The sequence below is a fragment of the Lathyrus oleraceus genome, chromosome 7 (genome assembly GCF_024323335.1).
Source record: "Lathyrus oleraceus cultivar Zhongwan6 chromosome 7, CAAS_Psat_ZW6_1.0, whole genome shotgun sequence".
Lineage (NCBI taxonomy): Eukaryota > Viridiplantae > Streptophyta > Magnoliopsida > Fabales > Fabaceae > Lathyrus > Lathyrus oleraceus.
The window spans coordinates 62,227,640-62,299,152 of NC_066585.1; the positions used below are offsets into that span (position 1 = coordinate 62,227,640).

Sequence of the window (71,513 nt, forward strand, 5' to 3'; positions counted from 1 at the left end):
GAGTATTTGCCATAGTTTTTTTAAAATACATTTGTACTTGTTTGTGTTGTAAATTTTACTTTAGCTTCAAATAGGGGTTAGTTGAGTGAATTTTTGAGCAGTCTATGAATGATACGGTCAACTTGCAGAGAATGATTTTTATGTTCAGTAATGAGTTCAACCAATGTGTTAGTTTTTTTTGCTTAGATCCACATCATCTATGGTTTTTCAAAGTTGTTAGGCGAACAATAGCTTTTTGGTCAAACCAGAATTAAGGTTTTAAGGCCGTGGTTGTTGTGGCTTTGCAGATTGTTTTTAAGTTAAGCTTATTTTTACCAAGGCCAAATTTTGCAGGTTGATGGAATACTTATAATTTTTTCCTAACCTTATTTTGCAGATCAATCCATTTCTGTTAAGCCGTCTATTAAATGGAGAGCTAGAAGCTTCAAAAATATTGACTATGACACCTACTGAATTGAAGGTATTTAATGAATGCTGACTTTTCAGCCTTTTTTTTCCATTTGGAACTTTGAAGTTCTCTTTTTTATAAACCAAAACTTTGAAGCTCTCTTCTCATTTGATGTTTTTTTCTTTTAAATTTTACGCTATTAATTTCTAATTTGAATGCTTCTTGTATGTATTTTGTTTGGTCAACACAATTGGTTCGACCTTTTATAATTTTCAACATATTTTACCTATTTATCACATTTCAAATGCTAGTATAATAAAAGAATATATACTTTTGCCTGAATTTCATTGACAGCATTGAGCCTATGATTATTGGACCCATTAATATGTTTTGTGAACAAAATTTATGTAAAAGTGTTCCAACAAACACTCATAGGTGGGTCTAAAAACTTGTTTAACCTCTAATTAGATCACATCATAGTGAAAGATCTAAAAACTCTTATGCTCTTTAACAATGGTGACCACCCTGGTTCGGTCGGTCCTAATATTTTGTTTTTCTTGTATTTTCAGCATCATTCTTGGGTTAAATCAACACTATAATGTGATCAGTTGATGATCAGATATTTAATTGAAAATGAAATACTTAAATTGTAAACCCGTCATAAATGTTTATTTTCTGTGATGATGTTTTGAAGGTGGACTGTACTAGTTAAACACGCTGGACGTAGTTAAATAATAGTTGGTACATCTTAAAATGACAAGTGTTGGATAAATTTTCCAGAACATACTTTTAGAAAACTGCCTGTGCTGTTGAAAGAGGATAAATTTCAGAATGTACTGATAAATGTTGAATAAATTTCCAAGTTCTTACTAGTAACTTAAAAAGATTAATTTGGTTGTTGATTCTGTGTTATTTACTGAATATTTGAACTACAGGAGGGTTTGACTGCCGATGAAATATCCAAGAATGAACCTGACGAGCCACAACACATGCAGGTCATTTTTCACATGCAGGTCATTTTTTGCTTCACCCCAACAATCTTATGTTATCTAGTATTAAGTTATGTGATTATTATCTACTTACTGTTGGCTTTTCCACCGGCAATTCAGATGACGGACACTCGCTGCAAACGTTGCACAGAGCAGAAGGTGGGCGTGAGGGATATTATCCGCGCAGGACACGTTGACCGATATATGGTGTGCACCTTAATGTTTTACTACTGATATTTAAATATTGAAAATCATCTGCATTTTTATGACTTTGGTTTGATCGCTTTCGCCGCTCTGCTTGTTCAGCTGGAATGTATCGACTGTGGTTATTCCTGGTCTGCCTCTCGTGATGCGGTGTCTATGCTAACATTAGATGCATCAGATTCAAAAAGAAATGTAGGCACAGCCCCATGGGCCACTGCGAAATTTGAAAATGTGGAGAAGAAGCTAGTGAGTCCCCGTGAAACGGACAAGTCGGCCAATGACATCTTTATGCCGCCTGTATTGGAAGCCCATAAATCATTTGGCAAGTCGAGGAAAGATGAAAACATGGAAGCTTCAAAACGTGGTGACTAGGATAAATATTCTGTCTTTTTAGGATATAGAAGTTCTTGTGTGATATGATATGATGATAGTAGTAGCAAAATATTGTTGTCTTCTAATGGATGATAACTTGACAAGAATATATACTTAACGTATAATGTTACTGTTAGATATACTAACTTCCCTCAAAGTTTGGTATTGGGGTGTCATGTTTATGTTTCAGGTATATTCTTTTTGTTGTGAAATATGAAAAATAAAAAATAAAAAAATAAAAATACATTATTAAAAATAAATTGTTGAGTAGAAGATTCCGTGAGTATGAGGCAATGCCATAGTCGTTGGTTGATTATGTGACCCATGCTGTCCCTCCATAATCCTTTAACATGCAAATGCAATATCTTCGTTTTTATGGTTGTCTTTGAGGTTGACGCTTTGACCCAAAAATCATTATTTTTCTCATCATTGCATTCACCGTAGGCAAATTTACACCTCACTCCTACTCTCGAATTATCAAAATAAGCACTTCAACTTGACTTGGTCCAACCATGTCATGGGCAAATAGTTTTCTGGTGATTTTGAATAAATTAATGATGTAAAATTAAATTGTTTTTTAAAATAATTTTTTACTATAATTGATTGAGTTACTCCCGTCCTTCCATAAATAAGGATATTATAATGGTTGAAAAAGTAACAATAATATTGATTTTTGATATTTATAAAAAAAATGAAAAATGATAATGATACGGTTTCATAAAAAATACCCTATTCGAATAAGTTATGGGTTTGATGATAAAACTACTATCATTTACTATAATGTCTCTATTAATTATAGTTAAAAGAGTTGTTGGCTAAAGTGAAAGTTAATAAATAGGAGTATGATAGTGGAAAAATAATAAATGTTGTATTGATATTGTAAAAGGAGAATTATTTTGAGACAGTGAAAAAATGCAAATGAGACACTTTCTATGAGACGGAGGGAGTAAATATGAAATGATTTATATTTAAATTTAGGTTTAATAAATGTTTTAGTCCTTTAATTTAATTTAATGTTTCATTTTAATCATTTAATTAAAAAATATTACAAGTTAGTCCTTTAACTTCAATTAATTATTTATTTAGTCTATTATGTCAATTTTTGGTAAAAAAAACCTTAAATTTCGGTGACGTGACATTACAACAAGATAATTGAATTTTGGTGACGTGACATTACAACAAGATAATTGGTACAAATATGAATATCATATGTAATTAAAAATTGATATACTGTTTAAATTACAAAGGTTTTGTTTTCGAAGATTTAAAAAACTCATCCAATTTAAATAATGTATTAATTTTTAATTACCGAGTCACATTTTTATCAATGTATTACTGTCAAGTCACATTATCAAAAATTGACGGAAGTTATGTGAGTAACTTATAATATTTTTTAATTAAAAAACTAAAATAGAATATTAAATTAAATAATTTGATGATTAATCATACCTAAAATTTATCAAATGTAAACTTGAGTTGAGCATTGTAAAAATTCTATTTAAATTAAAAATTTATAAATTTTGACTTCAACTAAAATTAATTTTAATTTTATAATCAATTCTATTTTTGACAAAACAAATAAATCAAAATCAATTATGTCCATTTAAAATTATTTTTGTCTTTTTAAAAATCTAAACCAAACATGATGAGAGACACAATTTTAACACAAGGGCATATTTGTCAATAAAATAGAGCTAAGAAACATTATTTGAGATCTGATTCTTAACTCGACAAAAGTGATTATGGTGTATAAATATCTTATTACTATAAATATTAAAAATACAAATTAATTGTAGGATTCCGTTCCGAATAAGTTAATATATCATTTGTCCAAAAAAAAGTTATTATGTCATATCTGGCCTTCCCAAAACCATATAATAACATCATTATTTGTTTCCCCAAAACAACTTTCTTTTACTCTAACTTGTCTTGCAGCTATGGAGCCACTACGTAACTAAAATTCCACAATTACCCTTCTCTTTCTCTCTTATTGATAGGTGTTACTTGTCTTTTCACAAAGGGTTTTCTTTCTCGGGTTGCTCATTTACTTTGCTTAGATCGCTGGTCTCATGCTGACTAGTACTGAATATGATATGACCCAAATTTAATATAAAATATATATTTATATTTATATTTATATTTTTTAAATAGTAAATAATAAGAAAAAGTAAATAAAGAAAACCAACATGATTATGATTATGATGGTGTTTGAAGAACATGGCATGACTATGTAGGGACATCATGTGCAACAAACATATTATGCAAAACTTGTTGTCTCTTCTTTCACTTGTTACTACCATTCTCTCTCTCTCTCTCTTGCATTGTGTGTAGTTTCTGTTTCTAACATCGCTTTCCGGAACCACTTATTGCTTCTTCTATAGTGGTGATTGAACTGAACTTGCTTTTTTGTTTACACTCTTTTCTGGCTTATTTCGGATTGGGATTTTGAGTCTTACTATACACGTGTGCAAATACATGGCTCTTTTCTCAAATGGGTTGGTTTCATAACTTATTCTCCTGCAGTCTTTATGTTCAAGCTTGGAAATTTATGATTCTGCATTGAAGCTGTTTGTTGAAAGTTCTTCAAGATCTACACTCCAGTATGTGCTTTTCCTTTTTCTGCATTCTCCGTTGTTTTAGTTTGGTATCTAAAATTAAATCATAGTACACTTTATTATAAACAACTCATTGGTGACACTTTACTCAAATCACATCTGGGTATTATACAGATCATGCAATATTCTCTCATGTATGATTTTTTAGGGTACTAAGTGGGTCTCCCTTTACAATAATAGTTGCTTCAAAGGTTATAATTGGCATTTCAAAATTAAATGTTTTAGGTGAATTTAGAGGATTGTTCTGCAATGCAGGTATCATTGCCTACTTGCAATTGCAATCAACAATTTCTTCTTTGGTGTATGTAATCAATCACAAGTGTCAGTGTCGTGTCGGACACTGGCACACCTTCAATGTGAAGTGTTGGTGCTACATTGTTTATTACTTGTAGTCATTGTTGTATATAGATTTTGTTGGAGAGTAAGCAAGGTTTTGCCACAAACTAATTTATGTGCATTTTTTTTTTTCATGTAAAGGTGGTGCATGCCTTTGGATTCATCAATGGGGAAAGAGTTGGAGTTGGATCTCAATGGAAAATCTTCAGAAGGTTTGAGTCCTAATACTGTTCTTCCACCTCAGCAATATAGTGTGAATGTTAAGAAGAGATCTAAAAAAGGGAAATCCTCAGGGAAAGATGAAGTTTTTACCATGAAGGAGGACTTTGCAGAGATTAAATTCGCCCGTTTCCGAAGTTCTTCGTGTAAGAGTCGTCTCTCTAGAATACCTCATGGATTGGAAGGTGATAATGTAGAAGAAACAAGGAGGGTTTCCATGTATCAGAGTTCCAAGGAAGTAAGAGACATAAAGAAAACGGGGGGAAGAAAAAAGATAGAATTTTCAAGGAGGAGTGACATCTCTTTCTCAAGTAGCATTGTTGATTCTTTATGCGGTTCAGATGATGATGATTCCAAACATAGGTCTTCGGATATATCTCAGTATTCAAATTTTGGTTCCAGATCCCCGGCTTGCCAGGAGCCGGACAATTCAAACGATTTTATTGAGATTTGCATGGATTCTAATTTTAAGAATAAAAAATCTAATGCAGTAGAAGGTAGAGGTTCTGTAAATTTAAAGTCCAGAAGCGATCAAGTTGCTGATTCTGTAACGAATGGTAATTTTCTTCTTGAAATGGACAGAGTTCACTCATTGCAGAAGTCACTCTCTGCTAAAGTGGAAGTCTCTAATTTGATATCTCCTTTGGAAAATGATTACTTATCAAAAGTGCAATTCAACCCTGTCAAGAAAAGGATGAATAATTTCAAAAAGTCGAAGTCTTTGAGAAGTCCTCTGAGTCATATTGCAGAAACTAATGATGAGGTAAAATCAAATGAGACATCAGAGACTATAAGCAACAGGACTCATCAGAAATATTTGCTGAATGACTTGTCGAACACCGGAAAGCATTCTGATATTATTTCTGAGTTTATCAACAGAGAAATCAAGTATTCGGGCATAGCATCTTCGCCGGTTCACCTGCATGGTAATCTCAAGTTGGAAAGCAAACACGGAATGCCTTTCTTTGAGTTCAAGGTGAAGTGCCCTGAAGATGTGTTTGTGGCCAAGACATGGAGAATAGGTAATGGTTTCAATTTTGTATATACCTTTCACTCCATCGATAATAATAGAAAGAAGAGCAATGCCACCGAGTTGGAGTCTCACGATTTTGACAAGGATTCCTCAATAGTAGCAAAGATGCTGGTTTCCAGTAATTTATGTTCTGAAATAAATGACAAAGTATCTGACAACTCTATGGTGACGGAATTTGTGTTGTATGATCTTTCACACTCAAGACATAGTGTTTCGTCCGAAAAAAAGCCTTTATGTGAACAGAATTCGGTTAAAACTCGAAAAGCTTCCCGTGTTGAACCGAAAGAAGAAACTTTTGGGATGGTTTTTGAAGAGAACATAGCAATCAGAAACAAACTTCAAGACAAGCCCCTATCAGGCAAAGTTGAATCTGCGGATTCAAATTATTTTCCCTTGTTGCCTACTGAGTCCTATTCAAACCTCGAAATTGCTGCGATTGTCTTGGAAATTCCATTTTCTAAGAGAGAAAGCTTGAAGTACAAGAGAGGTGATAGATTATGCGATAAAGAATATTCCAACATAAGCAATCTCTGTGCAGTAGTTGATCAGAGTAGAAAGAGTCTTGTTGACAGAAAATTCCAGGAACAGTTGAAGGTGGTAATACCAACAGGCTACCATGGTTTGCCAAACGCTGAATGCCGGGGTCCCTCATCATTACTTGATCGGTTGAGACATGGAGGTGGTTGTGACTGTGGTGGTTGGGACATGGCTTGTCCCCTTGTAATTTTAGGCAATCCTAGTCTTCAATTTGCTGAAGATCACCCACTTATAGAGGAATATCAACCACTGGAACTTTTTGTTCAGGTAAAACTTGAATTTAACAGCAAATGTTTCTTGAAGGGACTTGCTAGACGAAACACTATAGTATTGTTAATTTTGAGTTAATTAGGAGACACATATGTCTTACTACACTTTTGCATCCCGTCTTCGAAATGGCTTCAGATTTCTTATGGATCTATTCATTATATAGTCTTTGTTATTGTTTTTTTTTACCGATATACTTACCTGAACTTTTGGTGCACAGGGAGCAAAAGAAAGTAGTCCTACTTTCAGCATGAAAATGGTTGAAGAGGGGAATTATGCTATTGATTTTCATGCACAGTTATCCACATTACAAGCATTCTCCATTTGTGTTGCCATTTTGCATGGAACTTCTCCATTCAGCGGCACAAGGAACCAGAAAAACCAGCAGCTAACTCAATGCAGTTCGTTGAAAATGCTTCTTGAGGAGGATGTAGAGTGTTTTTTCAAATCGATCACAACCGAGAAGAAGACTGCGTGCAAGACTCCAAAAGGAGTTCCTAGATCCTATGTTCCGAACCCGCCTTTTTCTCCTATTGCACGCGTATAAAGTTTACTAGGATAGCATGTAGTTAGAGGTTTCAAAAATATTCTTTGCAACAAGTTCTTGTAGACAGAAACCCAAAATTGTTCATATTTTAATGTGGGATAGAATCAAGAGAGAAAAGAGAGCATAGCAGTCTTTTCTCTCTTCCTGTTTGTATCTATTGAAAATAAAATAATGTCCTGATATGATTATGAGGGGAAATGGATTGGGAGTATATCATTTTGAATTTTACATTAGATAAAATTTTATGAACCTCTCCAAGATATATACATCCAAGATGTAAGGAATATGCTGTTACTCTCAGCCTATATCAATCATCTCCTAACTTTTGCTTTGAGATCTTTTTCCTACTATTATTTTAGTTTCTCATTGTTTCTTAATTGCATGAATACTAAGAGTGATATTCTTATTTGCATTTCATTGTCTAATCCTAAGGAAATCTTCTCGCAAAAGAGTTGAACACTAATAATTTTAAATGAATTATTTTAAGTTAGGAATAATATATATATTCATCCACCAATTTGATGGAGATTATTATAAATAATTTAAAATATTTTATTATTATCAGTGGTAATTTATGTTTGGACATTTAATCAAACTTGTTATATTATACTACTTTATAAAGAGATAAGAGATTGGTACTTCTATACTATGATAACGTTGTATGATGATTGAGCTGACTTTAGATAAACATAAAAAGAACAAATATAATTTCATGTATGAGTTGATTTTAGATAGATTATTTAGCAACCCAATAAGTTTTATTAATATAGGTTGAATAATAAACTATTTTTTCAATAAATAAATATTTTTTAAGGTGGCATCTAAGGTGAATTATATGATTCACTTATAAACTATGTTCAAAGACCATCCGATATATTTAAAGATGTAGATGAGTAAGAAAAAAATAGAAATTTATCTTTGCACACATAATCCATTAGCCCATTTTTTCTCTCCCCTCTTTATTCGCAGGTTTGTTAGGAGTTGTGGGAGTTTATCAATTGTTGGGACTAATAAATTTTTCAGAGATCCATGTTCGCTTGTTTATATGTAACACCTGAGGGTGGGGGAGTGATTATCGGTGCCCGAGGCATGACAATGAGACACTTCTAGCAGCTTTTAGGGAAAAACTGAATTCACATCGGAATGAGAGGGATCTTGAGGCTGTGTAGGTATGAGACTGCATGGTTGAAGAAAGGCTTATAAGGATTAACTGGTACTACTTATACCAATAAGATGCATCTTCTTTTCGGTAGTCTAACAAATAAGAACTCCGTAGTTAAACATGTTTGACTTTGAGTAGTATTTGGACGGGTGACCTTCTGGAAAGTTTCTTGAATAACGTGTTAGTGAGGATAAATCATGCTGAAAAGACTCGTGTTGATTTGTGAGGTCAGTCGGTAATCCTGAAAGCAGTATGGGGCGTTACACATTAGCCTACTTTCTCTCTCCCCTCTTTATTCACAGGTTTGTCAAGAGTTGTCAGGAGTTGCGGGAGCTTATCAATTGTTGGGACTAACAAATTTTTCAGAGATTTATGTTCGCTGGGTTGAAGGAAGCGATGCTAATACATGTTACTTCCATGCTTGTGTTAAGCAGAGGTCTAAGATGAATAATTTGGTTGCTATTCTGGTGGATGATAAGTGGTTGGAGAGTGTTCCTGAGGTTCGGGGGGAGATATCTAAGTTTTTAAAGAGCACTTTTCTAATCTCGTGGATCATAGGCCTACCGTAGAAGGGGTGTCCATGTTGAGTTTCTCCTTAGAAAATGTTGTGTTCATTTCTGTTAGGTTTTTGCCTTCAGAAGTAGATGAGGTTATTGATAAGATGGATGGGTCTAAAAGTTTAGGTCTAATGGGTTTAATTTCTTCTTTTTAAAGAAGTTTTGGGGTTACTTAAGGAGGAGGTTTATGTGATGTTTGACTAGTTTTCTTTATCTCTATTACCCAAGAGTTTGGCGTCCTTCTTTGCCGCTCTTATCATGAAGGTTGAGTCTCCTTTGGTGTTGGGAGATTTTAGACATATCTCCCACGCGAAATCGACCTTTCTTAAGGGGAGACAACTAGTGGATGGGGTGGTTGTTCTTAAAGAGGTTTTAGATTACGTTAAGGTGTCTAAACAAGAATGTTTAATATTCAAAGTAGACTTTGAGAAGGCCCATGACTCAATAAGTTGGTCTTTCTTTGATTATATGATGTGGAGGTTTGGTTTTGATGTTAGATGGATGGCTTGCATCCATGATTGGGTCTTCTCAAGAATTATCTCAATTCTGGTGAATGGTTTGTCAATGGAGAAGATTAGTATTCAAAAGAGTCTGAAGCAAGTAGACCCCTTAGCTGCCTTTCTTTTTCTTCTGGTGGTAGAGGGTCTTAGTGCTTCCTTAAAAGAGGTTGTTCCGGCTCGACTGTTTGAAGGATTCAAGGTGGTTTCAAAAGGTTTGTGGTGTCACACTTAGTATGTGGATCACACTGTGATAGTTAGGGTCCCGTCTGTTAAGTGAGAGGATATTGTAAATCTTAGATGTGTAAATCGGTCCTTGTTAAGTAAGTGGAGGTTGAGGATTTAAGACTTGCCTTCGCTTGGGTTGATATTACCAAGGTGAGGTACGGTTCATAGGGCTTTAACTCTTTGGATCTCCCTCGGATCAAGAGTTTGACTAGTTTGCCTCCTCGTGTGTTAAGTTGGTAAGGGACGACCATAAGACAAAATTTGGCATGATGTTTGGGTAGGGAATGGCCTTTTATGTGTTTCTTTTTAGAGGTTTCTTCTTATCTCAGAGCAGACTCAGCTGGTGGGCTTTTTAGGTTCTTCAGTAGGGGATGTCTAGGTTTGGAGTTTAAGGTGGAGGCAGTCTTTTTGTGTTTGGGAGGAGGACATCTTCGTCGCTATGCTCGATCTTATCTCAGGAGTGGTGATGCATGATCAGGTAGATGTTTGGGCGTGGAAGCCATATTCGTCTAGGAGTTTTTCGGTTAGTCAGCTTACGATATCTTTTCAGCTTTTGTTGGGGTCATGAAAAATAGGTCAGAGAGGGTTTTGCGCGGGCTTGCGAAGGTTTGGATGAGTTCGACACTTGCTAAAGTGGTTGTGTTCTTTTGGCAGGTGATCTAAAATAGGTTGCCCACTAGGAAGAATCTTCCGAAACATCAGATTCTCTATGGCTCTAGTAATGCGGGGTTCGTCTTGTGTGTGGGGCAGGGGGAGTCGACCAATCATCTCTTAGTGTTGTGTGAGGTTGATTCAGCCATCTAGTATAAAGTCTTTAGGTGGGTGGGAAAACCGGGGCCTTTACCTACATCGATTTCAAGGGTGTTTGAGTTGTTTTAGGGTTTGGGTCGTGAGTAAAAGACGTCTTTAGGCTTGATATGATTTGGCATTTTGTGATCCATGCTATTTGAAAAAAGTGAAACAAATTAATTTTTAGTTGGGAAAGTTTGTCGATTACTCACTAGATGTCCTTGATTATCAGTCTGTCTTAGAAGTGGGTTCATGCTCATGCTTCAGAGTTTGATGTTTCTCTGTTGATAGGGAACGAGACTTGCTCAAGTAGCTAGGAATTTAGGGATGTGTTGAGTGGTCAACTGCCTTTCTTTAGTTTGCGCTTTGTATAGATGATCATGTTTTCCTTCCTCTAACTTGCTTCTCAGGAATTTTGGTGTGTCAAAAACTTTGGATTGTTCAAGTGGGTTAGTGTGATTGACCTGTGTTTTTTCTTTTCTGGCGGGCTTGTTATTTTTTTTGTGTTGTTTTAGTCCTTAGCTTTGTCTAATTTGTTTCTCTCGAATATTTTTGGTGTTTTTTTTAAAACTTATTTTTTGGAAAAACTTTGTTTTTTCTTAATAGTAATATTTCGTTTTTGCTAGACTATTAAAAAACCACTTTAAATGCACTTGAGAGAGGGTAAATTTTGAAATAGAAATAGAAACAAAGACAAGATCAAATCTAGTGTGGCAATAAGGATTGAAATAATATACACCAATTTAATCCAATGATCAAAATTATCGGTACTCGGTGAGTAATTTAATTAAACTCTCACTCTAGAAGCCACCATTTCTTAAATGACATTATTTTATACAAAATTTTAGTTTCTCTTGACTCATTGAGCAACATCAGATCCACCTAGCTCCTGATACTAGGGAAAAAATGGATAGGAGAAACAGACTTCATAAATATAAGTTTAAGTGCATGTTTGCATGGTTTGAGTTAGTGCTTTAGCTTGTATTGTGTAATTTAATTGAGAATATGAAATCCTAGGATTAAAATTATTCAGATAAAATAGACGGAGTAACATGATGGCAATTGTAAATTTTCAATATGGTATAATACAACAATACATAAATTCCTCAAAAGAAATTCAAATTTCTTTAGAAAAACAACAAAATTATTCACAATCAAATAAACAAAGAATTGACTTAATCTTACAAGATTATTTAACAAACCCTTAGTGCGTCTCAATTTTTTTCCTTCTTATCACACTCAAATCAAATGAGGGAAAATGGGAGTTATATAGAGAGACGGTTCTTAGGGAAGCATGACTCCTCCAATGGTTGATTGTTATGTATCTTTTGCCCCTGCATTGTATATGTAGTTGATATACATACATCAAATATACAGTTTATGAACGTGCTTGCAGCTTGCAGGACCTTTAAACTTTTCTCCCAAGCACTATCTAATCAATAATACAAGCTATCTAAACTTGGCGATGCAGCTGCTGGCATTCTTGTTGTCGTCGTAAAATTATAAACCAGTGGGAAGTGGTGATTCCAGAGAAAATACACTTTTGAAAAATTCATATGAAGCAAAGAACAGTGATCCTTGAGACATGTACATAATCAACCTCGGTGTTAACCCCCTGAAGACATAAGTAAAAGGTAAATCCATAAACAAATGTCATCATGCAAATTGTATCTAATCTGAATCAAACTCTCTGACACATTATTTATGGTGTAACTCTTGTTTCTGTTATCAGATATTTTCTTCTAATCTAAATGATAATGGCTAGACTCAGAAAATAATACCTGTATAAGCCCTTCAAACCTTCCGTCTTGCTAATTTTGTAAAGGGCATGAAACACGCTATCATATTGATTTCTTGATCCCGGAATCTGCAGTGCACTCGCTTTCATCAGAAGCATAAAGTAAGAATAGAATAATATAAATCAACAAAAAATGTGTCATAATCATTTTTAAATATAATTTGGAAATAACTATCATTCAAATTAAAAAACAATTAAGGATAACAAGATAGATATATATATATATATATATATATATATATATATATATATATATATATATATATATATATATATATATATATATATGTATATCGAAAATTATACTTTTACAAGAACTCTCGGAAACTGTAACTGTTAATAACTGGCTTCCGTGGTATTTACTAGCGGTAAGAAAATTATATAATTGAAGGATTTGTTAAACACAAACCTGTGTCTGTAATCTTGTCTTGATGACATCAAACGGAGTTGTGAATAAAGCAGCAGTAGATCCAGCTAATCCTCCACACACTAACTACAGAAATTGATAAAATCGTCTGATTTTACATTCACTGCGGTGAGAGAAAAAAATGGTAGTTTAAAAACAGCACAAAAAAAAGCACTAACTCACAGTCTGAAATGTGTGGGATTGAATACTAGAAGATGGCATCACTTGCTTCAGGCTTTCATATGTGTAAAACTACAATGGAGAATGAATCACAGACAACAGTCACAAACAAAACATTGGTTTCTGAAGAACTTGGGAAAGCAATCACAAAATGTATGGAGTAATATGAATGGTGGGGGCTTGGGATGAAAACATTAACAATCACAAGAGGCTCCTACACTCGTATTTAGACATGAAAATTTTAAGGGTCAAATATGGAAAATAGTAAATCTCTGGCATGAGGGACTTTTAGGCACACACTACCAATTCCTCATGCCAACCTCCCCCTCCCATTTTTGTGACAGAAAACCGACTGGTGTAAAGCTACTTCAATAAGAACATGCATTGAATGTTGAAAACAGCTACTAACCTTGATCATTGAATGTGGGATATTTCGGCACAATACAGCTTTCCAACCTGCATATAGCGAGGAAAGACCACCATTTCTGATAATTCCAATCAATGCATCCCTGCATAGCGGTATGTACATCAAGATGCATGACAAAGTAAAATTAATACAACTATATAGGTCTTGCACGGTAAAACAACAAACTTGGAAACCATGAGCTTAAACATACATAATAAGGTTCTTCAACTTGATGTGAATATCTAAGACTACCAAATTTATATATAAACTTTTTTACAAGAACTTCACAAAAAGTGAACACAAATTACAATAATGGAATACAGTTCATGACAGGCACATAAATCCGGACATGCTTAAAACAAGCAGTTTTATGTCATGACAGGTACAGAGATGATTCAAAGAACCACACATACCAGCAGTTGCGATAATGAGACCCAATTTGCATCTGCTGCTTTATTCGCTCACTAGGAGTAAAGATGAAAGATGTAGCAATGCTTGCACAACCACCTCCCACACAATGGGCAAAAGAATAATACTCCTGCAAGAAAAGATGGTTGAAATCTCATTACACTAATAAGCATAAAAGTTATGGTAAGATCCAGACTAATCTTAGATATTTAAATCTAATGGTACCATGTTGACAGTGGCATTTAACTTGCAGTGATTCCACATAGAAATAAGTAAATCAGGGAAAAGACAAACACAAGACAGGACGGATAACTGACATGGAATGACTCCACTTACAAATTAATTACGGAGAAAGACAAAAGCTACCTTTGGCAGATAAGGAAGCAAAGCTGCTTTAACCGATTCATAAGTGAAAGTATAAACTGCAGAAATTGGAGCTGAACATGCAATGTTTGTAGTAATTCCACGATATAGTCCAGGAAAACCTGAAATCAATCCACAAATTCGATGTAGAAGCTATCTAGTTATAGGTTGAATTCAAAAGGAAAAGTAAACTATATGAAACAAGATAAATAAGTTACACAAATATCTAGCAAAAATGTCATTTCTTAGAAACCAAACCTCTATCAGAAACAATTGATTTGCCAATGTAAAAGATGGACCTCTGTTCTGCACGACATGATTGAATGACTGTCTTGATTGTGTCAACAGGATGCAAACAACAGCTGACACATACTCCAGCCATCGCCCCAGAAAAAGCATGTTCTTGCTTGGCAAGGGAATGGAAAGCCTGCTTATGATTCGCAGAGAAGATCTGAACCTTACGTTCATTATCACTTATATCTGATAAATGCCTTCTTTGGATTTCCATTAATTCATTATCATCAATCTTATATTGGCACTGCACAAAAGCACTGTCACAGGTAGCTAAAGAGCTGTTAATATGATAATCTGCATAGGTACTAGAAGATAAGGTATGACAGGCACCAACTTCCCTCTGATTATCCGGCACAGCTTGAAGAAAATAGTCCGAACACAGTGGGTTAACTTCGTTTGTGATTGGAACTGCATCATTAGATAACGATGAAGCTTCATGTATTACTACATCAGGATTGCATACATCGCTTTCATTAGCCAATGAAGTGGTACTCGTGTCTATTGAAATGCAGTCCCTGGCAACCGAAGAATTACTTTCCAGATTCTCCAGCTCAGTATCTTTACTCCCAAGTTCCTTTTCATTACAATATTCATTTGAATTTTTATCACGCGCCTGCAAAACTCTCTCGAATAAAGAATGAATATAATCTTGGTTTCCATAAGCAGATTTAAGAATCAACATCTTCTGTGTTACCGTAGGAAAATCCAATTTTTCCTGCAAAACTTGTGAACCGAAGCAAGTAGCGTCTGTATTAACAGAATAATAATCAGTTGTATTTGAAGTGACCACACCATTTCTTTTCTCACGAACGCAACTGATAATTTTATCTTTTGTGAATCCTTTGGCATCATCTCGGTTCACATTTTCCTTCCGGTGTAAAAAAGAAAGTGGCCGACTAGCAGAATCCCATAACTGGCGAATTGCGGAAATGAGCTGAGGTGTTGTCAGTATCTCAGGGGACTTCAGTTGAGAATTTCTACAGCATTGCTTATTCTCATTATTGGAAAGAGACGGCGAACAATCTACACGAAAAATATCAGCCTTAGAGGATATCCCTCCGTCTTGAATCCACCAATATTTGACCGAATGTTGATCATTTTTCGGCGATTTATTGCATCCAGACATCTTCACAAATATAGTTCGAAAATGTCTGGACAGAGTAATCCTGAAAATAAAACAGATTACATTTTCATTTTCAATTGCAAAACTGTACAGTGTTTCACTTTGTTCTACTACAAATCTTTGAAAGTGAAAATAAAAAACAAATTATAAATCTAGCATATATATGATGATGAACACAAGGAAGAAGAAGACGGGGAATACTAACCAGTGTTAAATCGTTCTCATTTGTGTGATATAGAAGTAACGAAGAGAATCGCGCTCCAATCGAATTTCGCCATTTCAAGATAGCTAAGTGAACGTGGTTTTCTGCAACAGTAAAAAAAACTGAATCATGCAATGAATATGGATAGAATAAGGAGGGGAAAAAAGGAAAAGATGAAGATGATGAAATGCAACCTTGATGAAAGCGATAGTTGAAGAGAAGCTGTGAAAATCATGGTTTGGATTGACGGTGACTCGGTGAGGTGAAGAGGGTTTAACTGAATAAACCTACAGAGTACAAAAGGAAATAAAAAAAAGTGTCTGAGCCCGGGTTCGAACCGGGGACCTCTAGTGTGTGAGACTAGCGTGATAACCGACTACACCACCCAGACATGTTGTGGTGAATGTGCTACGAGTATTTATATATCCTTGTTTATAATTTAGTAAGCATGAGTAAATTTCCTATTGTATATATAGCTGGAAAGAGAATATTTAGAACTAGGAGAAATACATTATATATAGAATTATGTTAAAGCATATTTGAGTTTTAATTTATTTCAAGAACTAAAAACATTTTAACTTTTTTTATATTTTAATCACAACATTTAGAATTTATTATAAATGTTTAATTGCAATTTTGATCATCCTATTTTTCTATTTTTCAGTTTTGATCCCTTTATTTTAAAATTCAAATTTTTAATCTATTTCTAATTTGAGATAAATTTTTAGTGACATGATATTAGTAGCGGTTATGCTCATTGCCACATGACTAATTCGACTTAGTTTTTTTAAATTTATAATTATATTAAGGACCTAATTGTTGACAAAATCTAGGGGTGATAAATGGGCATGCTCATCATGTTTAGGTCCGTCCCACAAAAGTCCGTAAGAAAATAGAACGGGTTGGGACGAACATAGTTGGAGAATGTCTAACGCAAAAGTTTATGTAAATGCTCGTACCCACGAAGAAAATAGGACAAAGCAGTACAAACACATTAAAGAGTGAGAGTCTAAATCCTGAATCCGTCACGTACTAAAGTGTAGGCAAAAATGACATCTCCAACGGATTGGGTCCGTTTTACCACCCCTACAAAAATCTAACCGTTGGTAAATACGAAATCAATGTGGGGACAAACATGAATATAAATTTTAAAAATGACATAGAGATAAATTTACCAATTTTATATCATTAAAAGTTAATCTCAAATTTGAAAGGATTAAATTTTTAGAAATAAAATTTTAAAAAGGATTAAAAATCTAGATTTTAAAAAAATAAAAAAATAAAAAAATAATAGATGATCAAAGTTGCAATTAAAGTTATTATAAAAAAAATATTTAAGTTTAATAAAACTTTATATTTATAATTCATTCATTTTGAATATTTATTGAATTAAAAACTATTATTTTTAAATTAATTTTTTTACCTTATATTACAAAAATATCATTAAGATATAAAGTTAATAACAGATGAATTATGGTATTTCTTCCTTCAGTTATAGGAGTGTTTATGAACGTGGATTGACCCACAAATTCGATGATTCAAATCGAACCAATTCATAAATTATTCGAACTCATTCATTTACGGATATATCCAACTCAATCCATAATAATTCGTATAGTTTTGGTTCGGATATCGGATTTGAGTTTTGCAACCCACAAACTCGTTGATTCAACCCATTGATGTGATTTTAATAATTTCTTATTATTTTTATTATAATTTTAAATAAAAATATAAAATTAATATCTCACTAATAATCATAATTTTTCCAAAAAAAATATTATTCTCCGCCAATAATACTACTAGACCAATTAGTTTATGTAATTTTAAGATTAAATATTGTTTCTTATTTTCTTTTGTATCATTTTCAAATAACGTATTTTATGAAAATAATGTGTCTTGTTGAATTTTATACTACTATCAAGTTTAATGTCGTGTTGATGAATTTTATGAGATATATGATATGTTTCATTGAATTTGAGTGTTTTAAATGAATATGATTGTATTGAGTCGTGTTATATTTTTTTAAACCGACAAAATGAATCATAAAAAATATAATTTTTATTTGAAACACACTCCGCGAACTCAACTCAACTCAACCCATATATGAATAGATTGATTTGTGTCGGTTTTAATAATGAAATTGCGGGTTAAACGACGAATTCAACTCATTGAAATTTGAACGAGATGAATAACAGATTATGACAAATCCGATTCAATCCAATCCATGTACACCCCTATTCAGTTACGTGTATAATATCAATACAAAATATTGTGAAGTTATAAATATAACATATTCCAGACATGTTTGAATCTATTTTGTTTTTTAATTTTTAAAATATGTTTTATAAAATTGTTTTAAAAAAATATTTTTAAAATGAGAATAAAATAACAAATTTATTTGGTAATATAATTTTTCAAAATAATTTTAAAAAAGAAGGTTTAAATGCATTTTTGGTCCCCATAGATGGGACGTTTTAAACTATTGATCCCCTATTACAAAATCAGTCATTCTAATCCCTTAATTTTGATGACTTTTGAATTTTTATAGTCTCCCTCCAATTTTGCATACGTGGCAGTGATGATTAAGATAAAAAAATTTATTTTTAATGATATGTCATTGATGACTAGACTATTATTTTTTAAATAATAAATTAATATTTTTAATCGACCAAGTGTTTTTAGAAACTTATTAATTAATTTTTTAAAATTAATTTATGGAACATGTGAGTCTGACTCATCACTCCATTTTGCAAACAATGAATTTACTACACTATACAAACACTAATTCCATATTTTGATAAACCGATGTGGAACTTCTCTAATTCTCAGTTTTATATTTTCACACCATTGATTTCATCTAAATTTTCTCCCAACTAATAGAATTGTTATTTCATTCAGAAGAAACCAAACGAGAATGGCGAAAAATGGCAAAAATACACTTGCGGAGACCTCCATGGCCCATGCCACGACTAGGCAAACGTGGAACCCACCAGAGAGGAAAAAGGAAGTACGAAGGTGGAGTCCAAGGCTTGTGGCGATCGCCACATGCCTCATGACGTTCGCCATGAACATCAAAAAGGGCTGAAAATACAATTTGCACTTGTGACGACCGTCACAAGCTTCATGCAGACCGCCATGAACTTCAGTTCCTGAGAAAGCATAGCATAAGGAATCAATCCACATTTCTCTCCCACGAAGTTTACACGACCTGGACTTGGTTCAACATGTATTTTTACTATAAAATGGTAGTTTTTAGCCATTTTTGGAAGAAAGTTTTGCACACAGATATTTTAATTCTTAGTTTTAAGCATATATTACATTAAAATATTGATAGAGCTCTCACATCGGGGGACTATCACACCATATTTTTTAAGATCTGTTATTGTAATCTTGGATCAAAGTTTCCAGCATTTGAAGTTATTTTCCATCAATTCAGTTTACTCGAAGTACTTCCGCATTTTATTTTAGTTACAGGTTCTTCATAATTGTTTTACTTTAATTCTGTTTGTTTGTCATTTATTTACATACAATGATGTTGTCAATTTATATTACTATGAATCACATATTTATGTTTAACATCATGTCCGGCTAAACCATTTTGAGTCCGGTATGTGAGGATCGTCGTTCCGACAGGACTCGATAATAAGTTGGCGTAAACCTTTTATAAATTATTTTTTCTGGTTTGGATTTTTAATTGTAATTCTGGAAAGTTTTGCACTAGAGTGGAAACATTAAGGTTCGAGTCAATAAAACGAAAGTGTAAGACTTAAACCGGATAGTAAAAATTGAGCATTAATCCTAAATACAACGAGAGCGCTTTAGGATTAATTAGAACTTATTATTTTTCAAAAAATATTTTCCAATTGCAAATAGGCTAACGAGAGCAGGTATTTGGTCTGAAGTTATAGCTAGAGTCAATAAAACGAGAGTGTGAGATAAAAGTTTTTAAAGAAATATTTCTCGATTGAAAAGTGATTCAATATATTAACACACGCCAATGAATTATTGAGTCTCTGAGGTATGTTGAGACAGACGTTCAGCCTCTCTTTTTTGCTGTATTTTATAATCTTTAATTTAATTTTAGTATTAATTTCCCCCAAATCAAATTTTCATAAGCCTTAGATTTACATAGCACCAATAGATAGCGATAAGATTGATTATTGGTCCTTGTGGATTCAATATCTTTTAAAAGTCGAATCAATTTCCTATTTTAAAGTTGAATCCTCCTTATAAATTTTCTAAGCAACGGCTTATAGTTATTGCATATTGTGGTATTCATAATTACATGCGTAATTGAAATTTATATGACGATTTATTTAGGATATAAGAAAAAATAGATCTTATTGAACTTGAGGCGATGAGTGAAGATTTTATCATAGAAGGAATAATTTCAATGCTAATAAGTTAACAAATTTATCCAATGAATAACAACTAAAAAGAAATATGATGCTAACAAATTAACAAAGTTATCCAATGAAGGTCAACTAAAAAAAAGTACGGGTATACCATAACAATCAATTGAACTAATATATATAATGAGCTTTGTATTAAACTCATGGAGAGAGAGCGGGAGGAGAGAGAAACACCAAAATTAGGGTTGGGAAAGAAAAATTTGGGGATTTCTAATCCCGGTGATGCTTCTGAGGAAATTGGGAAAGAGGGAGAGTGGATTCCGGTCATTCGAGGTAAGGGAGGTTCCAAATCCAAACGCTGGGATATTGTGAAGAAGGGTTTTGGGAGGAGGGGAGAAATCACTTCTTTCTTCTTTTCTTCAATTCCTGATTCATTCAATGCTAGGGATCTTCATGAAGTCTTCTCCAGGTTCGGCGAGGTTGACGAAGTGGTTATCCCAATGAAGAAAGATGTTCGAGGGAAACGTTATGGTTTCGTGAGGTTCTTTAATGTTGTTGACTCAACAAGGCTGGCCTGCAAATTGGATAACATCTTTGTTGAGAATGTCAAATTGCAGGTCAATTTACCTAGGTTCTCCAGGAACTCGAAGTTAACTGCGCCTAACCGTAATCAGTATCGAGGTAGAAGGTTTGGTTGGGAGGAGAAGTCGCGTGTGGGGGAAGGTGAAGAGCGGAAGGGTTCTTCTTCGCGATATGTTGATTCTTTCGCCAAAGTGGTGACAGGTGGGAACAAGGGAGTGATAATGGCTGAGGTGGTGAGGCATTGTGATGTGGGTACTAAGGTGCTGTTAGGAGGTCTTGGTAAGGTGAAGGAGGATGGACAGGCAGGCTGTTCTGCGGTGGCTGATGTTAATAAGATGGTGAAGAAACTCGATGCTTTGAAGTTGATTGATTCTGCTAAGGGAGTCTCGCATTCTGGCACTAGGAAGGATTCTGCTAGTGAGGCGGCGGTAGCTCTGGAATTCAATACTGATTTGGCTAGGGATAATCCAAATATTCTGAAGGCGTATGTTGGAGTGGTCCGAACGTCGGGTTTGGCTTTTTCGATGCAGAATATTATACAGGCTGAAGGTTATTTTGATTTTTCTGTCAAGCCCTTAGGGCCTAATCTGTGCATTTTCGAAGATGTGGAGGAGGGGGCGGTAGAGGCTTTTGTTGATGAAGGGCATATTTGGTGGAGCAAATGGTTTACATCAATTGATAGATGGAAACCTGGGCATGTGGATGAAGAACGACTGATGTGGGTTCGCTGTTTAGGTATCCCGTGTCATGTTTGGACGGATGATTTCTTTGGTGTTTTTGCGGGCTTGTTTGGTTCGTATGTTCGGGCTGATTGCAATACAGCTTCGCGGAAGGTGTTGGATTCGGCGAGATTGCTGGTTCGAACTAAAAGGAGAAGGTGGGTTAATGATCTGTTCCAAGTTAAGATTAATGGACTGCTTTTTGACATTTCTGTGGTGGAAGAGGTGGGAAGGGTCTTTAGTGAAGCTGTTGATAATTGTGCAATTAATTCTTCGAATGAGGCGTTGTCGGAGGATGATGATGAATTAGGTGATGTGGGTGTAGAGACTCATCATGTGTTTGAGGAAGACGATTTGATTCTGCGGGAAAATTTTGAACAACCTCTTGGACACAGACCTGCTGCAGTTCAAGCAGAGTCTGTTGCGTTTCCTGGTGTAATTCGAGAGCATTTACGGACTGTGTCACAGGATGGAGGGTATCCTTTGGATGCGGCTGCAAAGTGGAGTGATTGTCATGGTTTACGTACAGAGTCTGTTATGCATTCTGCTGTGAAGTCTGTGCAAATGGTTTCACAGGTTGGTGGGAAGACGCTGGATAAGGGGAAGGTGAATTGTTGTAGGCGTGGATACTGTTGGAAGGAGAATTCGGATGCGATAGTTTTAGAAACTGAGCAATTTGTTTCGTCGTCTTCGGAGACTGCTGGCTCTTGTGTGCGGGTGTCTCAAGGAAGAAAAAGGCTCTTGGTTGGAGCTGATGGTTCGGTGGGTGCTACGGCAGCTTTGGAGAAGGGAGAGTCTGTTGCGTTTTCGGTTGATGTGGGTGCAGGTGGGAGGTTGGCTTCGGGGAGCTTTGAGAAAACAGTTCAGTGTGCGGATCCGGCACGGTCTGGAGGTTTTGCGCTGGACAGTGAGGCGACATTGTCTGGGACGGTTATGGGTTTGAAATTTTTGGTTGGTGGGCAGAGATTGGGTAATTCGAAGGATAGGAGGTTTGATATTGATTTTTCTGGGCTGAGAAATGGAAACAGAGGCAGCAATAGTGACAGGTCAGAGACTATTTCTGAGTTCCCTTTATCTAATTTTAAATTGAATAGAATTATTTCTGCTCGCGGTAATATTGAGGGGGATGGTCAGCTCCTTTCTTCTTATGATTCTGTAGAGGGAAGTGATAGTGTGAAACAGGTAGATGAGGATGAGGTTAATAGTGGAGTGGCGCGTATGATTTGGAATAGAGCAAAATGTTTGGGGTTGACGGGAGGAGGGTCGGACAGCCTACAAATTAGTGCCATTAAAATGAGGGAGTTAGCTGATAAATGTGTGGTTTCTTCGGTGGATGCAAAATCAAATAATTTAAAATGATTATTGCGTCGTATAATATCCGTGGGTGTGGATGCAATGCTAAATTGCATTCTTTGAGAAAAGTAGTTGGAGATTCAAAGGCAGATGTGTGTTTTATTCAAGAAACCAAGATTCATGCTATTGATAATTTTCCTGTGGACTCTGTTTGGAGTGATTCTATTGCGGATTGGAGTTCTAAATGGGCAGTGGGTAGATCGGGAGGTATTTTAACTTTGTGGAAGAAAAAGTCTTTTATCCTAGTTTCTAGTTTTGTTGGGGAAGGATTTCTTGGCATCCATGTGTTGTGGTCCGGCTTCAATCTTTTCTTGGTGAATGTGTATTCCTCTTGTTTTATTGAGAAGAAGAAGGCTTTTTGGGGGAGGCTTGTAGAGTTTAAAGCAAAATTTCCTGATGGGTTGTGGTGTGTTGGTGGTGATTTTAATACTGTTCGGGTTAAAGCGGAGAGGAAGGGTATATCGAATAATTTTAATCTAAAAGAGGCGGAGGACTTTGAGGATTTTATTAGCTCGATGGATCTTGTGGATGTTCCTTTGATTAATAAGAAGTTTACCTGGTTTAATTTGGATGGGAGTGCTTGTAGTAGGTTGGATAGATTTCTCATTTCTGAGAAATTATTTGACTTGTGGGGTGTGGGAGGGATTGTGGTGGGGGATAGGTCTATTTCAGACCATTGTCCTATTTGGTTAAATTGCAAGATTGTGGATTGGGGTCCGAAACCTTTTAAGTTTTTTAAAGGGTGGTGTGAGCATGATGATTTCACTCCTTTGGTGAGGGATGTTTGGAAGAATACTTTTAGGGGAGGGAAGGCGAGCTATATTTTGAAAGAAAAATTGTTGGCGGTGAAAATAAAATTGAAGAGTTGGAATAAAGAAGTCTTCGGGATGCTTGATTTGAATGTGGATAAAGCGGTGGGTGAGCTTAATTCGTTGGATTTGATGGTGGCGGATTTAGCGGAGGATGGTTTGGTTGATTCGGTGAGGAGAAATAGAGAGGTGGCTTCGAAAGAGGTGTGGGATACTATGTTTTTACGAGATAACTTTTTGCGGCAAAAAGCTAGGTGTAATTGGATTCGGCTTGGGGATACTAATTCCAAATTTTTTCACTCCGTTATGAAAGGGAGATTTAGGAGGAATAATATTGCTTCTTTGATTACTTCAAGAGGTCGATTGGAAGGTGTGGAGGATATTAAAAGTGAGATATTTAATCATTTTAAAAGCCGCTTTACGGAACCGATGGAGAATAGGCCGACCTTGGATGGGCTTAATTTTAATGTTCTTAGTTTGGAAGATAGAGAATTGTTGGAAGCTCCATTTCAAGTGGATGAAATTAAAGAGATTGTGTGGTTAAGTGATTGTGATAAGAGTCCGGGACCGGACGGTTTTCCGCTAGGTTTCTTGAAAAAATGCTGGAATTTTGTGAAAGATGACGTGGTGAATTTCGTTCAAGAGTTCTATGTGCGTGGTGTTCTTCCCCGATCCGCGACGGCTTCTTTTCTTGCTCTTATTCCTAAAGTTGATAGCCCGATAAGCATTGATGAGTATCGTCCTATTTGTTTAGTGGGTTGCTTATATCGGTTAATATCAAAAATTCTTGCGGCGAGATTGAGATTGGTGATTGGTAAACTTGTGTCGCCTTTTCAAACGGCTTTCATTGAAGGGAGACAATTATTTGATGGGGTGGTGGTGCTTAATGAGATATTAGACTTTGCGAAAAGGAAGCGTAGGAAATGTATGGTGTTGAAGGTTGATTTTGAGAAAGCCTATGATTGTGTTTCATGGGGTTTTCTTAAATTTATGCTTAGAAAAATGGGTTTTGGTGAGTTATGGATGAAGTGGATGGAAGGGACGGTTTTTTCTAGCTCGGTATCAATTTTAGTTAATGGGAGCCCAACTTTGGAATTTAAAACTTCTAGAGGGTTGCGTCAAGGAGATCCTCTCTCTCCTTTTCTTTTTCTTTTGGTGGGAGAAGGTCTTGCGGGTATGATGAGGAAAGCGGTTATGTTGGGATTATTCAAAGGTTTTGCGGTGTCGGAGGATATTCATTTTGAGATGCTCCAATTTGCAGATGATACGGTTTTAGTGTGTGATGGATCTAAGGAAAACTTATGGTGTATTAAGACCTTATTGAGGGGTTTTGAATTGGTGTCGGGGTTGTGTATTAATTTGAAGAAAAGCAAGCTGTATGGTGTGCATGTGGAGGACTTTATTTTGGAATCGGCGTCTTCTTTTCTAGCTTGTAAATTGGAAAAGATACCTTTTACTTTTCTCGGTATTCCAATTGGAGGTAATCATAGACGCAGAATTTTTTGGTCTATGATGTTGGCAAAGTTGAAGAAGAGACTGAGTGGTTGGCGAGGGAAACATCTTTCTCTTGGAGGTAAGGTTACTTTACTCAATTCGGTGTTAAACAATGTGCCTATCTTTTTACTTTCTTTCTTTAAGGCTCCTAAGTGTGTTTTGGAGGAAATTATCAAAATCCAAAGGAATTTTTTATGGGGGGATGGTGGTGGAAGTAGAAAAATGTGTTGGGTTAGTTGGGATAAAATTTGTCTTAGAACGGAGGAAGGTGGTTTAGGTGTTAAGAATGTGGAGTGGTTTAATTTGGCTTTGATGAGTAAATGGGGTTGGCGTTTTCTTAATGATAAGCATGCGATTTGGTTTAAATTACTCCAATTTAGATATGGTAGTGGTTTGCAATCTCTTGGTGATGTGGTATCGAAGCCGACTCTTTCTAATTACTCCCTTTGGTGGAGAGATATCCGGTTGGTTTGTGGAACTCCTCTTGGTGGTCATGATTGGTTTGGTGATTCAATTTCTTGTAAATTGGGAAGAGGCAATTCTATTCTTTTTTGGAAGCATTGTTGGTTGGGAAATAGTTCTCTTAAGCTTCTTTTTCCTCGATTATTTGAGGTTTGCTCTTTCCCTAATGCTCTTGTGATTAATTGTGGTTTATGGGAGAATGGGGGGTGGAGTTGGAAGGTGGGTGTTGATTCAACCTTATTAGTAGGTGAATTATTGGAGGATTGGAAGGAGTTAATAGAGATTCTTAAGGATGTGAAACCGTGTACGAATGGGGTTGATAAATTAATTTGGTGGAGAGATGTGGGGGGCTTTTCGGTTAGGAATGCATTTAAACGCTTGTATACTTTGAATATGGCTATTTCTAATGGTAGTGATTTTAGATTTTGTGAGCTTAAAAGATTATGGAAAGCTACTATTCCGTGGAAAGTCAAGTTGTTTGGGTGGAGATGGATCTTGGGAGCCTTACCGACGAGAAAAGAACTTTGGCATAGAGGTGTGATTTTAGGGGTGGAAGCTTCTCTTTGTCCCTTATGTGATTTAGAAGAGGAATTTGTTGGTCACCTTTTTCTTAAGTGTGGTAAAGTTAAATATATATGGAAGGAAGTGTTCTCGTGGTTTGGCTTGGATTTTGATGTTCTATTGGGAAGTTCGGATATTGATACTATTGTTACCGGAGAAGATGTGCTCTTATTTCTATCAAATTCCTTGGATGGTAGAGTGAAGTCATATTTTTTCGCTTTTATTTGGCCTTTGGTTTGTTGGAGCATTTGGAATGCTAGAAATAGTTTGGTCTTTGAACACTCTAACTGGAATGTGGTTGAGATTTTATTGCTTATTAAATCAATTGGGTGGGATTGGATTTCTATTTTGTCTAAAGGGAATATAGATATTACTAGAGATTTGTGGTTTACTAATCCTGCTAATTGCATTGGATTGTAACTTGGTTCCTTTTGTATTGGGTTGCACCCCTTGTGCGTATTAATACAAGTGATTATCAAAAAAAAAAAAAATCAATTGAACTAATAAATTTCTTTTAGATTTTCTTATAGCCAACTTTGAAGTTTGGGAAGTTATTTCTTAATACTTATATTCATATGATTTGATGTTTATGCTTCAAATATTGATATATTCTATATTATTTTGATAACAAAATATTTTGTGTGAATATGTTATTAATTTGATTCTAAAAATAAATTAAATTGTATATTTAATTGTAAGAAATTTATATATCAATTTTATTAAACGACTAAATAGTATATTATATATTTAACATAGTTAATTTAAAATTCAATTATAATAATGTTTTTTTTATATATTTTATATTAGTTAACAAATCAATTTTTATAAATTAGATTGCCAAACACAATTTTTATTTTCTAATCTCTAAAACAATTTTTAAAATTTACTGAACAAATAAATATTTTTATTTTTTCATTTTTGACTTAAATGCATTGTTGGTCCCTCTAAATTAGATGTTTTAAATTATTGATCCCCCTATTATAAAATCAGTATTTTGGTCCTTTAATTTTGATGAGTTTTAGATTTTTGTAGTTCCCCTCCAATTTTGCATACATGGCAGTGATGATTAGGATAAAAATTTAACTTTTAATAACATGGCATTGATGACTAGATTATTAACCTTTTTATAGAATAAATTTATATTTTTAATCAAGTAAGTGTTTTTAGAAATTTATTTATTAAAATTTTCAAAACTAATTTATGGAATATGTGACTATGACACATCACTCAATCATACACACACACACACTCTCTCATGTGTTTCATTTTGCAATCAATAGATTTACTACACTATATAAACACTAATTTCATTTTTTTATAAACCGATGTGGGACTTCTCTAGTTCTTAATTATGTAATTATGCTTATCTGATTCTCTAATTTTGTTGGTTGAAGTCTACATTCCGGGAAAGAGAGACCGTAGGGGTCGGAGGTACAAATTTGCAAGATTCAGAAAGGTAATGGACGATAGAGTCATGGCGGCGAAATTAGACAGTATCCAAATTGAAGGGAAGAAGATTTTTGCAAATATAGCAAGATTTCAGCGTGGTGTAGAAAATGCGAAAAGAAACGTGGGAATCAAAGGCCAGGTGTAACACCCGAGGCCAGAGAGGGCGGAGAGTGCTTACATGTAACACCCGAGGGCGAGGGAGTGGTTGTCGATGCATGAGGCATGGCAATGAGACACTTCTAGCAGCTTATAGGGAATAACCAAATTCACATCGGAATAAGAGGGATCATGAGGTTGTGCAGGTATGAGACTGCATGGTTGAAGGAAGACTTATAAGGGTTAATTAGTACTACCTATACCAACAAGATGCATCTTCTTTTCAGTAGCCCATTCCATAAGAACTCCATAGTTAAGTGTGCTTGACTTGGAGCAATCTTGGGATGGGTGACCTTCTGGAAGTTTCTCGAAAAGCGTGTGAGTGAGGACAAAACATGCTGAAAAGACTCGTGTTGGTTTGTGGGGTTATTCGATAATCCTGAAAGCAATTTGGGGTGTTACAAATGGTACCAGAGCTAGACCTCTCCCAGTACGATGTGGTTCGGGGACGAACCAAGCGGAAGCTGGTGGGCATGTAACAGCCGAGGCCATAAAGGGCGGAGAGTGATTACATGTAACACCCGAGGGCGAGAAAGTGGTTGTCGGTGCATGAGGCATGGTAATGAGACACTCCTAGTAGCTTTTAGGGACTAACCAAATTCACATAAGAATAAGAGGGCTCCTAAGAAGTTTCCCAGAAAGCATGTGAGTGAGGAAAAAAGCATGCTGAAAAGACTCGTGTTGGTTTGTGGGGTCAGTCGGTAATCATGAAAGCAGACTGAGGCATTACACCAGGCGACATAGAATTCTTGTGGTCAAACTCAAAACAGGGATGGATATGAAAGGAAAATAGATAGAACATATGCGCAGGTGGTAAATAGGAAATATCCATGTCGATAATCCTGAAAGCAGTTTGGGGTGTTACAAATGGTATCAAAGCTAGACCTCTCCCAGTACGATGTGGTTCGGAGACGAACCAAGCGAAAGCTGGTGGGCATGTAACACCCGAGACCATAAAGGGCGGATAGTGATTACATGTAACACCCGAGGGCGAGAGAGTGGTTGTCGGTGCATGAGGCATGGCAATGAGACACTCCTAGTAGCTTTTAGGGACTAACCAAATTCACATAAGAATAAGAGGGATCCTGAGAAGTTTCCCGGAAAGCATGTGAGTGAGGAAAAAAGCATGCTGAAAAGACTCGTGTTGGTTTGTGGGGTCAGTCGGTAATCATGAAAGCAGACTGAGGCATTACACCAGGCGACATAGAATTCTTGTGGTCAAACTCAAAATAGGGATGGATATGAAAGGAAAATAGATAGAGCATATGCGCAGGTGGTAAATAGGCAATATCCATAAGGAAAGGGAAATAAATGTGCAGTTGAAAAAGGAAGTCGTAAGTTGAATGAGAAACCAATACTTGCTCATCTCCAATTTAATGTGCCTCAATCGGATATGGTAAGGTTTGATAAGGCTTATGTGGGTGTGGTGAAGAAAACGGGGTCAATGTAGGTAATATCCATAGGGAAAGGGAAACCAATGTGCAGCTGAAAAATGAAGTCGTAAGCTGAACGAGAAACCAATACTTGCTCATCTCTAGTTTAATGTGCCTCAATCGGATATGGTAAGGTTTTATAAGGCTTATGTGGGTGTGGTGAAGAAAACGGGGTCAACATATGGTATACAAGAAGCTCTAAATTCTGAAGGTTTCTTTAACATTAAGGCTACACCAATGGGGGTCAATCTTTACCTCCTTAAAGATTTGGAGTCGGGTGATGTCGAGACGTTGGTACAAGAAAATGAAGTGTGGTTCAAAAACTAGTTTGATGATATTCATCCTTGGACTGTAGACGAGATAGATGGAGAAATATTAACGTGGATGAAATGCTTCGGCCTTCCATGTCACGCATGGGGTGAATGATTCTTCAAATTTGTTTTGGGGCGTGTTAGAGAATTTGTGTGTTGTGACGCTGAAACTGAAAGGCAGGATAATCTTGATGTTGCAAGATTCTTGATCAAGACGAAGTTCTCCATTAATCTGAATGAAGTAACCAATGTGGAAATTAACGAAAAGGTTTATAGAATCAAACTTTTCGAAGAATATAGGGAAAGGGAAAGAAATGTGCAGCTGAAAAAGGAAGTCGTAAGCTGAATGAGAAACAAATACTTGTTTATCTCCAGTTTAATGTGCCTCAATCGGATATGGTAAGGTTTGATAAGGCTTATGTGGGTGTGGTGAAGAAAACGGGGTCAACATATGGTATATAAGAAGCTCTAAATTCTGAAGGTTTCTTTAACATTAAAGTTACACCAATGGGGGCCAATCTTTGCCTCCTTGAAGATTTGGAGTCGGGTGATGTCGAGATATTGGTACAAGAAAATGAAGCGTGGTTCAAAAACTAGTTTGATGATATTCATCCTTGGATTGTAGACGGCATAGATGGAGAAAGATTAACGTGGATGAAATGCTCCGGCCTTCCGTGTCACGCATGGGGTGAATGATTCTTCAAATTTGTTTTGGGGCGTGTTGGAGAATTTGTGTGTTGTGACGCTGAAACTGAAAGGCAGGATAATCTTGATGTTGCAAGATTCTTGATCAAGACGAAGTTCTCCATTAATCTGAACGAAGTAACCAATGTGGAAATTAGCGAAAAGGTTTATAGAATCAAACTTTTCGAAGATTTCCATGGACCAAAACAGATTGTTGTAAGAAAGAAAAAAAGAGTGGTGAGTGAATCGGAACTATCAGATACGGAGGATGAAGATGGCGTATGGGAAAGTTCTGAGGATGGTGAAGAAGACGTGTCTGGGGAACATGAATCTAGGGAAAAGAGCCAGATTGATAAGTCCAATAATTTAAGGGAGGTAGACGCGGCAGAAAGGAATAGTAGGCCCGTGAAAGGTGATGGAGAAGCAAGGGAGTCGTTGGGGAATCGTGATGCAGAGGATGCATTAGGTGAAAATGTAGGTTTCGAAAGTAGCATTTCAAAAAAAGGTGGGTTCAGATTGGGCAGGTGTCCAGTAACATCACATGTCACCCAAAACGTAGTGTATGAAAATAACGTGGACAAGGCATTGACCTTGGTGGATCCGGTAGAAGGGACTTTAGGGGTGGACCCAATACATGGTGGGATCTGGGCCCAAATGTGATTGGAAACAAGTTCACTTGGTGCAAGACAAATGGTGGTTGCAGGAGTAGGCTAGACAGAATACTGATTTATGAGGATTTGACTTCAAAATGGGGTGTGGTGGCTCAATAAATCGGGGCAAGGGACATTTATGACCTTAGGCCAGTGTGGTTGAAATGTAATTTGGTCAATTGGGGACCAAAACCCTTTAAAATCTTCAATTGCTGGTATGGGAATCCTAAGTTTATGGAGTTAGTTAATGAATCGTGGAATTATGCTATGTTCGAGGGAAGCCCCACTCATATCTTAGTAGAGAAGTTCAAATTTCTGAGAAACAAGCTCAGATGGTGGAACAAAAACATTTTTGACTGAGTGGATCTACGTATTGAAGAGGGAGTCCAAGCTCTCAATGCAATTGAGGATGTGTTGGATATCACTGAAGTGAACATGTCATAGGAGATACCGAGGGTGAGAAGTGAGACACAATGAAATATATGGAGTAATATAAAACTTAAATAAAGCATGTTAAAGCAAAAAGAAAGAACCAAAGAAGCAAAAATAAAAACCTAGATTCACCACCATCCTCATCTTTTATCATCTCCATAAAAAAATCTCAAAAAAAAGAAATTAAACAATAAAATCAGAAAAAGAGTTACACAGAGCCACCACAAAAATTTCAAAAAAAAAATTAGAGACTTAGAAAATTCTTAAATCCAAAGTCCCCATCTAAAAATAACAAAAAAAAATCTCAATTTTTTTCAAAAAGTCTAAAATAAAGAGTAATCTTACATATAATTCAACCAGTCTGAAAAAATAAAATCAGAAAAAAAGAAATTAATATCATCTCAAATATAAAATAAAGAATAATCTCATCTCAAATAAACTCAATTTCTAATCGGTGCTGAAAATTAGAGATTTTCATATCTGAAAATTATATTAAGGAAGATGAAAGATGAACCAACCAAAAATCTAAAACTTACAAATTTAAAATTGAAAAAAAGAAGATTTATAGATTTTCAATCCAAAAAAAACAGGAATTTATAAATTTGAAATGGAAACAAATCCTAATTGAGATATAAAATTGAAAAGTACATGCATATGTGTTAGAAAGAGAAATTTTCAGCTATTGGGAATTGAGAATTAAGTTCATTGCAAGTAAAAATTCTATAAACTTTGAGGGCAACAACCATATTGACACCAACAAAAAGACAATAACAAAAATGCAATCTAATAGATAGCAAAGTACTTCACACACACAAAACATTCATATAAAATATAACTTAATCCAACATTTGTTCAATTATGCTTTCTTTTATATTTATTGTATTCAACCTCTGTTCTTTCCTTAACATTTCTATGTTCAATCTATGTTCTTTCCTTAACATCATATAAGAACATTTTTCACCAATAGCCACGATATGCTTGTAGAAGCAAACACAACACACTCAATATACAAGCACGATGAAAAGAAAATATCAAGAAATCGAAAATAAATGCACAATTGGAGGTTGCTAATTTACCATTGGTACAGTATAATAATTAAAAAATAATAGATAATGGAATGGTTAGGAAATGGTAGTGTAGAATACATTCTCAGGATAGTATACAAACTTATAGGTAGGATGGAATGGTTTGAGAAGTTCCACGTTGGAAAGATTCTGATGTGGAAAACATATGATTACCTAGCATACAATTTGATGACCTGCATTTCTGTTTTAATAGACAAGAGCATAAAGCTTACATACAGACTAGTTACAAAGCTAGAGTTTGCAATTGCTTCATTCAATAACATATTGAAGCAGAAATCAGCTATAACTCTTCATTCAATAACATATTGAAGCAGAAATCAGCTATAACTCTTGAGCCTTGAGTACAGTATAATATTGTAATTACCACCCTAACGTGAATAAAAAGTTCCTATAGGTTATCTCTACAAACACTCTACAACATCCATGTGGTATCCTAACTATTGCCATCGTTTAGACGACCTTGCCGAAGCTGCAGAAGAGCTACCGGCTGTCGGTTTTTTAATACCTGCATTTGAGAAAAGAAATGAGAAGCAGAACAGCCTAGGGAGATTGGATAACATGGAGACATAAGATAACAGAATAAAAGGGGTGAAAGCGGATATGATATACATACTTGATGAAACCTTTGAAGTGCTTTTGTTCAACGATAGCCTAGAAGTTTTTGTCGGCAGTTTTGGTTGGATTTGTGGAGCTTTGGGAATTCTTGATGGCATATTGGACCTGCATTCAATGAAAAATACATAGATAACAAGTCTGATTTCAAAGATGACTTGGTAAAAACCCTACAAGATAACTAGAATTTGACATGAAAAAGCATGATATGCTTAGAATAATAGAATGGCCTTGAAAAGTTTATTTAAAAAGAGAGAACTCACTTTTCCGCACTCTGAGATGGAAGTTTGTTGGATGTAATATCCTTAGCGGGTGTAGTTTCAGCTGCCTTATCAAGGTCAGGGAAAAGAGAGTACTCCACAATACTGCTTATTGAACCATCAGTTTCTGTTCCCATTGAAAGACCACCGTCAGATATGTCACTTAATCTCTCCGACGAATCTGCATCTCCGAATCCCAAGAGTTCAATGTCGTCATTGAAATTTTGATCAGCGTCTTCTTGAGCTAATTTCAACCGAAGGGAACTGGCCTTGTTCCTGAAGTCGTCCATTGATTGATGAGAACCAGCTTCCGAATGCTTATCACTGTACTCTGAGACGTTATCCATGTCAGAAGCTGTTTTTTCATTGACCCCCAGGCTCCTTGTGCCAGAAAGTCTCGTGTTTTTGCGGGGAGTCCCTATGGAATGTCTTCTTGGGGATGATGGCATGTGTCTTGGTGAGATCATTCCAAGTTTGGCACCATTATGATTAGACTTGAGCAACTGCAACCGCTCAATCTCTTCATCCTTCCTTGCCACGGCGTCCTTGAGAGATGCCATCTGAAAGAACATACATACAATTCAGTATGCCTGGTAAATGATACATCAATACCAGTTAAACCAGCTGTTTTCATTTTACAAGTATCATGAATAACTAAGCCACACAAAAGGCCAACTAGCCACAAGATGATAACAACAACCCAATTTGTTTCCACCACGTGAAGTTGGATGCATAGATCAAACTCAAACATCACCGTAATGTCTTGTAATGAATAATATCTGAAGATTGGACTATCCTCCATTGTCCATTTTATCTAACCCTCCTAAACCAGTGCTTATATGGGCGGGTCTTCTCCACATAAGCTCGAACCACTTGGGACAAAATTCTAGTCTTTTTTACAATAAGAGCCACCTCTACTTTTTCCCTCATGATATTTTTGATAATCCTATCTTGTCTTGTATGACCATTCATCTATTGTAGCATTCTTATATTAGCAACATTAATCTTATTGGCTTTTTCTAGTTTTATTTCTCCAGCAGAACTTCCTGATCTTAACAATCTAACAAAGCGCAATTGGATTTAGTTTTTCAATTCAGCACTGTGACCCATATGTGCAGATGCATTATCTATTTAGAATACAATAAAAAATAAAATAACCTGTTCCATTAGTTCTCTCACATCCCTTCCCTCTTTGTTGCTTCGAGCCGCGCCTAATTCAACACCAGAAACTCTTTCAGCAAACTTCAAAGTGCTTATAGTTTCAGAGTATGAAGCAACATCCGGATTAAGCTGTACAAACATAAGGGTTTTTGCTTGACCGCCTGTAAAATATGAGTAATCAAGCTATTAAAATTCAGTAAAGCTACTAAATCAAAACACTAACTAATGAAACCCAATATAATAAAGTGGCAAGTTGATTTCAATAAAAGCAACAATTACCTAACGAACTCTGAAGGAGTTGAGTTAATTTGCTATTTCTATATGGCACATGTGCACTCTTTTGAGATAGAGCATATATTACATCTCCAAGTGCAGATAGCGATTTGTTTATATGCTGAGCCTCCTTGAGCCTATCTCCAGTTGCTTCAGAACGATCCACTCTTTCACTTCCCGCAAGATCTACAAGATGCAGACATCCACGCAACAGAGTGTTGGTCTTCACTTCCGTTCCTCGAACATGAATAGAGAGAACACTATCATATGATCATCAAACAAAATAAAAATGAGTGGTGTCTCCATACTGGAATTGAAATATAGGAAAATCTAAAAATATGTAAATGTAACCTGTGTGATCTACTACTTCTTTCGTTTAGGGCTGTAGCACTAGTTGCTCGATTCATCAACCCGGTGTTCATCAACTCAAGGACATCTTTCATAGACTTCACAGAATGCATACTTGCATCAGGAACAGCCAACCCATTTGGTAGGGTAGTATTCCAAATCCCTAGTGTGTGCAAGTCAAGGAAATGAAACTTCATATATTTTACTTTTAAACAAAAGTAAATGGATGGTAAAAACAGCTGCTTCAAAATAAATGGATAGCAATCAACCAATCCCCAGTGATATATACCAAGCCTTTGATACATATAATGTGAGTTTATATGCATAGTTGTATGCCAATACATAAATGAACAAGAATGAAAACTTAAGTATGAATAAATTGTTGCATAATTTAAAAATAAAAAGGATTGTGGGGTCTGCGAATAAAAATGGAAAAGGATATCTCTTCTGAGGACCACTCTTCTGAGGACCACTGTTTGATAGTAAATCACGAACTTGTTCATTATAAATTTCAACCATTTGAACTCCAATTTCGTAAACAATTGAATTTTCCCTACTTTGGGAGATATGGAAAAGATCATGAAGTGCCCGATAGTTGACTCCCCAATCTGATTTTGATGATAGGTTAGGTCCACTCTAGAAGAAAAACAATTGTTAGGTAAACATTTTAAACCACATATCTGCTCGTGATATAAACAAAATATTAGGCATACAAAATGTTACCATGGTATAAGTCTTTCCTGAGCCAGTTTGACCGTAAGCAAATATACAAACATTGAACCCATCAAGAACTGAACGAATTAGCGGTCGAGTGTCCAAGAATACTTCCTCTACAAAGAAAATTTTGATGCATAAGTTGAACATTACTATTTACAACGACCATCTATGAAATAAGAATACTAATAATAATACTCATACGACAAAGAAAAGAAAAAGAAATGCAGCACCTTGACACGCTGCTTGACCAAAAACTTTATTAAATTTAAAAAGCTTGCGGCTTTCTTTTCCTTGTTTAAGAGGATTGCTAATAATTAGTTCTCCGTCTTCACCAATAAACTCAACTGTTGTATGGTTCTGATTTTGCCCAGAAAGAAATGGTCTAATTCGACAATATACCCTGATATTTCCTATTCATAAATGGTTCAGAACAAAAGGAAATAATAAATCAGGTTAGCAAGCAAGAAAAGGGCTCACATTTAACCTTAACATTGAACAATATGTACCTTTCAAATCTTGCACTTCATTATATAACTTCCTATTTTCTGTTAGAAGAACATGATAATTATCAGCAGCCTCTGCTAGACCTTTGAGCTTGATTCCTACATAAGAAATTATTGTTAGTGCATTAAATTCATCATAAATAAACAATGGTTGTTAAATCATGAGAATTTCAAACATTGTATCGCACCAAAGTACTTGTATTCCTCTAAGTAGCTTCTTTTTGTTCTTATCACTTCATCTTTGACAGATTTCATGACAGCTTTCAATTCCTATAAAGAATCAAACTAGATAGTAAATGGCATAACGTAAAAATTACCAACTATGCAAACAGCATAACAAAGAAACAAACCTTGAAAGCTCCTAATTGTTGATTTAAAAAACCTTGATAGGTATGCTCTTTATTCTTCCAATTCAAATATCTGGATTCCGAAAATGACTCCAATTCCTTCACTTGCTTTCTCGCATCAGCAAGATGAAATTTAAGTTCTTGTATCCTTTTCTCATATTCAGCTTTAGATTCAGAAGCTTGGATTTCTAACTGCAAAACATGCTCTTCATGTGATCTTTTTGCCATTTCCAAATCTTGCTTCAATGCAGCAATTTCAATATCACTGCGAACTTTGTCTTTCTTTAATTGGGAAAAATCCTGCTCTTCAAGTTTTTTCTTTTCCTCAAATTTAGTTTGTTCAAGCTGCAAAGAAAACTAAAGATACAAATGATTGTAGCAAATTAGTTAATAGTAATCACATTGAAAGTAAGAAAAAGTACAAGATTTGTAATTTTTTAAATCTAATATACACTTAAATATAAATCAAACCATTTTGAATAAAAATTTAGACAATGTTAAAAAGGAACGCATCTTTAACAGACAAGCATTTCATTATATATCAAGGTAATAATAACTCATAACATTTTAATTTGTATAACCAGTTTACATAAAATAGTTTTATGCCAATACATGCTTTACTGCATAAGACCCATGCAATACAAGTGACTTCCTATTGTGTTAAATTATTTAATCACAGTATTTATTAGTTATTCACTTAATTCAAGGAAATTACTCTAAGATGTAACACAAATAAGCCATGACAACAACAATGAAAATAAGAATATATTTAAAAGAATCATATCATCCATTATCTTAAACTCATAATAGAAATTAAGATAGGTTTGTACCTTCAACTTCTGAACCCAACCTGTCACAAGCTGTAGAAAGTGAAGAAAACTTTTAAAATTTAAATAAGTAGACAATAATAATATAAAACAGTAACATAGGCATCCAGATGCATCAACAAAGAAAATACCTCATTCTCTTCAGTTGCCCCTGCTGCCAAGGTTTCAACCGCATTTAGTTTTGTTTGATACTTTCCCTCACGAGCCTTGAAAATTTTGTTTTGCTTCAGGTACGCACACATTAAATTAGTCATTATTCAATAGAACTTATTGGACAAAAAAAAGGTACAAAGAATGATGAACTTACATTTTTCATGCTTTCTGATTGATTTGAAAAGCGTAACTCAATTACTTGAAGAATTTTTCTCAACAGGCATGCTGCACGCTGAGCCTAGAAACATATAAATAAATGGGAAATTGAACAACTGCACAGTGGCACAATCAAATTTCATTTTGCTAGACAAAGTAATGTAGTAACATTGGGTATTTATTTATTGCAAAAGCATTTAGTCCACTTACTTGAGGTATATCTCCATTCTTCCTTTCAAAGATATCACTAAGGATCCTATTTAGTATGTTAAAAAGAAATCGAGTTGAGATACTCTGCAGAAAAAGATTTAACTAATATATTAGGGTTATAAATGAGCTAATGGAAATAACTCAAATGCATATACATATAAAAGTCAAAAAGAATTATCTAATGACAAGAGAAGGAACAAAAGGAACATTGATAGAGACAAACAAATTAAGTATATTATTACTTACGTCCAAATTGTTTGATTTTAATAATTCATTCAGTTTAGCATCTGAAAGATCCACGTGCAGTCCTTGTTTCAACTGCAACAGTTCATTAGACTTGAATCCAATATGATTGATGGAAGCAATTCCATCTGGATAGAGAAAAAAAGGTATAATGTAACAAATAGCATAAAAATGTTTAAATGGGAAAAGAAACAGCATGATTAATCAGCAACTACAGCTGAGATTTATCATATTAGGCAGGATCAGATACATTGATCACATAAATGAACGTAAATCGTGGTATTTTTCAATCGATCGTCTACCTGATACAGCAGAACCATCAACACCATGTTGAAAATTTGAAGCATCCTTGAGGCAACTGTCAGTTTCGGCCTGGGATGTTAGGTCTGGCTGCTCCCATCTCTTTCTAGAATAACTTTGGACATTTTCACGTGCAGCATTATATACAAAGTGAGCTTTCAAATTCTCAAGGCACTGCAACACGGGCACCATGGATCCCTACAAAATTAAATAATTAGTACAGAACTTACATAGTGCAGTAAAGAAAAATGGAATCGCAGTGTCAATGTTTGAACGGGGCCATTTTGTTTCTTTTATTATTCACAGTACGCCCAGCCTAGGCTCGTATAAAGCTGAGTACTAAAGTAAATATTAACGTCACGATAATAAAATAGTAAAAACCTCAATCAAATCATACATTGGTTCTCCTTCATTGTGTGGCAAAATGTAAAACTAACCATATATTTCCAAAAGAAATGGATTATATTTATCTAGCCAACCCTTCAATCAAGGACAACCACAACCATTGCACATAAGGAACTTATACCTGCTCAAGGTCAGACAATTCAAATCCTGGCAATCCCAGTTCATCCAAGGCCACCAAAAACCTTTCAACATCCATTGGCTCATTCAAAGAACCACTTCCCTGAAGTTAAAAACACATTCCTTATAAAAAAGAGGACAAAAACAATACAATGAGAAAAAAACTCTAACTTTATTTCAGCTCAATTAGAAAACAATGAATGTTAATGTAATACATAATTGCAAGAAGTATGAGCATATAATACAACACAATGCAAGATATTCATCCCCACTACCTCGAGTGAACCCGGAACCAGCTTGTCCAAAATGCTACATAATAGCAATCCATCACTCAAGCATGCCCTCAATTCCTCTTCCGAAGTTTCTAAAGGCAGATTAAAGCCAGGAACCTCGGCATTTATCCACTTAATCAAAGATTCAAGCCGGCTACCTGCAAGTCCGGCAACTCTTCCACCTCCCTCCGGTTCCCACTGCATGCTCCTTTCTCAGAAACTGCAATTCCGGTGAACCAAACGAAGAAATCAATTTCATAAAAAAAAATTAAAATTAAATTCCAAATTGCATCTACATTATAACATTATAAGCTGACCAAAATTATAAGATAATAATAGGAAGAAAAGAAAAAGAAGGGTGGGGAGCAGATCGGAGCGAACCTGTGTGAGGGGAGCAATGTGGGAAGAAGGTGATGGAGGAGAATGCAAACCTTGAAAGGAAGAGAGAGAAAAAGGAGAAAATGTTGGAATTGCAACGGAAATGGAAGAACGCGGTTACGGATCGAACGGAATTGCAGAGAAAAATGGGGAAAGAAGAAGGGAAATTAGGTGAGAGAATCAAGATTGAGAGTGAGAGAGAGTAGGTGTTGAATGTTGAAGGAAATGGAAGGAAGAAAAAAAGGTGAAGTTTGAGCAATGGGTGTTGTTTTGTTTTGAAAATTGAGAAAGCGTCAGGGCAAGGCCAGGAAATTTGGAAAATTGGTAAAGAGTGGGTCGAATTGGATTACAAGCCAAATTAAGGAATTTGAATCTTAACTCATTCTTAATTCAAATTCAATTTACTTTAAATACTACTATTCGCTTTCATTCTATTTTTAAAATAAAAAAATATTAAAAGAAAAGTGCTGTATTTATTTCTTAATTCTTACTCCTTCGTAACTTCCTTGTCTTTTTTCTTTTGTTTGATGGAGACTTCTTTGTCGTTGGTCTTTGCTGCTTTAAAGATTGGGAGTATATATTAAAAAAATATTTTAATAAATTTTATTTATCTATTTATTTATTTATGATGATTTTGAAATTAGTCATATCTCGTATAACATTCCCGCCGGCCTCTTTCTTAATTCTTAATTTGGAAAAAATTGTCCTATATTCTTTTATGACGAGAAAAATTAGCATACTATATTCAACACTTACTTATTTATTCTTATTTATAAATTTCAAATTTTAAACTTTCAAAAACAAATATCCCAACTTTAAATTTTGAATTTTTTAATTTGTTTTAAAACGAAAATTTGGATGAGATAGGAAGGGATCGATTTCTTTTTTTTAAAATAATCAATTTTTTTTAAATCGAAAATAATGAATAATTCAAAAAAAAATCAAAATAATCAGTTTTACAAGAAGATATGTCAGATGAATTGGCGCATCCCCCTAAGTATGAAGAGGAGACGTCAATAGTATTGACGCATGCATTGGGCTCCTCATGAAGAGGCGTCAATGTTATTGGTGTATGCATTGACCTTCATGAGGAGGCGTCAATGCTCCTGACGCCTTAGTGTAATTTGTAGTGTGAAGCATCACATGCAGGCGCCATAGAGATTGACGCCCACACTATAAATTACACTAAGGCGCCAGTGTTTACCAGTGATTTCTGATAAACAACCGCTAGTCTTCCAAATTTATATATTTTTGGTAACTTACAGGATCGACTAGATTGATCCTAGGACATGTGTCTCAAGAACTATCATTACGGTGATTTGACTCATGGTTAAGTTTGTTTCTGGTTTATGGATAACGAAAAGTGTTTTGACAACTCTAAACGACACTTATGACTTTATGAACAAAGTAAATGACGGTAACTTTGTAGTAAAAGGTTTTTTAAAGATAACGAAAATACTTGGAAAGGGTAAAGATAAGTGACTCGAAGTAAATGCTTTAAGTTTCGAGAAAGTACTGGAAATGAAGACTTGGCGAAATGTAAATGCAAAAGTAAAAATGATGATAAAATACTGAAAATAAGGGCAATTCGACAGAATAAAAGGTAGTGAATAAGTTTAATTTAAATGACTTGCATGAAATAGATAATATGAACGAAACTTATGGTGTTCTTCATACATACATTTTCAGCGTAAAACTCTTTTCTCTCGCTCTGGTACTTCGAGTATATTTTGTGAATTTCTGTATATCTGTTTGAACACACCTTTGAAATCTAAAACTAAGACCCCTATTTATAACAATTTGACCCTAACGGTCTCTACATAGATGACTGTCACGTTCGACATTTTCAAGCGTTGCATGTCTCAGATGTTTCCACGTGTTGGTCTGACGAAACTGCTTCGTTTAAATTTCAAATCTTCCCGCTTGAAGCTTTGACTCTGTCAAAACGCCTACGTCGAAGAGAGCTTTGTGGAAATCCAAAAATCTTCTAAGTCTCAGGCTTCGACCATAAAGATTTGTTCACCCAAGAAAAGAATTCAACAAACAGCTTCGACACAGCCATTTTTTATTTATTCTCCAAAATGCAACATTTCCAAAGAACTTTAACTATTTGTCGAAATCTCCAGTTAACAAATTGCCCCCAATAAATGTCTATTTCGAATCAATGTAGAAATGGGCATTTTTTGTAATCACCAGATTTCGACCAGAGACTTTTCATAGACCTAAAAGTCCACATTTGTCAGTTAATCATGATTAACTTTTTCAAAACGTCTCATCAGAACGTGTGCGCAGTTATTTGTCATCATGAATTTCAACTTCCAAGAAAATGACTAGTAATCCCTGTACCCTTTTTTTAGAAAAACCACCACGTGACCCACTACCCTGGTAAAGCGTAACCAGTTAGCTTCGTAGGTTGACACTATAAAAACTCATTTGTCATTTCTTTCTTTCTTTTTATGAAAATCTTCATTTCCAACCTAAGTTCATCTTCTAAAACCTCTCTGAAAATGTTTCTTCTTCCCTAAAACCCTAATCCTTCAAAATCTCCAAAAACCCATAACAATGTCTTCTGATAAACAGCAAAAACAATCAAAGAACATTAAAGGTGCTGAATCCTCAAAAAGTTTTGCTTCTCAGAACATTCCAACTAGCACAACCATCACTGTTGGGGATCGGGAGTACATCACTGTTCCAAAACTTATGAAAGAACAGAAAGCATTTTTTGCTTCTCAGGTAATGGTTCCTTCCTTACTTTCTGGAAATGCTTTAGGGTTTTTAGGCCCATTAGTTTCTGAAGAACATTTAGAGAAATGTGCGAAGTTTTTTCCCTATTATCATAATACCAAATCCATAGCCAACAAAATCGTTTCCTCCAAGAATAATAAGGATCCAGTCCAAAGGGAGGCTTTTCAACTGGATTTTATTACTGATAGTTTCAGACCCTTTCGGTCTTGTCCAACCTTGGACAAATCCTATCTAGCTTGGTTAACTAAAGTTGAGAAGAAGAAAGCTTCATTTTGGAAATAATTGGGTATTTTTGACCTAATCCAGATGTCGAAACTGGGGTTTAGTTACTGCCAGTCTTTATTATTATCCAGCCTATATTTTTGGGATAGCACATATAACACCTTTCATCTCCCTTGTGGAATGATGACTCATACGCTTTTCGACGTAGCTGCCATCTCTGGACTTCCTCCGACAGGAGAAACCTTCGACCCCTACCAAGACTGCGAAAACTTGATTGACTTCAACGTCAAGAATGCTTCGTTCAGTACTTACATTAATCTGTATCATGCTGATGGGGATGAAGTTTCTGATATAGAACATATAGCATTCTTAGGTCTATGGTTGTCCAAGTTCTTATTTTGCTGCAAATCTCTGCAAGTTGCAAAGAGATTTTTAACACTCGCTAACCAATTGTATGCTGGTCGAAGAGTGTGTTTGAGTGAACTCTTATTGGCTAGTTTGTATGAAAGTCTAGGATCGGCTAGTGCTAAGTTAAAGGAGTATGAAGCTGGTACCAATTTATTACTATTTGGGCCTTATTGGCTTCTTCAATTGTGGCTTAATGCCATTTTCGAATCCTTTTTGCCAACACGAGGAAACGTCGATGAAAGTGCCTCAGAGATAATAAATCGAAGCATTAAGGGCACCAGACTCCTTCGACTAACTCCAGTTGATGATGTTGACAACTTACAAACTTCCCTCACCAAATACACCTTGATGTTCTCGAAGCGTCACCATTTCCTTCCTTCGATGGCTCCTTTTGCCAGTCGAACCCATGATCCTTCCTGGTTTACTGCCTCTCTCGAAGATGCTGTGAAGAACGCCAACACAGAGATCGAAGATATATGGCGTGCCTTCCTCTTCTCAAGGCCGCTTGTTTCTAGGATCCTACCAGTAAAGAGCCATGTGTGTCTGTTGGCTTATCAACCTAATTTTGTCTCTCGACAATTTGGGTTGTGTCAACTTATTCCTGTTTCTTTATTCAAACGAAAGCGCGAGATCTGCTGTGCAGGGACTAAATGGAGCGCTCGAGACATTGCCATCCACAAAGAATTCCATGCAAATTTTGCTGAATTCCAATTAATAGCCTACCAACCGTCGTTCTACTCCACCAATGGTTTTGCCACTTGGTGGACAGATTTCTATTCCCAGAATATGTTTTCTACTACTGAAATCAAAGAACGTCTAACGAATGCCTTTTCACCTTTGCAGGAAAATGTCCACAAGGGTAAGCTTACTCACTCTGAAGAAACCCAAGCATTCCAAAAGTACTTTGAAATTGTCTATGACCCAACGGACCTTGTTTGAACCGTTTGTGATGCAGCGCTAATTTTAAAAGAAAAATTCAAAAAGCAAATTGCCAAAAGAAAATCTCTCAAAGCTGTAAAACCTGAATTTAAATATGATTTGGCCTTTGAGTGCGAACAACCCAAATTTCCAAATTTACCCAGTGCAGATTTTGCTTTGTCATTTTCCCCCCTTATCCAGACTGGTTCATATGTGGGGACATTTTTCACATGATAAAAAATGACCAACAAAACCTGCCAAAAGAGTAATTGCAATCAAACATACCTTAGACAATTTCAAAGGCTTTCTTCACTTCGAATTAGATGCAGTGAGAATTACTTCTCCGACATGTGAAGGTGTGGAATGTTTGGATTACTTGGTTTTACAACTCCCTTTCGTCTTTTTGCCAATCTTTTAAACATTTGCATGTTTCGACTAACTCACATTCTTCTTTAGTTGTCGAAAGGAAGGTGGCGAAGAAAGAGAAGCCTGCGGCGAAAGCTAGTTCGAATACTGCTTCTAATCCAACCACCTCTTCAAGCCAGGGAGTGCCTTCTGGTGCTGCTCCAGAGAAAATGAAGAAGAGTTCAAAGGTATTACATCAAATAACTTCTTTGTCTCTTTCGTATTTTTCTAACTATGTATAATTTTCTTTTTCAGGGTAGTGGCAAGCCCCCTTTGACGCCCAAGAAAAGAAAAGTCTCTACTGCTAATATAATTCTTGTCGAAGATGATGAAGAAGATACTCCTCCAACTGCACTTAAGAAAAAAGCAGAAAAAGAATAAGGCAACAGTTGCCCCTTACCAAACAAATAAACAACAAGGTGTCGAAACCAACATTCTCCCTCCTCTTCCAAAGAAAACTCAATCCCAACCCTCTAGTGGTGATGCGCTGGAGCATATTGGGAGCAATGCTTCTGATCCTGAGGCTCAACAGGTAGACTTCGACCTTGAGTGTTTTATCTTTCGACAAACTTACACTTTATTCTAACACTTTGCTTTCAGGACAAACCCAACATTCCCCTCATTTCTACCGCCAATCAGAGTGATCCTTCGAGCGGCATGAATCCATCTCCTCCTCCGACAATCAGCGGTGTTGTCCGAAATAAAGGATCTTCGACTGGGGTCCAAAACCTCGAAGCAGATAACGCTCAGAACGAACAAGAAACCTCTTCTCCTGGTGAAGATGGTAAAAGAGATTTGCAGCATGCTGATGAGAAGGACTCAACAGAGAAAGAAGATTCTAAGGATACTCCTAGTAATTCTCCTGCAAGAGTTGCGTTTACTTCGAATGATGTTGATGAGGATGATCAAGATTCTGATGAGATTGAGGGGTACTTTCAGGACGATGAAGACATGAATGTGGGAGAAGTTGATCCTGAAGGAGATCAAACTGGAGTTGGTGATGCCAACGTCGACACGGTCCCAAATCCAATTAAAGTTCGACCATCCATCACCCAGACTTCGCCTATATCACTTACTAAGGAGGAGAAAAAAGCTTTAAAACAAAATGATCCCCTCAAGTATGTAAGGTTAATGATGGCTCAAAGAGAGTCTTCTTCAGAGCAAAGCATTTCTGGAGCTTCGACCCATTTTGGTGCTAGTGCAAACGAAGCATCACATGACGAACTCCTTCAGCAGGTGAAGAAGGCAGTTTTTGATGTAGATCTCTTTGAGTAATTAAGGAATAATGTGGGAGCGAGCTTTAGCATAACGAAGCTGATAAGCAAGATTAACATCACTGCTTGCCCCACTGATATAGGTGAAGCCCTTATCGACATTCAGAACCTCATTGACCAGGTTTGTGCTGAATACCATAGGGAAGTGGATGCCAAGGCAAAGCTTCTATCAACTAAAAAATCTCAAGCCACTGAGTTTGACAATGCCCTTCGAACTTCACAAGCTTATGAGGAGTTAGCCGCTTCCAGAAAATCAGCCCAAGCAGAATTCGACACTTATACTGCTTCGATACGTCTCTGGGAATCTCATATTGCAGAAGAAGATTTCTGATGCCAAGGTGAAGCAGGCTGCTATCCAAGGCTTGGATAGTACTGAAGCTGATGATCTGGCGAAGCAGAGCGTAGATCATGTCGAAAAGGTTACTGCTATGAACGAAGATATTGCACGCCTCAGAGGGGTTCAAGCGGCTGTTTAGTATAAGATTGGCTTGGCGAAGAAAAAGTATGATCGGATGAGGGCCACTATTCCTTTTTGATTTCCGCCTGTATTTGTTCTATTCGACTCTTGTTTATTTGTAATTTGATTAAGATGAAAGACATTTTGGCAAAAATTTGGAGTTTAAATATCTTCACCATTTTGGCCTTGATAATTCTTTGCTTACTATGTTGTTATGATTTTAACTTCATGCAAAAATGGTTTATACTTCTTTAAGTATTTCCCATTTACTTTTAGGATTCTTCAATCTTCTATTAATTCTTCTATTTCGTATGCGTTATTTGAAAAGGCTTTTAAAATTTGAAAAGGTCCTTCCCAATGTGGAGACCATTTTCCTAATGCTTTATTCTTTCGATCCATAGGTAATATAACTTTCCAAACTAAATCATTCATAGTGAAAGTTTTACCTTTGACCCTCTTATTGTATGCCCTTGCTACCCTCTCCTTTTGTCTTCTTAATACTTCTAACGCATGCAACCTTTCTTCGTCCAAATCCACCAGCTCATTTATCATCATTTCCTAGTATAAGTCAGATGGAATTTCTCCTTGTCTTTGGATTCTCACTGATTGCAAGTAGATTTCGACATGTAATACTGCATCATGTCCAAATGTAAGCTGGAAAGGTGTAGTGTTAGTAGCTTCTTTAGGGGAGGTTCGACAAGCCCAAAGTACTTGATCTAAAATTTTGTGCCAATTTTTTGGCTTCTTCCCTACATGCTTTTTGATTAAACCAATTATTACTTTATTGGTTGTTTCGACTTGCCCATTGGCTTGAGCGTAATAGGGTGTGGATGTTAATAATTTGAAACCCATTTCCTTTGCAAACTCTTGCATCTTTCGACCAGTAAAAACTGATCCTTGATCTGTTGTTATACTTTATGGGATTCCAAATCTATATAATATTTGCCTTTGAATGAATTAGATAATAGTTTCTTGCTCCACATTTACTAAAGGCACTGCTTCGACCCATTTAGTGAAATAGTCAATTCCCACAAGTATGTACCTTTGACCTTTGGATGAATTGGGTCGAATTTCGCCAATTAGATCTAATGCCCACCCTCTAAAAGGCCAAGGCTTAATAATTGTATGAAGCTCACTTGCAGGAGCATGTTGAAGTCCTGCATGTATTTGACATTCTTGGCAAGCCTTAGCAAACTCTATACAATCCTTTAACATGGTGGGCCAATACATTCCATATCTGAAAAGCAACCATTTCATCTTATGGCCTGCCTGGTGTGCTCCACAGGCTCCACTATGTACACTAGATAATGCCAAGTAAGCTTCGTTTTCTCCTAAACATTTCAACAGGATCCCTTCAGGTTTTTTTTTGAATAATTCATTCCCCATCAAAACATAAGATAAAGCCCTGTACTTGGTTTTTCTTTCTGCATCTGTCGAAGGGTCCTTAAGATAATTAATAATTGAATTCCTCCAATATGTATTTATTAAAGTATCAATGGTCAGTACTTCAAACTCCTCTTTGTTAGCATATCCTAACTAATTGGTTTCCAAATCTGTCGGAGACAATCTGGCAGCCATTGCCTTTCCTCTTACTTCAACAAGTTCTTCTAGCTTCTCTTTTGAAATTCTATACCCTGAAGCTATTTGTGCTAAGTCATTAGCTTCTTGGTTTTTTATTCTAGGGACATGTTTTATGTCGATATATTCGAATTTTTTGAGTAACCTATTTGCAATGACGAAGTACATAATCAAATTTTCTTTTATACATTTGTACTCCTTCACCAATTGCTTGATTACTAATTCTGAGTCTCCTTTAATTTCAACCCTAGTTGCCCCCAATTCCAACAAAGCCTTAAGTCCTACAATAAGGGCTTCATATTCTGCTTCGTTGTTAGAACAAAGGGGACCTTCAATTCTATATTTGAGTTTTGTTGGAATTCCGTCAGGAGAAATTAACATGATCCCAACCCTACTTCCATCCTTATGAGTGGAACCGTCGAAGAATAATTTCCAAGGTTTCAACTCAACTTGAAGTTGAGGATTTTCGACCACTGCATGGTCTACAATAAAGTATGATACTATTTGTCCCTTTATTGCCCTTAAGGGCATAAAGGTTAAAGAGTATTCAGTGAGTGCTAAAGCCCATTTGTCAATTCGACTGTGCATTATTGGCTTAGATAACATATACTTGATGACATCAAAATGTGAAGAGACGTATAAATCAATAGGTTTTATATAATACTTGAGTTTAGTACAAGAGAAATGCAAACAAAGACACAACTTTTCTATTGAAGTGTATCTAGTTTTTGCATCATTTAAAACCCTACTAAGATAATAAATGGCTCTTTCGACGCCATCTTCATTCTCTTCGAGAGCCGCTTGTCTTTTGTTCTCAGCCATGTAGGCCGAAATCTTTTTGAGAAAAGAAGACTCAGTCATAGTACAGGTCTTCATCCCAGCCTGTTGGTCGTATTTCAGACGATTCCCCTTCTTATGGGTCTCCCATAATCTCCCTATCCCACTGAAAGCCATTGGGATGAAGAGTCAAGAAGTACAAGGCATTTTTATTTGGGGCGTAGCCTTCTTCCACTGGGTGGCATGGTCCTATGTGAGCCAAGTTCCTGTCGAAGTTTCTCTTGTCTGCATGGTTTATTTCTGTCATGAAGTAACTTTGGTCAGCTTCAACATTCTCTACCACACAATCTTCTCTCCAGATGGATATCCTCTGATGCATGGTCGAATGGACTACCCCTATTCCATGTATCCATTCTCTTCCTAGTAGTAAGTTGTAATTTGCCTTCGCGGGTATTACCATGAACATTGTTGGTCTTGTGATTGAACCAACAGTCAGATCCACTTGTATGACACCCAGAGTCTGTCCTACCTTACCCTCGTAATTTGACAATACCATATTGTGAGGTTTGACATCAGTGTCGAACATACCTATCTTCTTTAACATGAATTGGGGCATCAAATTCACTCCTGCTCCTCCGTCCACCAAAACTTTATTCACCCCCACATGTCCAACCTTGGCCCTAGTGTATAGGGGCTTGAGGTGACTCTGCATCCCTTGGTGAGGCCTTTCAAAAAGAGTATTCTGCTATTCGACAACGCTGTTGTTGAGAACATAGTAGCACATTGGTTTGTGCTTCACCATCTCCACAACATCCGCTTCCTCATTATCTTCAACCTCCGTCTCCTGGTTATATTCATATGGCAGGACTGAGACTACATTGCAATTCATATTAACAGAAGACACTCCGTCGGACTCGAAGTCGTCAGTGAGCATTTCCTCCTCTCTTACTTGTTCCTTCTGAACTTTCTGACTTATGTTTTCATCTGGAAACAACTTCCTTCCTACAGGTGGTTTGGTCGAATCCATGACATTTGGGGGAACCTTGACGCTGCTGGATTCTCCAGTCTCTTTTAGATTCATCTCTCTTTCATCCTTCCTCAAACTCTGATGTCTTCTCCACTGGGATCTTGACATATGATTCTTTCCTTTGTAGTTCTCTAGCATGATAGCCTCTCTCTTGGATGCCTAAAACTGTTTTCTATAAGCCCAAGAGGTTCTTCCTCCATCCTCAAAACTTCTCCACTTTCCTTTCTTTGGTCCCGCCTAAGTCCATTTGTCCTCAGGGACTTCTGCTGGCAGTTTAAACATAACTCTTTTCGCCCTTGGGTGAGGGTTGTCTGGCCTCCTAGGTGCTCCCCTCTTGTCGAAGCTATACATGTTTGGGTTACCTCCATGTCCGTCCCAACCTTGGTCATATGGGATTCTTTTTAATGCTTCAGCTAATTCTCTGTTGTACACTGCCCCACACCTGGGACACATCAAGCATTCTGTTTCATACTTGTAGCAACACACAATGAAACCAAGAAGGCTTTCTCCTGGCGTGGGATACACCTTCTGTAATTGGCTTTCCTTCCTCCAATTTCTCTCAGTCTTTGTTCGTTGCCATCTTTCATAATCCTCAGCCACCCTTCGACATATCCTGATGCTGCACCTTGGGCACAGCAACATGTCAGAATTTCTTTTGTGACATCTCCAAAGGTATTCACGTAGGCTTTCATTGGCTTTGGGATAACCAAACTTCACCCCCTCTTGCTCCATCTTCAGACATTTCTCCACTTCCTCCATTTATGGGGGGGGGGGGGGGGGTTATTTCAGATCCACCATGTTGACACCTAGACTGGCGCCATCAGTGATTGAAATTTCCTCGAATTTCTTTCTTAGGCCCTCAGTAGCCTTAGATGCTCTCCCCTTGAGACCTTCAGTGGCCCTTGGTTCGACGTTAGCAACCTGTTTACCTTTGACAGAGATTCCAAAGGAAACATCATTATATAGGCAATCAGTAGCCTGCTTTCCATCCGGCGCATAGCCTTCAATTCTTGTTGCCTTTACAGCCTCCACTTCCCATACGTCAATCATGTCGATTTCGACAGGTTCAACATAGTTTGTCTCAGCAATGTTGAGGGGATCAACATCAACCTTCATCTGGTTCTTTCCTTTGTCAGCGAACTTGAGGCGGCCATCCCTGATTGCATTCTGAATAAGATCCCCGAAAAGAAAGCATTGTGAGGTTTTATGGCCTAAAAAATTGTGATATTTACAGAAGCCTCTTTTCTTTCGTTGTTCTAACGGAGGAATTTTGGTATTAGGAGACACTATCATTTGGCCATCTTTTACTAATAAATTGAAGATCTCGTCACATTTGGTAACATCAAATGTGTAAGTCTTTTTGGGAAATCTATCATTCTTTTCAGTTTCGACAGGGTTCCTGCCATTCGAAGGTGTAAGTAATTTGCAGGCATAAGGTGGTGCTTACTTTAATTCAGCCAAATCCACTTCGAATTCCTCAAGACCATAAGGGTCATCAGAGATTTCAGGCTCTCCGTCTTCGAATTCGACATAAGCAACCCTCTCTTTCTTATAATTCTTATTTGCTCTGGCCTTTTCAGATTTTAAGCGTTCGACCTGTCGAACCCTATCTGCTAATTGGGCCATGTCTCTTAGATGCTGGGTATCTAACTTTTTCCTGATGGAATAGTTTAAACCTCCAGCGGCCATTTCGACCAACTCGTGTTCAGGCACTATTGTAAAGCATCTAGATTTCAACAAACGGAACTTATTCAAATAATCATCTATAGGTTCGGTGAAATTTCTTTTGATGTTGGCTAATTCCTTAAGACTTATCTTAGTTTGGCCCATGTAGAATTGTTCATGAAACAATCTTTCCAACTGGGGCCAAGCATCTATGGAATTTGGTGGCAAAGTTGTAAACCACGTGAAGGCGTTCTTTGTTAAAGAACTTGGGAAATATTTCATCCTTAGGTTCTCACTGTTCGCCAAATCCCCTGCCTCAGTCATGTACCTGGCTATGTGCTCTATAATGGATTCACTAGTGTCCCCTGGGAATTTGGTGAACTTAGGGATTTTACAACCCCTTGGTAATTCTGTTTGTAGTACATATTCTGATAAAGGGGAGGAATAATTTGGTCGTCGAAGTCCTGTATTCAGACCATTATGGGTCATGATTCTCTCTATCATACTAGTTAAGTCATTTTCCATCATGTTTTCCCGCCTGACCCTATGAATTACTTCGTCTGCATCCTGGTCTCTATTAACCATTATCACTCTCCTAGGTTGTTCTTTAGGGACTTCCCGTCGAATTGGCTGTTGTTCCAATCTTGCCCCCATGACTCTTTCGTCAGGGGTTTGCCTTGGTGGTCGAACCTGATTTATAGTTGGTTCTTCTCCCTAGATTATAACCTGGTTTGGCCTGCGTCGAACAGAAGACTGTGGGGCGCCTAGGAAATCTGCTATGCGTCCCATCTGCACTGACAGTTGTTGGTATGTTTGGGCATTGTCAGTGTTAGTCCTATTCACATTCTGTATCAGGGGAGAAAAATGGTATTCATTTCTCTGGCCAGAACTCCTACCATATCATGGTTACTGGCATCCATTTGTTGTCTAAAAGCTGCCTGGTTATTCGTTGTAAGGGTAGGTAATAGGGTGGGGACTCCTTGTGATTGGGTATTTCGACCTACATGGTTCATGCCAGATCCAGAATTTTGAATTGGAGAAATAACCGTATTGTGTGGTTGAGTATATATGGAAGAATTGTTTTGAAGTCCTGCCATGACAGTAGATGGCATTCCATATGGGTATTCTCTCAAAGGCCTAAAGTTCTCGAATCCTGGTGGCCTAGGGGTTGAAATTGCAGGATTGTCTGCTACGCCTGATAGAATAGGAATTGTTGTCGAATTATGCAAGGCCATGGATCCAGATGTTGGTATGGCCTGTGCACTAGGGATCTCAGTGGATACATCAATAGAATTTGCTTCGATTGTGCCTGTTCCATGGGGAGGGAATTATTCCCCTTGACTGGTTGTATTAACCATCTTTTTTGCGTTTTTTCTGTTGGTTATAGGTTGCGAATTGTTGGCTATCCCACCACTTCTAAGGATCATACAACACTAATTTTTAAACCAAAAGAATAACAACAATTTTGTATTGCAAAAGTAAAGCAAACTATTGTAATTAACAATTCTTTTGACACTGTCCCACTGGGCGTGCCAATTTGTTTACTAGTGATTTCTGATAAACAACCGCTAGTCTTCCAAATTTATATGTTTTTGGTAACTTACAGGATCGACTAGATTGATCCTAGGACATGTGTCTCAAGAACTATCATTACGGTGATTTGACTCATGGTTAAGTTTGTTTCTGGTTTATGGATAACGAAAAGTGTTTTGACAATAATTCTAAACGACACTTATGACTTTATGAACAAAGTAAATGACGGTAACTTTGTAGTAAAAGGTTTTTTTAAAGATAACGAAAATACTTGGAAAGGGTAAAGATAAGTGACTCGAAGTAAATGCTTTAAGTTTCGAGAAAGTACTGGAAATGAAGACTTGGCGAAATGTAAATGCAAAAGTAAAAATGATGATAAAATACTGAAATTAAGGGCAATTTCACGGAATAAAAGGCAGTGAATAACTTTAATTTAAATGACTTGCATGAAATAGATAATATGAATGAAATTTATGGTGTTCTTCATACATACATTTTCAGCGTAAAACTCTTTTCTCTCGCTCTGGTACTTCGAGTATATTTTGTGAATTTCTGTATATCTGTTTGAACACACCCTTGAAATCTAAAACTAAGACCCCTATTTATAACAATTCGACCCTAACAGTCTCTACATAGATGACTGCCACGTTCGACATTTTCAAGCGTTGCATGTCTCAGATGTTTCCACATGTTGGTCTGACAAAACTGTTTCGTTTAAATTTCAAATCTTCCCGCTTGAAGCTTCGACTCTGTCAAAACGCCTACGTCGAAGAGAGCTTTGTGGAAATCCAAAAATCTTCTAAGTCTCAGGCTTCGACCATAAAGATTTGTTCACCCAAGAAAAGAATTCAACAAACAGCTTCAACACAATCATTTTTTATTTATTCTCCAAAATGCAACATTTCCAAAGAACTTCAACTATTTATCGAAATCTCCAGTTAACAATCTACTGACAGGTTTATTCAATGGAAATCGTGTGTTACCTTTATAGCTGCTGCTACCACCTTAGTAGGGAATCTACCAGCGAAACCTCTAACTTTTCGATCGATAATTTTTGCATCCTGAAGAAGTTTAACATCTCTATTCATCTCCCTAAAGTCAGAAAAACCATCAATATTCTTTGGCAACCTCTGAATAGAGGTTGGATTAAATGCAACATAAACAAATTTGCTATAAGTGTTGCACTTTCTTATTCTTGTGGATGAATCTTTAGAAACGAGGCAACGGTTCTCATGGGTAGCTTTGCAAACTTCTTGGGCGATGACAATGCTTTACTTGCCGAATTGTCTATAACCATGACTATAGTGAAGCATGCTATGGAGAGAAAGTGAATCAATCTTTGGATCAAATCCGACTCAACTATCATGGTGAAAACTTTCACTAATTTTAGGCTTGTTTCTTGGAAATTAAGATCTAGGTGGTCAAATTATGTATCCATGACATGGATATTTTGTGGTTATTCATATATTTAGGGAAATCAATGTTGTGTGGACTCGTTAACTACCATTTATTTCATGTCAATAACTAATAATTTTCAATTTTATGCATAATGACATTGACAAAGACTTTATGTCATTACTTAAGCTCACTTCCTAAGAAGTTTTGGTTTTGTCCCCTTGTGTAGCTTGTTAATCTACTTTTAATATATAAAAGTTAATTACCACCATAATTACTTAATTACCCTAATTACAATCCATAATACAGCTACTTTCATGTTCCTATAAGTAATTTCGTACTAAACTCTATTTATACTACTAAAAAATATTACCGTTATTTTATTGTTGTTGCAATCTTATCATTCCAAAATGAAATCAATATTCTGAAATCAAATTAATTATTATTGTAGTTTTTTTGCCGAATATTATCGTTACTTGATTTTCTTTAAATGACAAAATGAATATTTAATTGTATAATTATATGTTATTAAATTATAACTTTAAAATTAAAAATAACTATTTAATATAGTTGATTAATATTAATTGAGTAATTTAATATTATTGTTAATTTACCTACCAATTAATTTATTGTTATTATTATTATTGATATTTACTTATTACTAATTTTGTCATTTATTTACTTATAGTGTTTATAAATATTTCATGTCCTCGATGGTCAAATCAATACCCATCAAAATTATGAATTTCCCAAATGAAAAACTAATCTAATACAATATTTCATGTCCTCGATGGTCAATTCAACCTAATTCTATCTTTAATTAATTTTCATTTTATTTAATTATTATCCTATTAGTTTTAGGTTGGAAGTTTAATAACATCATTATAATTAATGACCAATATCATAATATACACATTTTAAAGAAAAATGGCCCATAATTAATGATTTTAAATAATTTATTTGGAAATTATAATTATCATTTAAAATTATTTATTTAACTTCTTAATATTAGGGGATCAATTCTAATTAATTCATACTAAAATAATTATACTAATTGTATTTAATTATTGATTTTATTTTATTATTTTTATATGCTTTTCTATTATTCAACATTCCAACACAATTGTGGTAAACGCAAACAAATCTAAATTATAATTATTATACTTAAAATTAGAACAATTTTTTTTAATACAAAATATTAACTCATTATTATTGATTGTACTTACATTTTTATTTAATTTTTATTCTTATTTTTGCCTACTAATATTTTTATTTATTCATAAAAATTCATTAAAATTTTAAAGTTTAAACAAATCAAGATTTCTTCTTATGTTTCTCTAATTTCTTTTTTAATTAATATTTCTTAATACTAGGATGGTCAATTCTAATTAATGCATACTAAAATAATTATACTAATTGTATTTGATTCTTAATTTTATTTTATTATTTTTATATAACTTTCGTATCATTCAACATTCAGACACGATTGCGGTAAAATTCATTAAATATATAACTATCAAATTAATGCTATATTTAAACTTAATTTTTTTAATCCATGTTAGTACTATTTTATACCATTATGATATAAAATTATTTATTTATACTATTTTATATATATTTATAATCTTAAAGTATCTTATTTAATAATTTTTATATTTTTATTTTATTTTATTTTATTTTAGCATTCTTTATATTTATACTACAATATAGTTTACAATATAGTTACTTCATATTAGGGATATTGACAAATTCAATAATATACAATAAAATTATATTTAAACTTAGTTTTCAAGGTCTAATTTTATACATTTACTATAGGCCAAGACAAATCAAAATATATATATATATATATATATATATATATATATATATATATATATATATATATATATATATATATATATATATATATATATATATATATATATATATATATATATATATGTTTATGAGATTAATTGAAATACACTGTCAGTGTAAAAGAGTTTTACACCATCACTTAATTATAGACGTTGGATATTAAAAGAAGTTTGACTTTTATTTTAAAAATTTATAAAGTAATACAAACGGGTGATGGTGATGAACCGACGGTGTAAAACTTTTTACACTGACAGTGTATAGTAATTAATCTCTATGTTTATTGGGTCGAGACTATTTAATTTCTATTATTTAATTTATTTTTTCTACTAAAATAGACATCCTCTACGGGTCGAGACAACTTAATTTTTGTAGATTTATTAATGTTACAAAATCACAATTTTAATAATTATGATATTAACAAATCTTATTTACTATACATATAATTGAAATATTTGGTATAAATGAGACAATTATCATAGATAAATACATAAACTTTTTTTTAATGAAAAACAAAAATTATGATTGATAAATACATAAAAAAATCATGCTAAAAAACATGAGACAATCACAAAAAAATATATAAGACAATCACGAAAAAATACTACAAATATCTATTTTATAAAAAAAAAATATAAGACGATTATGATTATGATTGATAAATATACTAAAAAATACACAAATTTCTTCTGAAGAACAAAAATTTCTCATTGATGAATTAAAAATATCACCAAAAGAATGTGAATTAATGTTCAAAATTTATTTGTTCAAAATTTTATTCAAACTTTATTAATTATTTATTTGTAGTTCATTGCATAATTTATTTAAAATAATAATACTTTTTAGTATTTTGTCTGTCTTACATATTGTTTTTTGTCAACAAAAAATTATATATTAATATTACTCTTCATATTACTTGACCCGTGTGAACACATGTGTTGCGATTCCCTTAATTGTTTAAATTTTAGAAAAATAACAACTATAATATCATATCAATTTTTAGATATTATAAATAACTTTAATTTCAATTTCGATTCCATTAATCGATATATTTTTTATTTAATACCAATTATAAAATTATATTAGTATTATTGTCAAATGAATCTATCATTTTATGCTTTATAACATAAGTATATAATAAATGCTTAAGTCTACATCATTTCCACTATCACATATCCATCAATTAAATAGAATTTATGTCCTTAAGTCAGTTCTGCAAAATCAAACATGTAAGTTGAATACTATAAAGCCGAATTTATCTTTACTATTACAATTATATTGTTTGCTTTTTGAAATTAATATTATTTTTGATTTGCTTTTAGGAAATTTTATGTGTTACTGTAGCAACCACATTGAAATTTGCTGTCTCAAAGTATGAATGGTTTTATTATGGCTGCACAAGGTGTTCTTCGAAGGCACCTAATCCTGAAAAAACTTATGAATGTTCATGTGGGCAAAAAGTCGAACAGCCTATACCAAGGTACATATAATCTAGATGAATTGCAAATAAATTTGGTAATGGATTTGTTATTAATCATATTATGTTGATTGAGGTTCATTTTCAAATGAAATGTGTACACAAAAAAATAAAAAAAATAAAATAAATTGGTCAAATTTAGACTAGATGTGAGTGAAAAATGTGATAAAATAAATTACCTATTTATACTAAATCATTTTTGTTGCTGGACTTATTTCTCACAATTTTAACTAAAATTGTAAACCTTTTGTTTCAATATCTTTTGTTGCATTAAACCTTACTGTATCAATTGCAATTAATTTTAACATTTGGTAGTATTCATTACTATATTTTAAAACAAATGAGGTTCTGGTATTTCTTTTACATGCTTTATGTATTTTGGTTAAATAATCCTTTATCATGAAGGTTAATATTTGCGCTTTTATACCTCAAATTAGTAACAGATTGGAAAATTTCATTCATTACTAAATAAATATATTTTTATTTCTTATATCCAAAATCTCAATGATAAATGGAATGTTTATTCATAACATTAACAATGAAATGTTTATTATATATCAATGTATCAATAAATTGTAAAAATATTTTTGTATTATATTTTTTAATTATTTCCTTAATATAGTATACAAAAAAATTAAGTAAATTATATTACTATAAATTAATAATGTTTTACTTTATTATGTCCCAAACTGAAAAAGTTATTTGTGGAAATTTTTTGAACCCATTTATTGATCATTTAACATCCATTACATTAAAAAAAACTCTTATGCAATAAATTTATTTACGTTGATCCAACTATATATATATATATATATATATATATATATATATATATATATATATATAAACAAAAAAATATATTATATTTTAATTTTTTTTTAATGAATTATTGCACTTTCGCGACCCGTGCGAACGCACGGGTCCTTTACTAGTTGTCTTTTAATCGATTCTAAATCTTTTTAGTTAAAAAAAATCAATTTTTAAATCAAACTAATTCTTATCAAGTCTAATCGAAACTAATTCAACTCGATTCATTTTCGATTTTATTTCCAAAATATGTTAATAATTTAACTTATTGAAAATTAAAATACAATTGATGATTTGAGTATATAACAATAATACATAAATAATTTTTTTATATAATATTTTGTTATAAATAAACGAACCAAATTTATTTATAATTTGTTATGAAAAAAGTCTAAAGAAAAAAAATTGTTTACTTACCATTTTAGAAAAAGCAACTTACTTTTACTAATTACTTCATAGAAGAAGTCTGAAGAAAAAAAATTACTTTACTTTCTATCTATTTTAATCAAAATTAATTTTAAAGAATCAATTTTCTTAGTGGTTAAACCATAAACAAAAAACAAACAATGGAGTAATTGAATCGTGAAGTGGTTTGATTCTGCAAAGAAGCATCAGAAAATCCGGAAAATCAGAGTCGTTATTCTTCGTGAGAACGATTTGATAAAGGAAGTGAAAATGGGAGACACAGTGGAAGAAACCAATTTATCAGAGAATTCAAACCCTAATCCCAATCCAGAATCAGAATCAGAAAGAGAAAACCTAACATTAGATGGTACCTCCTTCAATACCAACAATCAGAGAGAAATATTGAAAGCAATCGAAGTTGTCGAACGAGATTCCCTCGCCATTGCTCAGAGCTTCACTTCCGTCTTCGAAGCACTCCGATTGTCCCTCTCTCAATCCACCGACACCTCAATTCATCATATTCAATGCTTCGCCGATGCCGCCGGTCATCTTCAAGAATCCGGTATCCGTTTGCTTTTTCTCAAATATAATGATCATGATTTGATTGTTTATTGATTTGTGGTTTTGTTTCAGTGCTTGATGCAGCGACTAAGGGGAATCGGTATATAAATTCGTGTCTCAAGTAGGTTCTTATCTGTTTTTTTTCTTCTTCAAAATTTTATCTGAAAGTTGAATGAAATAGATGAAGTTTAATGTTAAATACTGCAGATTGAATGAGGAGATGAAGAACGTTGATAGTCTAGCATCACAATTGTATCCAATCACTTTGATCTTTGCTAATTGTTAACTTAATCTGTTTTTACTGTTTTTGTTTATGCTACTTGAAAGGAAGGTTAAGCATAGATGTCATTTACAAGTTACAACAATGTTCTTCTATTTTTGGGCTAGTATTTTGGTAGGTTTGTTGTTTATTATTATGTATATTGTATACTCTTGGAAAGATGGGATGTTGTGTTGGACGAATGGTAAGACTAGACGAGATAAGAGTAGACATGGAAATATTAGAGAGTGTGTTGGGGTAGCCGTCATAGTAGAAAATATAGTGGTAAGTGGTAACTAGACCAAGGTGATTTGGGCGTAAAGAGAGAGAAGGCATGTAGGTTATGCAGTACGAAAAATAGATCAGATGAAAGGTAGTCAAAGTGGTAGAAGTAGAGAAAGACCTAGAAAAATTATAAGAGAAACTATTGAGAAAAATCTTGAGATAAATGAGTTGGATAGAAGTATGATTTTTTATAGAATATTATGACGTAGTTTGATCCATGTAGCCGGTCAGCCCTACGGTGGAAAAAGGGTTGGTTGTTGGTGTATATTGTATACTGTATGTAAGAACTGAACATGTTTTCTATTCTGCTGATTATTGATTAGGAGCAATTTGGTGTTTTACATTTTCCTTATTTGATCTGTTTTCAATTGAAATCCTTAATGATTTGAAGAAAAATCCTGAGAAGGCATGTAGATGTTCTAGACTCGGCTGTTAACAAGCTTCTTCATGTCTCTTGACACCTGGGAATGAGATTCAGTCCTGTACAAGGTTTCTTTCTATATATCCCATAGCAACCTTTTAGATGAAGAATTTGAAAAATGTATGCATCTGTATGTATTTGTCATTTCATATATTGTGCTGGTTAGTGTTGTGCTAACAGAGCAACATTATTTGGACAAGTAATATAAGGGCAGAGAATATTGTGCTTGTGATTTAAATTGTTAGGTGCTTGTTTCCAAGTTACTATGTGTGGGAATAGTAAGTCAAAACTAATTATAGAATGATGCATGATATAAGTCAGGAGAAACAATAGGAAAACAATGGTTTACATTTGTTTGTAATATCATTCGGTCATTTTATAGTATGTAATTACTATATAAGAAGAAGCAAGTGAAAAGTTATATATAGCAATACAACATATATACAAAGTAGTTTTCTCTTATAAATTCTTCTTTCTTCTTAGACATTTTATTACTTCATGCAAATTTATTGTTATAGCTACAATATTTCATGATCAACTTTAGTGAGGGTGATATTTCATATCATTACTAGAAGTCGAAAATTTCGCTGCAACTCCAATAATTGGTATCAGAGACAATTGTAGAGTGGTAAAAACTTTATTATTTTTTTTATTGGTTATCGAAGATAATGACTTCTACTAGTGGAATCGTCAAAGTTGGGAAATAAGAAATAGAGAAGTTCAACGGGAAAAATGATTTTTCTTATTGGAGGATGCATATGAAAAATCTGCTTATATCACAAAAGTTGCATAAGGCGTTAGCGGGGAAAGAACAAAAACCATCGAGTATGAAGGATGAGGATTGAGAAGAGTTAGATCTTGAAGCACACCTGTGATTACAAGACCTCTTGAAAGCTCCATCTGGTCAATGAAAGAAGCAACATAAGTGCTTGGTCTTCATCATCAATCTTCACTCCTATATCCTTAAGTCTGATATAATCCTATCAAACTTATTGACATAATCCCGGATTGAGGTGCCTTCCTCCATTTTGCATGTATACAATTTGGATTTCAAGTAGATCCGATTTGTTAGAGGTTTTGCCATGAATTTTTTCTCTAACTTTGACCACACACCAGTAGTCGTTGCTTCTTCATTAACCAAGAAAACAACATCCCTCTCAAGGCATAAGATTATGGCTGCTCGTGCTTCAAGATCTAACTCTTCCCAATCCTCATCCTTCATACTCACAGGTTTTTGTTCTTTCCCCGCTGACGTCTTATGCAACTTTTGTGATATAAGCAAATTTTTTATCTGCATCCTCGAATAAGAAAAATCATTTTTTCCATTGAACTTCTCTATTTCATATTTCCCAACCTTGACGGTTCCACGAGGAGAAGTCATTATCTTCGATAACCAATAAAAAAAATAATAAAGTTTTTACCACTCTACAATTTTACGATTGACTCTGATACCAATTGTTGGAGTCGCAGCGAAATTTCCGACTTCTACTAATGATATGAAACATCACCTTCACTAAAGTTGATCATGAAATATTGTAGCTATGAAGCTCCGACACGCCATTCACACAGCGTGTCGCCGTGTCAGACACGTGTCGGACACCGACACGTATCAGACACGTTTTTGAAGTGTCCAATAGAAAAAAAATATTTAATTACTGCGGACACGGATACGACACCTTATTTTAAATAAATGACACTGTCCAATTCAGAAAATTCCAGAATTTTTTGTTAAAAAAAAGTCCTAAATTTTTTTCAAATTTTAAAAAATAAATAGGTTTTTTAGCTTTCATATTCCACTTCTTCACTATAAAAACAACACAATTAAGATTCCTTATTTTTTTATATTTCACTTCTTTTGTCTCCACAAAATTCTTTAATCTTTTCCGATTATTTTTCATCTTTGCGCACCATTGCTTCGGTTTTCACAAGGTATCTATGAGTATCAATTATCATGTTTGAAATTTGTTTGAAAGAGTTTTTGATTGCTTTATCTTAAATAAACATAAATTTTGCTTCTCATTTTAAACTCTTTACAAAATTTTATCCATAAATTACGTTATTATATTAATATATAAAATATATATATTTTTTACATTAGTATGGTCCTCGTGTCCGTGCCCTGTCCCGTGTCCGTGCTCGAGTCTGGGTTTCATAGTATTGTAGCTATAACAATAAACTTGTATGAAGTAATAAAATGTCTAAGAAGAAAGATGAATTTATAAGAGAAAACTCCTTTGTATATATATTATATTGTTTATGTTGTTATATATAATTTTTCACTTGTTTCTTCTTATATAGTATTTACATACTATAATGACCGAATGATATTACAAACAAATATAAATATAATTAGTTTTGACTAATTATTCCCACACTATGATTATTACTACCATTATTTCTAGCAGATAGTATGAATTGGTTGAAGTTTCATCTGGTGATTTATGAGTTATGATCGCTGCTCATGGGTGCTGTTTAGTAGGAGTTTAGATACCAATCACTTGGGAACAAAATTACTTTTCATCGCATCATCTGAAATGTGTTTTGTTGTGAGTATAACGGTAAATGGTTTGTTGATAGTGTAATGTCCTCTTGTTGAAGAAAGTCTAGGGATCACCTGCAGCCCTGTGCTTTGGCTGTAGAGTATCGGAATCCATAGAGAAAGCATATACGCTAAAAAAGATACCAATTTGTATTTAAAAGTTTGGATTAGCTCCTTCCAGTTAACCTGGTCCAAAAAGATGGGGTTAGATAACAAAGCTAAAACAAAGGAAAAAGGTAAAGTGAAACCAAAAGAAAAAAAGATAGGTAATCTGACACTGAAATGTAAAAGACATCTTGACCAACTTGTCCGGGATGTCTTGTTTGTGTTTTTTCCACTGACAAATATGAAAATGATAATTCAAAATCCAGGCTGGTGAAGATATATATGGCTGAAATATGAATATGAAAATATGTAAATGGGAAGCATGGTTGGGTGCTGATGCACTTCTGAGGCTCTGATTAGAAAATGATAATTTTTTTTGTGAGGCATGCAATGCAATTTCCCTCTTATTCTTCAACAACTTCAAGTTTTTTTTAGTGAAGGGATCTGTGTAATCATGGCCAAAAAAATCACCTATTGAGACTGGCTGAGATGCTGCATAATATTCTTTAAAAAACGATCAAAGTTAAAACTTGTGCAAATTGACAAAACCGGAATTATTATTACACAAATAAGAGGAAGCTGCCTTCTATCCCCTCAGTTATACCTCCTATCCTCCAAAAATTCACGAAACCAAAATTTCTTCCCAGATTATTATTAACAAATTCAAATTGTATGGATCCTCTACACCAAACAAGTATTGGGGATTTTTTACTCAAATAATTCATTTAAAAAAAAAATCAAAATAATCTATTTTTTAATTAATTTTCAAACTATTCTACTTTCAAAAAAGAAAAAAAAACATTAACATTTAGGTGACAGATGAATTGACGCATATCCTTAATTTTAAAGTGGAGGCGCCAATTGAATTGCTACAACACATGCTGTGAATTGATGCATATCCTTAATTTTAAAGTGGAGGTGCCAATTGAATTGGCTACAACATATGGTGCTGCCAATCCAATTGATGCATGTGTGTAGAAAATGAGAGGAGACGCCAATTGGTCTGAAAATGAGAGGAGACGCCAATTGGTCTGACTCATGTGTATTGTTTTTTTTTTATAAATAGAGGTGTTGTGTGATTCATTTTTCCAAATCTCTTTTCATTATATTGCAAACATTGTTTGTCTTTGTCGCCACTATGGAAAAGTATATATTGCAATTAACCGAATTAATTCATAATAATTTTTTTTAATATTACCAATTTTATAATCTAATATATTTTCACATTTCAGTTCATTTGGCGCCCATATCTAAATTTGGATCATGACCATGAAATCAACGAATAAGATGCAGCTGTTTGGACTCCATGCACACCGATCATAAGATTCACCACTGTGGAGATGCACCATAATGACCGTGTTAAATTGCAGTTCGGTATGCTTCAACACATCCTAGATCTTTCGACTAACCTTAGAGAATGACATCTACAAAAAGTTAACGACCAATGGAACTTTAACCCTTGGTAAAGCTTCGCTAGATCTGAGTGTCGGAAATAGAATCACCAACAAGACCATGTCTTAACTGATCATGTGATGCCAACTGAAGAAAAACTAACTCGTAATTATATGACTTGGTATAAATCGGTTGAATTTGAGTTCCTCGCTGAGGATATGTACCTATACGACCCACGTCAGGTAACTTACACATAAGAAAGTTCAACATCTAACCCCTAATAACATTGTAAGACCGATTACTCACAACCCCCTATCCATCATAATTTTCGGCCCACAGACAGACAAACCTACGACCTTAACATGCCAAACACCTAACCATAATACCAAGAGCATACCCCGTACCACCACCAACAAGTAGATCATCATCAAGACACCTTACATCACTGTGCACCCTACCATAGCCGCCTTAGCCAAAACACTCGACGATCATTTAACACCAACCATCTCTCCTCCTACTATAGCCAAGAAGTCCAAACATCACAAAACCAAAACATGCAACAACCATATGACCACCACAACAACCATTTCAACCTTTCCTCGATGCATCATTCACATCAATGTCGCCCTTCAATCTTCCTGGTCGCCCTCCAATAGCTCAAACATAACCCAACTACTCTGGCATGGGTCGTGAACTCAGCAATTGAGGTAATACTTTATTGCATACACAGGACTACACAGATTTGTCTGAATATCTTAGGGAATATATTAATATTAATAACAATTGGTCTGATTTCAACTTTTATATAAAATGTACATTATTTAAAAAAAATACACAACACACATATGTGCCAGATCAATTGACGCCCCCTCTTAAACCTAACACACAGACGTTAATTGGATTGGCAGCACTAGGTGCATAAGTCAATCCAACTGACGCACCTCTTTAACTTAGAGAAGAGATGCCAATTCATCTGACATCAATTATTCAAAATGAGATAATTTGAGAATTAATCTAAAAATTGATTTTTTTTTGAATTTTTTAATAAAAAAATAAGTTATTTGAATAAAGAATTTAAGTATTGGCAACAAGATTAATCTATAAGCTCAATCCAACCAAATGCTGATCACTGGATTAATCTCTCAAGTGTTAAAATAATCTAACGACCTACATTTGACTGGATTAAATTAAAACCGAATCACTAATTCAGTGTTTATATACTAAGAATTTAATCTGCAATGTAAACAGTGTCCTAAAATTTCTGCCATGAGACTATGGCAAATTTCAGCCATGAGACTATGGCATGTGGAATTTTGTGCTAACTGGGCCCAATGCTTATTAATACTCGCCATGTTTTAGCCATAGGGTGCAATGCCATGTATAAATGGAGGATTTTTTTTACCGCCGGCTATAATCCACTATCCGTATAACACTGAAAGAACCAACTGGTATTGTAATACTGAAAATGGGGAAGAATTCCCTTTGATTGGTCTAACTACCTCTCAACAAACAGGTTAACTACCCATTAACTAACTTCTAAATAACAATAACAACTATATCACTCAGAAAGTAAGGATATACACTAAAAATGCATAATGGAAATAAAAGATGAAAGTCGAAAGAACCTCGGAGCAAGATAAAAGAGGAACAATATCAAACACACTTTGAGTTTTAGAATCTATAATGTTAAATCATAAATTTATATTTCAGAATCAATTAATCATAATTAGCATAACGATAATTAAAATAAGTTTGTAAATAATTAACCAAATAAGCTTCTAGAAGGATTAATATGCTGAGATAACGGTGATTTATTATGGTTGGGAAATTGAGGCAATGTTGTCGTTGGGGATAGAAAACACAGGGATAATGATGAGCCAAATGAGTTTCACGATGATGATAGAAATGAAATGCAATCGATATCGGTAGAAATTGTTATATATATATATATATATATATATATATATATATATATATATATATATATATATATATATATATATATATATATATATATATATATATATATATATATATAAGGCAAAAAAAATGTTATTTTTATAGGAGAATGATAGGAATATTATTAGTTTTTAGATTAGAAATAAATGCTCGAAATCAAAAGATTCATTTAAGAAACACGTCTGTCTCATTTAAATGGTTGACACACACATGTTCTTTAAATGAACTTTTTAATTTCGATAATTTATTTTTAATCTAAAAACTAATAATTATTCTTATCATTATCATGTAAAAATAACATTCTCATTATATATAAAAGTCTGAAGTTGGATAAAGCTATTTAATGAATGAGTCAAAAATCAAATAAATAAAACATGTATATAAATATTTACATAATTAATTTTAGGATAAATATATATGAAAAGAAACTTGTGGTCCGCAATATTTATATTTATATGTAATAGTTTTACGAAAAGTTTGATATTCGTCATTAGGGTCTAAACCACTTAAATCCGAAAAAGAAGAAGAAGAGAAATGAGCGATTTGAAATGGATAAACAGGCCCACGAGTGTGAAACCCGATTTAGATGGGTTATAATGGGCGGGGTGGGTAAGAATAACTGAACCGCGAGTATCTAGACCCGCCCACACCCCATTAGTTGCACGACTTCGTTTGTTAATCATGGGAGGGAATATGTAATACCCTCAGTTTCGCCCCACTCCCCTCTCTCTCGTCTATGAAACCCTAGCACCATCCGCCGTCTCTCTCACCAACTACCATGACTCAACCTCACCGCCACCATCAGTCACCGTCCTCTCTCCCACAAACCACCGCTTATCCTATTTTATCAACATGAAATCAAAGGTTGATATAGTTGCAAGGTAATCTTATTCTATCCGTTTATCCTACTGATGCAACCAACTAGTGTATCAACACGAAATCAACATGATTTTGTTGCAAGGTAACCTTTTTTATTTAGGTTTTAATTTTTGTTTTGTTAAGGTTTGCTTAGCGTTTCAAATCTTGACTTTGTGGTTCGAATTCTAACTTAGTTATTTTGATTTTGACTTGTTGTTTTGTTTTTATGATAGGTTAATCTTTTATTGAGTTCATAGGTGATTTAGTTTCTTCAAGGGTGATTAAGGTTAATATTTTCACCACAAGTTCATGATTTAAATCACAGTTTTTTCTTCTTCTGATTCATTGCCTCTTATCATAGGTTCACATTATGCATTCCAACTTCTATGGTTAGTCATAGGAAATGTGTTATGCATTCCAAATCTTATCAAAACGTAAGGTGTTCTTTTATGACATTCAAATATTTTACGAGCTTAGCTCTTACTTTTCAACAATATTTTATTTAATTAAGTATGTTTTCTTTAATTTGACACAGATTAAAGGGTGATTTGGAGTTGAATATATGGATCAAGGTCAAAGTGACATGTAAAGAATGTTAGAGCAGGGACAATGTAATTGTAAGTGTACTCAAATGTTTATTTTAATATTCTTTGTATTGTTTATATGGTATGCATAAATGTTTGGGAATGAAAATGTCTTTTGAAATGCATGTTTACATGTAAAACTCTCTTTTGAAATGAAAATGTGTTTTGTTGAAAATGTCTTCTTTAGTTTGCTTATATACCTTGCCAGTGCTATGCTAGTTTTGAAAAGGTTGTTGCTTATGTTTGAGTCATGTAGAAGATGCTACTTAGAAAACCAAATGTTAATGTTAGTAACCAAGTTGAACAAACATGTATTAGTTGTTTGTTATTCCATCTACCTCATAAATTGTCTTATTTTGAGGACTTTTTGAATGTTTTTAAAAATCAGTTAAGAATATCAAGATGGTATAGTTTTCTTAATTTGCTTATGTTTTCTTAGTTTGCTATGCTGCTGTTGCTGCTTATGTTTGAGTCATTTATAAGAAAATTGTGTGAGTTATGATTGATAAGACCTTATAAACTAGCTATGATTAAGTTGTGTTTGAAATGTTAACTAGATTCCAAGAATGAAGTTTATGCTAGTGGAGTTTATTCTTGTGTGTTGTTGGTTATGGAAAAGATTTTGAAAAGGTTGTTGCTTGTGTACCCCTTAGTTTGATATAATGTTGTTGTTACTTATGCTGGTTTTGAAAAGGTCGTCGCTTGTGTATCCCTTAGTTTGATATGTTGATGTTGTTGCTTATGTCTTAGTCATTTATAAGACACTTATTTGCACTATTATCATATGGTGTTATTCTTGTTAATGAGAAGGTGGGTGTATGTATAGTAATTGAATTATGGTGTAATTATGCAATGTGATATGATGACGTGTTTCACGTGTCTGTTAGTGTTTGGTGTATAGTTGTCACAAGGATTGTAAAGTGTAAAAATAAAAATGTATATGGTAATTAATATTATGTGAAAGTAATAGATGTGCTTAACTAGTGTTATGTGATTGAAATAATTAGGTGTTTGTGAAAAACCAATGTGACAGTTTATAACATTCACACATTCTCTTTATCTTGGAGCAATTTAATAACTTGAGTTCCAAACCATGGTATATTATCTTACATTCTCTACAACTTAAAATGTAGTTCTCTTTTAGTACATTGACTAATCATACTTTTTTTCTCAATCTTAAAATGCAGGTATTGTCACTTCATCTATTGCATTAAGCCGAGCATTCTAAACTTCATCTCAACTTTACTTACCATGCATATGTTGAGAAACAATTTTGAGTTTCAAGTGCTACATTACTTAAAAAGTGGAGGTTGAACACTTTATAAGTAAGAGGATCTATATACCTATCACCTTAAGGTTTTGGATGAATATGTGGTGTCTCTCTCACTTGTTTGGGCGAGTCTTTGACATTTAGATGAATATTTGACCTAATATGAATGATTCCCCCTCATGATGATCCATCAGTGGTATCAGAGTCCGATTCGAGTAAGGGACCAACTCCTTATGTTGAAAGTCTTCCTGACATTGTGGTAAAGCAGCGTATTCTGTTGAAGTGCCCATGACGATATAATGGTGTCTTTCTATGGAGATACAAGCATGTGGATGAAAGATCTTCCGCTTAATATGGAGCATAATGGATGGAATCACACATGAGGGGGTGATTATTGAGAGGAAAGTGTGAGTTCTAAGTCTCACATTGCTTAGAAAATTGGAGGTTGGTCACTTTATAAGTAAGAGGACCCATACACCTATCACCTTATGGTTTTAGGTGAATATGTGGTATCTCTCTCCCTTGTTTGGGGTGAATCTTTGACCTTTAAGTGAGTATTTGACCCAATATGAATGATTCCCCCTCATGATGACCCATCATCCTAAACACGTTGATTAGCGTGGATCCTTGGATTTTTAATGTTTTTATGAAGAAGGATGAAAATGTACAAATCATGCCATTCTTTGGTAACAACCTTAGAAGATGTTTGCTTCTGCAGGGTTAACAAACTCTTCAGAATGTAGCTTCACAGAAGCACCATAATTTTGTATTTTTCTTAACACATTTCATAGTGAAAGAGTCATTTTTTTTTTATATTTAGCAAGATAATTTGACCTTTTCTTAGGTTGGAGAATGTTGGTTTTGGTCTAAATTTTTTAGGGATTATACTTTTAAAGTGCTTCATTTGCAGCGTTCTCAATACTTGACAATAATGTTGTTGGTTTTGGATTTCTTATTCATATAACAAGCTGCTACTATGAGTAATAAAAATGCTTGTTACTATGTAAGGATGACTATGGAGTGAGTTTTCTTTTATTTTTCTCAATGATTGGTAATGTTGTTGCTCAAGATTCTTATGAAGTGAAATTTCCTTTATCTTTCTGTAATTACCATGTAGGGATGATTTCACATATTGATTTGATTAGTTTTGATGGAAGTAAGGTTAAAATCTAGAAATGCACAGGTATTATTGAGTTTGGTTTTAGTTTTGGTTTTGATGGAATTAAGGCCCATTTGGTACAATAATTAATCTGAAACTTATATTATTTTAAAAATGTGAAATTTTGGGAGTTCCTCTTTCAATCATTAGGGGTTATCCCACACCACCTTATGGGTTATCTCCAGACATACCTTTTCCACACACAAATGATGCAAAAATTATGAGAAACCTTTTTTTTGTTAAATTTGATCCGGAGATGCATCTCCGTATGTACAAAAGGTCGATACATAGATGTATCTCTGTGTCCCCTTTAGTTCATTTTTCTATGAGCGTTTCGAAGACACATCTCTGGATTTTGCTCGGTTAGTTCAAAACAGAAACAAGAATAATGGAAAACATAAATCAACTAAAAAAGAAACGTTACATAGACAAACATTACATAAATTCAATATTACATGTTATTAAAAATAGGTTGTTTAGGATGTTGCAACATTCTTATAATATCTTCGGATGATATTTGAATCGTCGCATCCACTTCAATTAGACCCTTTGTTGAGTAACGATAAAAGGTACTATGTAACACCCTAAATTTCTCCCGCGTAAATTTAAACATTTATTAGAGTAAAACAAATCAGCTTGCAATTTAGGATGCTACACTACAACATACAATCAACCTGCTCAGTTATAAAGACATGTAACACTTTGCAGTTATAAAAGTAGTAGTAATAACCACATGTCTGAATGTTAACTTTTATTAAATCACAGCGGAACAACAAAACAAACAGTTAACTCAACATATCCAATCATCAATATAACAAGTCATATAATAAATGTTAAAACATAAAGAAAGACACATTGTTCCAATTCCCCAGTGTTACACATCAGAGTAGACGCTAACCCTAAAATAAAACAGAAGACTTCATCTTCCACTCACATTTGAGATCATACTGCGGATTATCTGCACGTCACCCATGTGGAGGAAATAATCAAACAGAAGAGGTGATATATCATAATTATATAAAGGAAAGCATGATAATAAGTAAGCATCATATTATTACATGCACATCACCCATTCCGCAACACAATTCCACATAATCCACACAACGACTATTCACACATATTAGCAATATAACAACCATATAACATAACAACAACATAATCAACCATCCAACATAATAACAAATACAACAAATGAACAATGCAATGAGACTCAATAACTTGACTCAATACATGTGGTACCAATACGTGAACACTCAGGTTCACCACTTCGATCCTCACCTCATAGGATCAAAGTCATCAATTCGTTACCATCATATCCAATAACGTCTCATTGATTCCATCACCTTCGAAATCAGCTACCGACCCAATTCACACAATGGGATTTGAGGCTCACCAACAACTGACCATTTATCCAACAACATGAATACATGAAACATA

At 34.7% G+C, this 71,513-nt stretch overlaps 6 protein-coding genes and 1 non-coding gene across 13 annotated transcripts in view; 3 read left to right on the forward strand and 4 right to left on the reverse strand.

The window, feature by feature from the left end:
* LOC127105576 (uncharacterized) overlaps positions 1-2,118 on the forward strand; it is a 4,611-nt gene extending 2,493 nt beyond the window's left edge. The window contains exons 5-8 of one of the 2 annotated variants that reach the window (XM_051042767.1): positions 377-460; positions 1,324-1,383; positions 1,498-1,584; positions 1,684-2,118. In XM_051042767.1, the coding sequence (XP_050898724.1) occupies positions 377-460; positions 1,324-1,383; positions 1,498-1,584; positions 1,684-1,953 (501 nt within the window). In that variant the 3' untranslated portion in view covers positions 1,954-2,118. Of the gene's footprint in view, positions 1-376; positions 461-1,323; positions 1,402-1,497; positions 1,585-1,683 lie in introns of both variants that reach the window. The other variant, XM_051042766.1, reaches the window with a different exon arrangement.
* A 2,711-nt stretch (positions 2,119-4,829) lies between these two features.
* Positions 4,830-7,841, forward strand: LOC127105577 (uncharacterized). Its single transcript, XM_051042768.1, has 3 exons — positions 4,830-4,931; positions 5,046-6,960; positions 7,181-7,841. Exons 2-3 carry the CDS (start codon positions 5,053-5,055, stop codon positions 7,505-7,507), a joined length of 2,235 nt encoding a protein of 744 aa, XP_050898725.1. The 5' UTR covers positions 4,830-4,931; positions 5,046-5,052; the 3' UTR covers positions 7,508-7,841.
* Positions 7,842-11,793: 3,952 nt separating this feature from the next.
* On the reverse strand, positions 11,794-16,276 carry LOC127105578 (uncharacterized). Of its 5 annotated transcripts, none has more exons than XM_051042769.1 (10): positions 16,115-16,275; positions 15,924-16,024; positions 14,560-15,761; positions 14,305-14,423; positions 13,944-14,068; positions 13,534-13,633; positions 13,128-13,196; positions 12,948-13,031; positions 12,522-12,607; positions 11,794-12,355 (listed from the first exon to the last, which is right to left on the reverse strand). In XM_051042769.1, the coding sequence occupies exons 3-10, from the start codon at positions 15,719-15,721 to the stop codon at positions 12,241-12,243; spliced, it is 1,860 nt and encodes a 619-aa protein (XP_050898726.1). In that variant the 5' UTR covers positions 15,722-15,761; positions 15,924-16,024; positions 16,115-16,275; the 3' UTR covers positions 11,794-12,240. The 5 variants fall into 5 exon arrangements, 3 of the variants coding, with proteins under 3 accessions (XP_050898726.1, XP_050898727.1, XP_050898728.1); XM_051042771.1 differs by having other exon boundaries at positions 12,121-12,355; positions 12,522-12,621; positions 16,115-16,276; XM_051042770.1 differs by lacking the exon at positions 16,115-16,275 and having other exon boundaries at positions 15,924-16,107.
* Positions 16,238-16,311, reverse strand: TRNAV-CAC (transfer RNA valine (anticodon CAC)). Its single transcript has one exon. It is a non-coding gene; the product is annotated as a tRNA-Val (tRNA).
* Positions 16,312-32,459: 16,148 nt separating this feature from the next.
* On the reverse strand, positions 32,460-40,083 carry LOC127105579 (kinesin-like protein KIN-14J). Of its 2 annotated transcripts, none has more exons than XM_051042773.1 (21): positions 39,738-40,083; positions 39,360-39,576; positions 39,089-39,187; positions 38,565-38,760; positions 38,266-38,390; positions 38,020-38,103; positions 37,808-37,891; positions 37,632-37,724; positions 37,504-37,533; positions 36,677-37,030; positions 36,515-36,596; positions 36,330-36,425; positions 36,054-36,233; positions 35,830-35,936; positions 35,564-35,742; positions 35,110-35,274; positions 34,765-35,018; positions 34,483-34,646; positions 33,328-33,884; positions 33,066-33,172; positions 32,460-32,957 (listed from the first exon to the last, which is right to left on the reverse strand). In XM_051042773.1, the coding sequence occupies exons 2-21, from the start codon at positions 39,558-39,560 to the stop codon at positions 32,890-32,892; spliced, it is 3,225 nt and encodes a 1,074-aa protein (XP_050898730.1). In that variant the 5' UTR covers positions 39,561-39,576; positions 39,738-40,083; the 3' UTR covers positions 32,460-32,889. The 2 variants fall into 2 exon arrangements, with proteins under 2 accessions (XP_050898730.1, XP_050898729.1); XM_051042772.1 differs by having other exon boundaries at positions 35,110-35,273; positions 35,548-35,742.
* Positions 40,084-50,325: 10,242 nt separating this feature from the next.
* LOC127102024 (uncharacterized) lies at positions 50,326-51,864 on the reverse strand. Its single transcript, XM_051039442.1, has 2 exons — positions 50,993-51,864; positions 50,326-50,944 (listed from the first exon to the last, which is right to left on the reverse strand). The coding sequence occupies exons 1-2, from the start codon at positions 51,862-51,864 to the stop codon at positions 50,326-50,328; spliced, it is 1,491 nt and encodes a 496-aa protein (XP_050895399.1).
* A 6,888-nt stretch (positions 51,865-58,752) lies between these two features.
* On the forward strand, positions 58,753-60,448 carry LOC127105580 (uncharacterized). Its single transcript, XM_051042774.1, has 4 exons — positions 58,753-59,246; positions 59,318-59,366; positions 59,453-59,497; positions 60,181-60,448. Exons 1-4 carry the CDS (start codon positions 58,955-58,957, stop codon positions 60,245-60,247), a joined length of 453 nt encoding a protein of 150 aa, XP_050898731.1. The 5' UTR covers positions 58,753-58,954; the 3' UTR covers positions 60,248-60,448.
* The last annotated feature ends 11,065 nt before the right edge of the window (positions 60,449-71,513 follow it).

Coding starts and splice junctions, on each gene's coding strand:
- LOC127105577 (XM_051042768.1), top strand. CDS start 5,053: ATGCCTTTGGATTCATCAATGGGGAAAGAGTTGGAGTTGGATCTCAAT. Junction 6,961..7,180: donor CACTGGAACTTTTTGTTCAG/GTAAAACTTGAA, acceptor TTTGGTGCACAG/GGAGCAAAAGAAAGTAGTCC.
- LOC127102024 (XM_051039442.1), bottom strand. CDS start 51,864: ATGGGGGCAAGATTGGAACAACAGCCAATTCGACGGGAAGTCCCTAAA. Junction 50,945..50,992: donor GTGGATTTGGCTGAATTAAA/GTAAGCACCACC, acceptor TTCGAATGGCAG/GAACCCTGTCGAAACTGAAA.
- LOC127105579 (XM_051042772.1), bottom strand. CDS start 39,560: ATGCAGTGGGAACCGGAGGGAGGTGGAAGAGTTGCCGGACTTGCAGGT. Junction 36,597..36,676: donor AACAATTAGGAGCTTTCAAG/GTTTGTTTCTTT, acceptor GATTCTTTATAG/GAATTGAAAGCTGTCATGAA. Junction 34,647..34,764: donor ACTCCTTCAGAGTTCGTTAG/GTAATTGTTGCT, acceptor CATATTTTACAG/GCGGTCAAGCAAAAACCCTT.
- LOC127105578 (XM_051042769.1), bottom strand. CDS start 15,721: ATGTCTGGATGCAATAAATCGCCGAAAAATGATCAACATTCGGTCAAA. Junction 14,424..14,559: donor ATCAATTGTTTCTGATAGAG/GTTTGGTTTCTA, acceptor GATTGATTTCAG/GTTTTCCTGGACTATATCGT. Junction 12,608..12,947: donor AGACAAGATTACAGACACAG/GTTTGTGTTTAA, acceptor AGTGCACTGCAG/ATTCCGGGATCAAGAAATCA.
- LOC127105580 (XM_051042774.1), top strand. CDS start 58,955: ATGGGAGACACAGTGGAAGAAACCAATTTATCAGAGAATTCAAACCCT. Junction 59,247..59,317: donor CGGTCATCTTCAAGAATCCG/GTATCCGTTTGC, acceptor GTTTTGTTTCAG/TGCTTGATGCAGCGACTAAG. Junction 59,498..60,180: donor GATAGTCTAGCATCACAATT/GTATCCAATCAC, acceptor AATGATTTGAAG/AAAAATCCTGAGAAGGCATG.